At 44.3% G+C, this 60,948-nt stretch overlaps 2 protein-coding genes across 3 annotated transcripts; both read right to left on the bottom strand.

Annotated features, from left to right (window-relative positions):
* Nucleotides 1-15,522: 15,522 nt before the first annotated feature.
* LOC147341314 (zinc finger protein 75D-like) lies at nt 15,523-49,917 on the bottom strand. 2 transcript variants are annotated; one of them, XM_086389178.1, is made up of 7 exons: nt 49,340-49,917; nt 27,119-27,642; nt 25,754-25,943; nt 24,965-25,056; nt 24,509-24,635; nt 18,662-19,030; nt 15,523-15,710 (listed from the first exon to the last, which is right to left on the bottom strand). In XM_086389178.1, the coding sequence occupies exons 1-6, from the start codon at nt 49,359-49,361 to the stop codon at nt 18,804-18,806; spliced, it is 1,182 nt and encodes a 393-aa protein (XP_086245304.1). In that variant the 5' UTR covers nt 49,362-49,917; the 3' UTR covers nt 15,523-15,710; nt 18,662-18,803. The 2 variants fall into 2 exon arrangements, with proteins under 2 accessions (XP_086245304.1, XP_086245305.1); XM_086389179.1 differs by lacking the exon at nt 49,340-49,917 and adding an exon at nt 29,607-29,936.
* On the bottom strand, nt 49,680-49,916 carry LOC147341315 (small integral membrane protein 10-like protein 2A). The gene has a single exon (XM_086389181.1). The coding sequence runs from the start codon at nt 49,914-49,916 to the stop codon at nt 49,680-49,682; it is 237 nt and encodes a 78-aa protein (XP_086245307.1).
* Nucleotides 49,918-60,948: the final 11,031 nt, after the last annotated feature.

Genomic DNA, 60,948 nt, shown 5'->3' with positions numbered 1-60,948 from the left:
TATAAGTCAGACCAAGGAACTAGCCAAAAATGAACTGAACCCACAATACTCACAACAAAACCGGAGAAAGTCCTAGATATATTTTTACTATTTGTACGATCATTCTTTCTTTCTTTTTTTTTTTAATTTTTTTTAATTAAAAAAAAATTTAAGTCCTCTATTATTCCTTTAATTTCCACTTTTATAACCGATTACTTTGCAAAAAAAAAAGACCCTATTTTTTTAAAGCAAACTTCATATACATATATATATATATTTTATAATTTTTTGACCTTTTTTTTCCCTTCTTTTCTCTAACATTGTATTTTTGAAATTCCAAACTCTACTCTAGATTTTTAATTTTAGCTTTTTGGTATTTGTTATCAATTTTGTACCTATAGTTTTTTTTTTTTAAATAATTTCTGTGACCCTTTTTTATTTTTTATTTTTCTTTTTCTCTGTTTCTTTCTCTTCTTCTTTTAAATAACATTGTATATCTGAAATTCCAAACTCTACTCTAGATTTTTAATTTATGCTTTTTGGTATTTGTTATCAATTTTGTACCTGTATTTTTTTTTATAATTTATGCGACTTTGTTGGTTCTTGTTTGTTTTTTTTTTCCTCTCTCTTTTTCTTCTTCTTTTTTTAACATTGTATTTTTGAAATTCCAAACTCTACTCTAGATTTTTAACTTTTGCTTTTTGGTATTAGTTATCAATTTTGTACCTATATTTTCTTTATAATTTTCACGACCTTGTTTGTTTTTGTTTGTTCGTTTTTTCTCTCTTTCTTTTCCTTCTTCTTTTCTTTAACATCGTATTTTTAAAATTCCAAACTCTACTCTAGATTTTTAATTTTTGCTTTTATGTATTTGTTACCAATTTTGTACCTTTAAGAACCCAATCTTCAGTACCCATTTTTCACTAGGGAGCGAGATTACTGGCTTAACTGCTCTCTCTCCCTTTGGACTCTCCTTTTTCTCCACCAGGTCGCCTGTGTCTCCTCCCTAACCCCTCTCTACTCTACCCAACTCTGTGAATTTCTGTGTGTTCCAGACGGTAGAGAACACTTATGGAACTGATTACTGGCTGGATCTGTCTCCCTCCTTTTCATTCCCCCCATTTATCCTCCTGGCCACCTCTGCCACCTTCCTCCTTCTTCTCTTCTCTATATAACTCTGTGAACAACTCTGACCGGTCCAGTGGTGGAGTGCACATAAGGAAGAGATTACTGAACAGCCCACTCTCTCCTCTATTGATTCCACCTCATCTCATTCGGGTCACCTCTAACTCCCTCCTCACTCTTCTCTTCTCCATATAACGCTGTAAACCTCTCTGGGTGAAACAAGTTTCAGGGCAAGACATACCAAGCAAATTCTTCAGCAGCAAGGAACACAGCCCTGAGCTCCAAGATACAGGCAGCCCAAAGTCACCCCAAAACCATAGACATCCCATAACTCATTACTGGACATTTCATTGCACTCCAGAGAGAAGAAATACAGCTCCACCCACCAGAACACCGACACAAGCTTCCCTAACCAAGAAATCTTGACAAGCCACCTGTACAAACCCACACAGAGCGAGGAAACGCCACAATAAAGAGAACTCCACAAACTGCCAGAATACAGAAAGGACACCCCAAACTCAGCAATTTAAACAAGATGAAGAGACAGAGGAATACCCAGCAGATAAAGGAACAGGATAAATGCCCACCAAACCAAACAAAAGTGGAAGAGATAGGGAATCTACCTGATAAAGAATTCCGAATAATGACAGTGAAATTGATCCAAAATCTTGAAATCAAAATGGAATCACAGATAAATAGCTTGGAGACAAAGATTGAGAAGATGCAAGAAAGGTTTAACAAGGACCTAGAAGAAATAAAAAAGAGTCAATATATAATGAATAATGCAATAAATGAAATTAAAAACACTCTGGAGGCAACAAATAGTAGAATAACAGAGGCAGAAGATAGGATTAGTGAATTAGAAGATAGAATGGTAGAAATAAATGAATCAGAGAGGATAAAAGAAAATTGAATTAAAAGAAATGAGGACAATCTCAGAGACCTCCAGGACAATATTAAACGCTACAACATTCGAATCATAGGGGTCCCAGAAGAAGAAGACAAAAAGAAAGACCACAAGAAAATACTTGAAGAGATAATAGTTGAAAACTTCCCTAAAATGGGGAAGGAAATAATCACCCAAGTCCAAGAAACCCAGAGAGTCCCAAACAGGATAAACCCAAGGCGAAACACCCCAAGACACATATTAATCAAATTAACAAAGATCAAACACAAAGAACAAATAGTAAAAGCAGCAAGGGAAAAACAACAAATAACACACAAGGGGATTCCCATAAGGATGACAGCTGATCTTTCAATAGAAACTCTTCAAGCCAGGAGGGAATGGCAAGACATACTTAAAGTGATGAAAGAAAATAACCTACAGCCCAGATTATTGTACCCAGCAAGGATCTCATTCAAATATGAAGGAGAAATCAAAAGCTTCTCAGACAAGCAAAAGCTGAGAGAATTCAGCACCACCAAACCAGCTCTCCAACAAATACTAAAGGATATTCTCTAGACAGGAAACACAAAAACGGTGTATAAACTCGAACCCAAAACAATAAAGTAAATGGCAATGGGATCATACTTATCAGTAATTACCTTAAACGTAAATGGGTTGAATGCCCCAACCAAAAGACAAAGACTGGCTGAATGGATACAAAAACAAGACCCCTACATATGTTGTCTACAAGAGACCCACCTCAAAACAGGGGACACATACAGACTGAAAGTGAAGGGCTGGAAAAAGATTTTCCATGCAAATAGGGACCAAAAGAAAGCAGGAGTAGCAATACTTATATCAGATAAAATAGACTTTAAAACAAAGGCTGTGAAAAGAGAAAAAGATGGTCACTACATAATGATCAAAGGATCAATCCAAGAAGAAGATATAACAATTATAAATATATATGCGCCCAACACGGGAGCGCCGCAATATGTAAGACAAATGCTAACAAGTATGAAAGGAGAAACTAACAATAACACAATAATAGTGGGAGACTTTAATACCCCACTCACACCTATGGATAGATCAACTAAACAGAAAATTAACAAGGAAACACAAACGTTAAATGATACAATAGACCAGTTAGACCTAATTGATATCTATAGGACATTTCATCCCAAAACAATGAATTTCACCTTTTTCTCAAGCGCACATGGAACCTTCTCCAGGATAGATCACATCCTGGGCCATAAATCTAGCCTTGGTAAATTCAAAAAAATAGAAATCATTCCAAGCATCTTTTCTGACCACAATGCAGTAAGATTAGATCTCAATTACAGGAGAAAAACTATTAAAAATGCCAACATATGGAGGCTGAACAACATGCTGCTGAATAACCAACAAATCACAGAAGAAATCAAAAAAGAAATCAAAATTTGCATAGAAACGAATGAAAATGAAAACACAACAACTCAAAACCTGTGGGACACTTTAAAAGCAGTCTTAAGGGGAAAGTTCATAGCAATACAGGCATATCTCAAGAAACAAGAAAAAAGTCAAATAAATAACCTAACCCTACACCTAAAGCAACTAGAAAAGGAAGAAATGAAGAACCCCAGGGTTAGTAGAAGGAAAGAAATCTTAAAAATTAGAGCAGAAATAAATGCAAAAGAAACAAAAGAGACCATAGCAAAAATTAACAAAGCCAAAAGCTGGTTCTTTGAAAGGATAAATAAAATTGACAAACCATTAGCCAGACTCATCAAGAAACAAAGGGAGAAAAATCAAATAAATAAAATTAGAAATGAAAATGGAGAGATCACAACAGACAACACAGAAATACAAAGGATCATAAAGACTACTATCAATAATTATATGCCAATAAAATGGACAACGTGGAAGAAATGGACAAATTCTTAGAAAAGTACAACTTTCCAAAACTGGACCAGGAAGAAATAGAAAATCTTAACAGACCCATCACAAGCACGGAAATTGAAACTGTAATCAAAAATCTTCCAGCAAACAAAAGCCCAGGTCCAGATGGCTTCACAGCTGAATTCTACCAAAAATTTAGAGAAGAGCTAACACCTATCCTGCTCAAACTCTTCCAGAAAATTGCAGAGGAAGGTAAACTTCCAAACTCATTCTATGAGGCCACCATCACCCTAATACCAAAACCTGACAAAGATCCCACAAAAAAAGAAAACTACAGGCCAATATCACTGATGAACATAGATGCAAAAATCCTTAACAAAGTTCTAGCAATCAGAATCCAACAACACATTAAAAAGATCACACACCATGACCAAGTGGGCTTTATCCCAGGGATGCAAGGATTCTTCAATATCTGCAAATCAATCAATGTTATACACCACATTAACAAATTGAAAAATAAAAACCATATGATTATCTCAATAGATGCAGAGAAAGCCTTTGACAAAATTCAACATCCATTTATGATAAGAACTCTCCAGAAAGCAGGAATAGAGGGAACATATCTCAACATAATAAAAGCTATATATGACAAACCCACAGTAAACATTATCCTCAATAGTGAAAAATTGAAAGCATTTCCTCTAAAGTCAGGAACAAGACAAGGGTGCCCACTTTCACCATTACTATTCAACATAGTTTTGGAAGTTTTGGCCACAGCAATCAGAGCAGAAAAAGAAATAAAAGGAATCCAAATTGGAAAAGAAGAAGTAAAACTCTCACTATTTGCAGATGACATGATCCTCTATATAGAAAACCCTAAAGACTCCACCAGAAAATTACTATAAATAATCAATGATTATAGTAAAGTTGCAGGATATAAAATCAACGCACAGAAATCCCTTGCATTCCTATACATTAATAATGAGAAAACTGAAAGAGAAATTAAGGAAACAATTCCATTCACCATTGCAACGGAAAGAATAAAATACTTAGGAATATATCTACCTAAAGAAACTAAAGACCTATATATAGAAAACTATAAAACGCTGGTGAAAGAAATCAAAGAGGACACTAATAGATGGAGAAATATACCATGTTCATGGACTGGAAGAATCAATATAATGAAACTGAGTCAACTACCCAAAGCAATTTATAGATTCAATGCAATCCCTATCAAGCTACCAACGGTATTCTTCACAGAGCTAGAACAAATAATTTCACAATTTGTATGGAAATACAAAAAACCTCGAATAGCCAAAGCTATCTTGAGAAAGAAGTGTGGAACTGGAGGAATCAACCTACCTGACTTCAGGCTCTATTACAAAGCCACAGTTATCAAGACAGTATGGTACTGGCACAAAGACAGAAATATTGATCAATGGAACAAAATAGAAAGCCCAGAGATAAATCCACGCACATATGGGCACCTTATCTTTGACAAAAGAGGCAAGAATATACAATGGATTAAAGACAATCTCTTTAACAAGTGGTGCTGGGAAAACTGGTCAACCGCTTGTAAAAGAATGAAACTAGAACACTTTCTAACACCATACACAAAAATAAACTCAAAATGGATTAAAGATCTCAACGTAAGACCAGAAACTATAAAACTCCTAGAGGAGAACATAGGCAAAACACTCTCCGACATACATCACAGCAGGATCCTCTATGACCCACCTCCCAGAATATTGGAAATAAAAGCAAAAATAAATAAATGGGACCTAATTAAACTTAAAAGCTTCTGCGCAACAAAGAAAACTATTTTTTTTTCAAAGGAAACTATTAGCAAGGTGAAAAGGCAGCCTTCAGAATGGGAGAAAATAATAGCAAATGAAACAACTGACAAACAACTAATCTCAAAAATATACAAGCAACTCCTACAGCTCAACTCCAGAAAAATAAATGACCCAATCAAAAAATGGGCCAAAGAACTAAACAGACATTTCTCCAAAGAAGACATACAGATGGCTAACAAACACATGAAAAGATGCTCAACATCACTCATTATCAGAGAAATGCAAATCAAAACCACTATGAGGTACCATTTCACGTCAGTCAGAATGGCTGCGATCCATAAGTCTACAAGCAATAAATGCTGGAGAGGGTGTGGAGAAAAGGGAACTCTCTTACACTGTTGGTGGAAATGCAAACTAGTACAGCCACTATGGAGAACGGTGTGGAGATTCCTTAAAAAACTGGAAATAGAACTGCCTTATGATCCAGCAATCCCACTGCTGGGCATACACACTGAGGAAACAAGAAGGGAAAGAGGCATGTGTACCCCAATGTTCATCGCAGCACTGTTTATAATAGCCAGGACATGGAAGCAACCTAGATGTCCATCAGCAGATGAATGGATAAGAAAGCTGTGGTACATATACACAATGGAGTATTACTCAGCCATTAAAAAGAATACATTTGAATCAGTTCTAATGAGATGGATGAAACTGGAACCTCTTATACAGAGTAAAGTAAGCCAGAAAGAAAAACACCAATACAGTATACTAACGCATATATATGGAATTTAGAAAGATGGTAACAATAACCCTGTGTACGAGACAGCAAAAGAGACACTGATGTATAGATCAGTCTTATGGACTCTGTGGGAGAGGGAGAGGGAGAGGGTGGGGAGATTTGGGAGAATGGCATTGAAACATGTATAATATCATGTATGAAACGAGTCACCAGTCCAGGTTTGATGCACGGTACTGGATGCTTGGGGCTGGTGCACTGGGACGACCCAGAGGGAGGGTAGGGGAGGGAGGAGGGAGGTGGGTTCAGGATGGGGAACACATGTATACCTGTGGTGGATTCATTTCGATATTTGGCAAAACTAATACAATATTGTAAAGTTTAAAAATAAAATAAAATTAAAAAAAAAAAAAAAGAAGGATTGGTGTTAATTCTTCTTTAAATGTTTGGTACAGTTAAGCCCCATGAAGCCATATGAGCCTGGTTTATTCACTGTGGTAAATTATTTGAGTTATGAAATTCAATCTATTAACTTTTTAAAGTCCAGTTAGATTTCTTATTTCTTTTTGAATCAGTTTTGATATTTTGTGTCTTTCTAGGAATGTTTCCATCTCGGTTATCTAATTTGTTGGCATACAACAAGTTCCTAGTACTCCTTTAAAATTTTCTTTTTGACTGTCTGCATGCCATGTGAGATCTTAGTTCTCTGACCAGGGATCGAACCTAGGCCCCTGCATTGGGAGTGCAGAGTCTTAAGCACTGGACCACCAGGGAAGTCATCCACATTATTGTTGTTGCTGCTCAGTCACTAAATACCGTCTGATTCTTTGTGACATCATGGACTGTGGCACGCCAGGCTTCTCTGTCCTTCACCATCTCCCAGAGCTTGCTCAAACTCATGTCCATTGAGTCAGTGATGCCATCCAACCATCTCGTCCACTGTCATCCCCTTCTCCTCCTGCCTTCAGTCTTTCCCAGCATCAGGGTCTTTTCCAGTGAATAGGCTGTTCACATCAGGTGGCCAAAATATTGGAGCTTCAGCTTCAGCATCAGTCTTTTCAACAAATATTCAGGACTGATTTCCTTTAGGATTGACTTTTTTTAATATCCTTAAAGTGCAAGAGACTCTCGAGTCTTCTCCAACACCACAGATCAAAAGCATCAGTTCTTCAGCGCTCAGCCTTCTTTATGGTCTGCATCTGACACCCAACACGACTACTGGAGAAACCATAGTTTTGACTATACAGACCTTACTCGGCAAAGTAATGCCTCTGCTTTGTAATACACTGTCTAGGTTTGTCATAGCTTTTCTTCCAAGGAACAAGCATCTTTTAATTTCATGGCTGCAGTCACCATCTGCAGTGATTTTGGAGCCCAAGGAAATAAAATCTGCCACGGTTTCCACTTTTCCCCCTTCCATTTGCCATGAAGTGATGGGACTGGGTGCCATGATCTTTGTTTTTTTGAATGTTGAGTTTCAAGCCAGCTTTTTTGCTCTCCTCTTTCACTTTCATCAAGAGGCTCTTTAGCTCCTCTTCGCTTTCTGCCATAAGGCTGGTGTCATCTGCACATCTGAGGTGACTGATATTTCTCCCAGCAATCATGATTCCAGCTTGTGCTTTACCCAGCCTGGCGTTTCACATGATGTACTCTGCATATAAGTTAAATAAGCAGGGTGACAATACACAGCCTTGACGTACTCCTTTTCCTATTTGGAACCAGTCAGATAACCCCTTATTCTGGCTTGTATATCTGGCACATATATCTTATATATATTCTGGCTCATCTCTGGCTTGAGACCTTGTTTTCAAGGTCTATAGGTGCCTCTCAAGTGCAGTCTCAACATTAACTACAGGGTTTTAATCTGTTGCACCTGTCACTTCCAGAGTGGTTCCCCCTTCTTTGTTTATTTTGGCTTCCTCTGTTTGCAAGTCTCTTCCATGTCTAATTTCTGCCCTGATACAAGGGGGCGAAGGTGGCCACTTATTTAGGCTCACTTGTTTAGTTGTGTTGTGGGGAGGGAAGGGCACTGCAAACAAATACCACTGGCATGTGTGGGGAGTACTTGCAGTGGATGGACCACACTGGGTTTGCCACAGCCTAAGGCGGCGTGTCCTTCCTGGGTCCACCCTGCTCAGGCTCCAGGGTGCTCTGCAAGGGCATTGTCCCAAGTGGGCCCTGCATTTTGTGCACTTCCCGGGTCTAAGCCACTCAGGTTCTAGGGTGCTCTGCAGGGGCACAGACCCAGATGGGCTGTGGGTTTTGTGCCTTTCCCAGGTCTGAGCAACTCAGGTAACTGGGCGCTTGGTGAGTGCACTGTCCCAGGTGGGCCATGCATCTTGTGCATCGCACCGGTCCCGGCCACTTGGTTTCCTAGGTGCACTGTGACAGCCTCAGGTGTGCTACGTATCTCCTCTGGGGAGCTGATCTCAGGTTGTGACACTCCTGGCAGATGTGAACTGTCCAGTATCCCAGGAAGACATGATTAGCAAGTGGGAGCCTGCTCACAGTTTGATAGAAGATGCAGTCTCTGGGGCCAAGATTGCAGCAGCCCCTTGCCTTCTGGCTCTGGCTGTCACACAGCTGCCTCTCTGGCACTGGGGAGGGAGGGCCCTAAATGGCAGCTGGCTTGCTCTCATTTGGTATTCGCTCAATCCTTTGTTCTGTGAGCACACCAGGGGTCATCATGTGGCATTAGAGCCTTTCACAGGAAAGGTTTATTTCTTGTTTTTCATCTCTCTAGCAATCCCACGGTTTAGGTTGCTATCTCACATTGGCTTCCTCAGATTGTCCTCAGGGCATTCAGGCCTGGTCCTTACCGTAAGGATCAATGATGCAGCCTGTACCTCCCAGTCCAGCCCCCACCTGCTGCTGGTGGAAGAGAGTGTCTGTGCCGCTTCTCCATCTCTGCTTGTAGTTGTGGTGAGGCGCATATTCTGTAGGGTATCCCCCCCATCCTGTTATGTTGCCCGCTGAGATCCCAAAACTCCCCACAGACACACCTATGAAAGGGTTTTCTACAATGTGGAAACTTCTCCTTCACGACTCCCTTTCCAGGACGGGTCTCTGTCCCTAAATCTTTTGTCTGTTTTCATCTTTTATATTTTGTCCTACCTCCTTTTGAATAGATTGGGCTGCTTTTCTGGGTGCCTGGTGTCCTCTGCCAGTGTTCAGAAATTATTTTGTGGAAGTTGCTCAACATTCAAATGATCTTTTGATGGATTTGGGGGTGAGAAAGTGGTCTCCTTATCCTTTTCCTCCACCATCTTGGGACCACCCCCTTCTCTTTCTCATCTTGCCCATATCAAAACTGTCTGTGCTGGATGGCTGTTCCTGTACCTGAAGGTCATGGACACACAACACCCACAAGGCTTTGTGATGTCCTTCAAGAATTCCACATGCAGATGGCGCTGCCCCACTAAGTTTTCCAGTTATATAAGTATCTACAGTCTCACATTGAGATATACTCCCCCTACTTTCTTCCTGTACCCCAAGACCTCTCTTCTCTTTCTTACCTTGCTCTTCTGAAGACTGGGTGTGCAGGAGGCACTGTCCCTATGACTGAAGGCCTTGGCAACACAACACCCACAGGCTTTTCTGATTTAGTTCAACAAATCCACTAGCAGATGGTGCTGCTCCACTACATTTCCTGAATTCTACCTGGCTCTACAGCCTCACATTGACATTTACTCTCCCACTCCCTTCCTGTGCCCCGAGACCTGTCTTTTCTTTCTTCTCTTGCCCTTATCAAACGTGACTGTGCAGGAGTGACTCTCCCTGTCGCTGAAAGCCTTGTTGACACAACACCTCCATGGCTCTCAGATGTAGTTCAAGGAATACACCATCAGAGGGCACTGATTCACTAGCTCTTCGAGTTCTACTTGGCTCCACAGTCTCACAATGATATCTACTCCCACTCCCTTCCTGTGCCTCAAGACCTCTCTTCTCTTTCTTCTTTTGTCCATATCAGAATTGTGTTAGGGTGACTGTCTCTGTGTCTGAAGACCTTAGCAACACAATACTCCAAGGGACTTCTGATGTAATTCAAGGGATCCACCAGCAGATGGCTCTTCTCCACTAGCATAGAAATCGGAAGCACATAATCAGTTAACAGGTTCCTTTTTTTATTTATGTATTTATTTGACTGTGATGGGTCATCCTTGCTTCAGTGGGCTTTTATCTAGTTGCAGCGATCCAGGGCTTCTCTTGGTTCAATTTTATGAGCTTCTCATTGCTGTGACTTGTTTCCTAGCAGAGGCCCTAGTGATGGCTTCAATAGTTGTGGCGCCCTGGCTTAGTTCCCCCTTGGCATGTGGGGTCTTCCTGTACCAGAAATTGAACCTCTGTCCCCTGCACTGGCAGGTGGAATCTTAACCACTGGGACCCCAAGGGAAGACCTGGAAGGTGAAGTCTTAACTACTGGACCACTGTGGAAGTTCCCCCAGGTCATAGATTTAGATGCAGACATATGACGGGAGCTTGGTCCAAGAAACAAAGCATGAACAGGGTGCAACTGACCAAAATCGTGAAGAAGTGCCTGAGCTGAAAATCAAGCAATCTGGCTGCTAACCTTGAATCTCCCACCCCTAGTTCTGTGGCTTTTGTAGATCATTGTGAGTCTTTTTAAACTCACTTAAAATACAGTTCACTTATGTTAACCTCTCGGTCCTCAAGCTACCAGGGCGTAGTGCTTCTCAAACTTTAATGTGCATGGAATCACCAGGCATACTATGAAAGTGCAAGTCCTGGTTCAATAGGCCTGTGATGGAGGCCTCAGAGTCAGAAATTCCCAGGTGATGCTAATGCTGCTGGTCCCTAGACCACACTTTGAGTAGCAAGCAAGCATATACTACAGAAGTGGCTTAAGGGCTCTCACTGCTGGTGTGGATGGAAGGTCAGAGGCAGAACTTTAGTCACCATGCCCTTGCAAGCTTCAGCCAGTGCCTTGCCTTTTGAGGTCCTGAGACTGTGGAGCTCGTCTGATCAGCTCTGAATCAAGCTGATCAGTAACAAAGATTTATCCTGGAGGATAGACTGCTTCCACGTGGTCAATGTTCCCCTTGGTCAGTGTTCATTGATTGATGTAAAATGAGTGGCCAACACATCCCCAGGGCTTTCTGATGTAGTTCATGATATCTACCAGCAGATGGTAGGTTATTGAGTTACACTAGGCTCTACAGCCTCACATTGACATCCGCTCCTCCCACTCCTATGCTGTGCCCCAAGACCTCACTTCTCTTTCTCCTCTTGCCCTTATCAAAACTGGCTGTGCAGCAGTGACTGTGTCTGTGGTGAAGCCTTTGGCAACACAACACCCCAAGGGCTTTCTGATATAGTTCAAGGAATCAACCAGCAGATGGTGATGCTCCACTAACATGGATATCAGATCCACATAATCAGTACATAGGTTCTTTATAATTTTTTATTTATATATTTACTTTGGCTGTGCTGGGTCTTTGGAGAAGGCAATGGCACCCCACTCCAGTACTCTTGCCTGGAGAATCCCATGGATGGAGGAGCCTGGTGGGCTGCAGTCCATGGGGTCGCTAAGAGTCAGACATGACTGAGCGACTTCACTTTCACTTTTCACTTTCATGCATTGGAAAAGGAAATGGCAACCCACTCCAGTGTTCTTGCCTGGAGAATCCCAGGGACAGGGGAGCCTGGTGGGAGGCTGTCTATGGGGTCACACAGAGTCGGACACAACTGAAGCGACTTAGCAGCAGCAGCTGGGTCTTTGTTGCTGTGGTGGGCCTTTCTCTAGCTGCGGTGAGCCAGGAATACTCTTTTTTGCAGTGTTCAGACTTCTCATTGCCCTGACTTCTCGTTTCAGAGCACAGGACCTAGCGCACCAGGCTTCCACAGTTGTGGAGCCCAGCTTCGTTGCTCCGTGCAAAGTGGAATCTTCCCGGACCAGGGATCGAAGCCATGTGTCATGCACTGGCAGGCTGATTCTCAACCAGTGAACCACCTGGGGAGCCCCCGAGGCTGAAATCTTAACTACTGGACCTCCAGGGAAGTCCCGCAAGTCATGGATTTAGATGCAAGGACATGTGACAGGGGCTTTGTCCCAGAAACAAGGCATGAACTTGTCCTCTGGGATCAGAGGGAATCTGCCACAGGGTGCAACTGACCAGAATAGTGCAGAAAAGCCTAAGCCGAAAGTCAGGAAACCTGGCTGCTACCTTGGATCTCCCACCCACTAGTTGTGTAGCTTTGGGTGCATCATTATGAATCTTCCTTAGTTTGTTTGTACAACACAGTTCACTTACGTCAACCTCTTGGCCCTCAAGCTTCCAGGGAGTAGTGCTTCTCAGTACTGCAGTACTTTGCAGGTGGCATGTATTTTGGTGTTGTCTCATGATATCTAGTTAATTTTTGTATGTTATGTGAGTTTGTTTTTAAAGATGTGCTTTTCCAATGTTTTCAGTATTTTGCTGAAAATGTTATTTTTCTGTTGTACTGCATTTACATCTCAGTCAGAAGGCGTCTTTCTGAATTACTTCACTCTGTATAATAGTTCCATCCACCTCGTAATTAGCCTCCAATTAAAATAAATTAAAAAAAAAGGCAATTGTCCATATAGTTTTGAGTATATTGTGAACTCTGTTCTGATCCATTGATCTGTAAATCTATCTTTATACCAAGATCACACTGAATTATTGTTGATCTATATCAAGTTTTGAAATGTAGTATAAATCCTGCATCTTTGTTCTTTTTCAAAAATTTTGGCTCTCCTTAGCCTTTTGTATTTCTATGGAAAGGTGGAATCACTTTGTCAATTTATTTTCAAAGTCCGACTGTTGCTTCATTGGGAATGCATTGAATCTATAGGTCAGTTTTCTAGAGCTCCCATCCAGCAATATTGAGTGTTCAAATCTGTGAGCATGAGATATCAATTTATGTTTGTAGTATTTAATTCCTTCTGTAATTTTCAGTGTACAGGTCTTCCAGAAATTTTGTCAAATTTATCCCAAAGTACTAGTATTTCTGCAAAGAAAACATAAATGGCTACCAATCAAATGAACAGATGCTCCATATCATTGAAAGTTGAAAGTGTCAGCTGCTCAGTCATGTCCAACTCTTTTGCAATTCCAGGGACTGTAGCCCACCAGGCTCCTCTGTCCATGAAATTCTCCAGGCAAGAATACTGGAGTGGGTAACCATTACCTTCTCCAGGGGATCTTCCCAACCTAGGGATCAAACCCTGGTCTCCTGCACTGCAGGCAGATTCTTTACTGTCTGAGCCACCAGGAAGTCCAATTTCACATCATTAGCCTTAGGGAAATGCACATGAAAATTGCTTCACACATACTAGGATAACCGGAAATTAGAAAAGAAAAATAACAACTGTTGGAGAGTGTGGAATCATCATACATTACTAAGTGGGACTGTAAATGGTGCAGCCTCTATGTAAAACAGTTTGGTGAGTTTTTCCATTAGTTAAACACAGAATTAACATGTTATCCAGCAATTCTACTCCTAGTTGTGGACCCCCAAAATTGCAATCAGGTGTTCAAACAAAACCTGTACTTGAATGTCCATAGTAACCCTATTCACAATGGCAAAAAGGTAGAAACAACACAAATGTCCACAAACACATGACTGGATAAATAAAATGTCATATATCCATAAAATGGAATTTTATTCTCCCATTAAAAGAAACATACAATAATGTGAATGAACTACAGATAATGTGAATGAACTACAAAATATTACACTAAGAAGCCAGGTGTAAAAGGTTACATATCATATGATTCCATTTGTATGAAATACCCATAAAAAGTATATACATAGAGACAGAAAGCCTGTTTGTATTTGCCAAGGAGTAGGGTAGGGAGGTAATGAAGACTGACAATGCACATGGTGTTCTCATCTGTGGTGATGGAAATATTCTAGAATTAGATAATGGTGATGGTTACATATTGGGGATGTACTTCATGATACTGAATTTGATACTTTAAAATGGTTAAAATGGCGACATTTGTTGTGTATTTTGCCACAATAGAAGACCCATCTCATCATAAATTTAAGGATTTGTTCATACTTTCTCAATCTGTTCCACTGATCTACATGACTATCTTTGTACAAGATGCATACTGTTTTGATTGCTGTGGCTTTATGACTTCTGGAATAGGTATGATAAATCCTTCAACTGTTTTCCTTTTTCAAAATGTTTTGGCTATTTAAGGTGATATAAATGTATATTCCGCATACATTTTAAGATCAGCTTGTCAACTTCTACAGGAAATTCAGCTGAGATTTTGATAGATATTGGGCTCAATCTACAGATAAACTTGGGGAAAGTTGCCATATTGAGTCTCCCAATCCATGAACTATCTTTACTAAGTTTAAATTTTCTCAGCTATGTCTTATAATGTTTTAAGTAATTTTTAGTTTTCAGGTCTTTTTCATTTTTTATGGGATTTATCCCTAATGTTTTATTCTTTTGAAGGCTATTGTGTATCCAGTTGCTTTCTTAATTTCATTTTTGGAATTTTTGGTGCTAGTATGTACAAGTATAAGCGATATTTTGATGTTGATATTGTGTCCCGTTGGCCTTGCTACATTTGTTTATGGGTCTAGTGGCTTTTTTGTGTCTGTGCTTTACTTGTTATTTTCTCCATACAGGATGATCTGTGAATAAATAAAGCTTTATTTCTTCCTTTCCAATTCGGATGGATTTGTCAGGGTAGGGGGCTTATTCCATTTGCTCAAGCTTCCACTGCAATGATGAATAGAAATGGCAAGAGTAGACACCATGCATTGTTCCCAATATTAGGAACATTCTTTCACCATTAAATATTATGCGCACTGAGGTTTTTTATAGACTATTTGCCAGAAGAATGAGTTCCTAACAATTTCAATGTTCTTAAAAGTTTTTAAAATCATGAATGGGTACTGAATTTCACCAAATCCATTTTTTAAATCTTTTGGAATGATTATGTATTACCCCTTTGTTCTATTAATATGAAGTATAACATTCACTGGTTTCCTGCCATGACCCCACCCAATTATAGCCCTCAGGATGCTCCCCTCCCCCAGCTTCTGGCCACCAGAGTCGGGTGAGCTCACCAACAGACCCTCTCCTCCAAGGGGGCACCACACCAGAAACAAGAGGCCTCTGTTTTTTTTTTTTTATTGAACTAAAATAATTTTTTTTATTAACTTAGATAGACACAAGATTTGACAACACTGAAAACAAGAACATTTCTCTGACCAGACTGCGCTGACTGGTGGAGAGTTCATCACACACAGAAAAGGGAAAGCTGTCTTATTCAAGTCGGTGATGGCGTAGAACCTCCACTGCCTGAAAAAGAGATTGCAAATAAATAAAGTACACAGAGAGGAGAGCAGCAGAGGCCTAGTGAGGAGATGAGGAAAAGGTGGGAGAGCAGCAGCAGCAGCAAACTACTCAAGATCAAAATGGTAAGAAAAATAGTGGCAGGAGCACGTGCTGAGGACGTGTCCCCACCCCTTCCACAGCCAATACCTTTGGGGACACACAGCACCAGCCAGAGCCCCATGGGGAGGGGGGATTCTCTGCAGGTGATGATGGGTCTCTGAGCCCGGGGCCCCTGAATCTCCAACATACTTTCTCCACTTTAGGAAGCGGCCTCCCAGGACCCAGGCAGCTCCAAAAGAGCTGGGAGCCTGGGGAGGACAGGATGCCCGTCCCCCAGAGCACACCCACTAAACAGCTCAGCACCTTCTGCAACTCACAGCCACTCATGTGTGCATAAACACTCACACACACGCATTCACACATGCACACTGACATGTATATTCACACCCGCACACACTCTCACACCAGTACCTTCACACACACACACATCCGTGCACTCATACCCATACACTCATCCACACTCATAGACCCACACATCCCCATGCTCACACACTCAAGCCCTCATGCATGAACATGCAAATTCACACACACATCCCCACACTCACACATACACTCAACATGCGCACTCGCACACCCATTCACACACAGGCACGCACATATTAAGTAAAGACCCTCCCTAGTGCCCTCCCCAGGTCCTCTCAGGCTGGCCCAGGAAGGGGCTGCAGCTGGGCATCCAGTCACCCAGAGCGTGAGATCCAAACTTCAAAAGGACACATTTATGCATCAGCCCCATGGAGGCCCCTGGTCCTCCGCTCCTCTCCTCCCCTGCAGCCCATGTCACAGTCTCTCAGAACTCCAGGGATGCAGTCCAAAGGCTGGCAGTCTCCTGGAAGTGGTCCTGGAGGGACACAGTTGGGGTGGAGGAGGGGCCACCAGGACCAGGGGTTTCCAGGCAACTTGGCACAAGGGAGGAAGCCATCAGCGCCCTTCCATCTGTGGGAATCTGCGGGGCGCATGTGGTAGCCCAGGTGCAGCCTCAGGCCTCGGGGTGAGGCAGGCAGAGCTCTTCAGCCGGGACCTGGGTGGCTGAGAAGGGCACATGGTGTGAGGCTCAGCCCCTCTGTCCCAGGGGCAACCAGGCTGCTGTGGTTCTTAGTCCCAGCAACTGAGGACCAGGACCGCAAGCAATCAGTGAGGGGGCAGATGTGGATGTGGGATGGGGGTGAGGGCCAGGGCCTCTCCCGGCTCCCCTCAGTGCCGCTCCTGGTGCACCAGTCAGCAGCACAGCCAGGACCGCTGCAGGCCCATCCAGAGCAGATGCTCCTGTGTGATCCTAGCAGGAGGGGCAGCCTGGAGACAGAGACATGGGGTCATGCGTGGGTCTCAGCTCCACCCCACCCACTTGTATCCCTTCCCTCCTGTAACACTCGGCCCCAGGAGCCAGCCAACACCCCACCCAAACTGAGAGGCCTGTGGCACTCAACACCAAGGAACCCCTGGTTAAGCCTTGGATGGGGCTTGGGTTGGGGTGGGGAGGTTTGTGTGTAAGGACCTTGCTCCCCAAGGGGGTTCTGGGATTCATCTCTCCTGTGACCGTATCAGCTCAGACTGTCCCCCAGTTCTTGCCTGTGACTTGCTCTCACCTTCCCTGCCACGGGCCTCTCTCTCTCTCTCTAGATCTCTTGGGAGTCTGTGCTCCCCTCCCCCATCCCACTGTGCCAGGTCTCCCAGAGACTGGGGGGCAGGTAGGCAGTGCAGACCCAGAGGCAGGTTCAGCTCCCCCACTTCTGATCTATGTGACAAGGGCAAATATCTCCCTTCCCAGAGCCCAGCAGGTGGGGAGAACCTGCTCCACCAGAGTGTCTCTAGCTCCATCCTTCCTTCCCCATGCCAGTACTGGATCACCAGGCCACCCCTCCCCTCGGGCTCTCCACCTGGAAGGCCCTGCCTCTCCTCGAGGGGTCAGGCTCTTCTCTCGGGTGCTCCCCAGGCAACTCTAGGGTCAGGGATGCCCCAGACAGGGATTTGACTCTCTGTACAAGACCACAGAAGGGGCGGTTCACCTTCTATAACACCAGTTCCTGCAAGAAAAACATGGGGACTTGAGAGCTGCCTCTTCACCCAGATATGTCCCCGTCTCCCCAGTTGTTGCCTACCCTACAAGCCTCTTCTCCATCTGCTCTCCCACCCTGGCCTGACAGCTGCCCGCCACTCAAGGAGACCCCCACTTTCCCAAATCCTTTGGGACACAGGGGCTGCTTGAGGCTGTCCAGGACTGGAGCAGCACATTCTGTGGCACCAGGAGGGCACTGGTAGGAGGTGGAGGGAGCGTGGCTAAGATGGGGCAGGGCTGGGAGGAACACGTCTTTCCCACTCTTCCCTGTCCCCTGATGCAAAGCTTTGGAGGGTGGAGAGGAGCAAGAGAGACAGCAGGAGCAGGCAGAGAGCAGTCCCAGAGACCCGCCAGGAGGAAGTCTTGTGAAGGGCTGAGAAAGAGACAGACCTGGGCTTGGGCCAAGAACACAACCATCCGTCCAGGCTGCCTCTCGAGGGGTGGAGGAAAAGGGGGCCGCTCTATTATAGAGCATCCGCTCTATTATAGGGCTTTCTCAGGGCCTCTCCAGGGTCATTTCCCTCCATTCCCCCGTGTTCAGGTGACACTACTGGGGCCGTGGGCCGAGGTGATGGGCTGACCCTCGGAGATGCCCAGAAGTCGCCTCTCATCCCCAAGTTGTAAATATGACAAGGTTGTCCAGAGGGCCTGCATGCACCCTGCCTTGCCTGCTCTCGGCTCGGCAGCTTTCCAGGCTGGCTTCCACGGGTCCCTTCCTCCCACAAGCCACCCAGGGCTGGATATGTAGATGCCATGGCAACAGCCTCCCTCCAGCCTGCAAGTCCAACCTCTGGCCTCCTACCTTTTCGGTCAGGGTCAATCATTCATGTTTCTAATGAAGAATTTCTTCCTTCTGCTCCCTCCTTCGGCTAAAGTGAAACAACAGGTTGGCTGCACTCAGATAATTTCCTCGAGTTTCATGGAAACGGCCCGTTTTGAGAGTTTCAGTGCAGTTCGTCACCAGGCACGAAGTGGCTGGCGAGAGCTGTGGCTTCGGGACTGTGAGGTCGTTTCCGTACCCTGCATGTATCACCGTGATTTTCATTGCCCACTGTTGTCTCAGCATCTTTCCTTGTGGCCTTTCCTAATACTTTGCATCCTGATGGTTGTATCTCTAATGTAGGAAGAGATACAGGTGGGTCATTTCCAGTGTCATTTGTGAGCTTTAACCCTGTTGGAATAAACAGAAGAATCAGCCATCTGTTTCCCAGAACAAGAAAACTGTAGGCATGGAAGAAAAATCAATGCTGACAGCTTTTTAAAAATACAGGAACGAGGGATTTTTGGTCCAATCTGGACAAAATGGCACAGACCCATTTTTCCCTGGTCTTCCTTTCTGGGCACAACTACATATCCATTTAAGAATGCAAGATACAATGAACAGAGAATTCTATAAAGTGGTAAGAGGAAGGCAAAATGGTTTGGGACTCCAGGACTAGAAGAGTAACACAGTAGGTATCTTACATCCCCACATCCCAAAATGTAGGCAGCCCAGATCTCGTGTTTTCCAAATCTCACCTGAGCAACAGAAGGCTACCTGAATAGGCTCAGTCGATCCGCAATCAGAAACGGGAAACCGTCTGACAACATCAGAACTCCAATCGGAGACATCAGATTTGTCATGCAGAACTAGCAAGATGGACCTAGCTAACCAGCCACTAGCAGCCGGCCCCAGGAAGCCTCTTCATCCCTACGGGTCAGAGATTCCCACTGAGAGACACTCTAGCCTAAGTAAAGATCTTCCTCATTCCTCACTCTCTGGCAGCATGAGCAGGAGCACATGGGAATCCCAGCAGTACCACATAAATCGAGGAGACCAAAATAATACCATAAAGGCTCTGAAAATTAAGCTGTCACTAGACACATATTCCACAAAGTAGAAAAGAACTTACATGCTAAACTAAAACAGAGTGACTGCCCATTAAAATATTTAAATAGGACTCAGACTCTCCTAACATAATAGACAAAATGATCAGGATACAAAAAAACAAATCACACAGCACACCTAGAACCAAAAAAAAAAAACCCCACAACTAGAGTGAGAAAAAGCAATCTGACGAAAATGGAATCAGATTGGTAATCAAAACCAGAAAGGCAACAGAAAAATTTTAAATATATGGGAACAAATGGAAATATACTTCTTAATAATCCATGATTCAAAGAGAAAGTCTCAAGGGAAATTTAAAAATACATACTTAAATGAAAATGAAATTACGTAATATAATCAAAATATGTGGAATGCAGCTATAGGAATGCTCAGAGGAAAATGTATAGCCCTAAAGACACAACAGCAAAGAGGAAAGCTCTCAAATAAATAATCTATGTTTCTACCTCAAGAAACTAGAAAAAAAGGAAAATAAAAATTGAAGGAATAATAAAGATCACAGCAGAAACTAAACAAAAAACTTGCTCCTCAAAAATTAATAGAACTGATAAACCTGTATTAACTTAGGCAAAAATGAAAGAAGATGCAAACCATCCATATCAGGAAGGAACTGGGTCTATCACTACACGTTCTGCAGCAATTAAAGAGATAATAAGGGAATACTATCAGCAACTTATGTTCACAAATGTTAAAAGTTAGGGGAAAATGGGTAAATTTCTCAAAATCTACAAACTACCAGAATTCAACCAGTGTGAAATAGATAATCTGAACAGCACTCTGAAAATTAAAACTTGAATTCATAATTAAAAAGCTGCCAAAACAGACATCTCCAGATTCATATAGTGTTACTGGAGCATTCTACAAAGTATCTATACAATTAACACCACTTTTATATCATCTCTTCCAGAAAAGAAGAACTATTACCCAAATCATTTCATAAGGCCAGTAATTACTCTGCTAACAAAATCACACAAAGACAGTACTCAGAAGGAAAACTACAGACTAACATCTCCCATGAACTTCAACACGAAAATCCTCAAAATATTGGCAAGCTGAATGTAACAGTATGTAAGCATTATATACTGTGATAAAGTAGGATTTCCATATTTGAAATCAACCAACATAACCCACCATATATCAACGAGCTTTGAAAGATCATAATCCCATTGACTGACACAGAAAAGTATTTGACAAACCCTACATCCATTAACGATAAAAAAAACTCAAGAGGGACTTCCCTGGTGGACCAGTGGCTAAGACTCCACATTCCCAATACAAGCGGCCCAGGTTCAATTCCTGGTCAGGGAACTAGATACCGAAAGGACGCAACGAAGAATTTGTATGCCACAACTAAGAGTTCACACACTTCAACTGAAAAGATCCCGAGTGCTGCAATGAAGACCCAGCACAGCCAAAAATAAATAAATAAAACCCTAGGAAAGTTAGGAATTATTATCAACCTGATAAAGTATCAATAAAAACCCTGCACGAACATCACATGTAAAAGTGAAAGACATAACGTTTCCATGATAAAATTGAGAAGAAGGCAAGGATGTTTGCTCTCACCATTCGTATTCAACATTGTACCAGAAGTTGGACCTACTGCAACAAGGCAACAAATAAATAAAGAAATAAAAAGCACTGTAGATCATGTGACTATGTATAAAAACCCCAAGAAATTTACCAAAAAACGCCTTCCTAGAACTCATAAGCAAGTTCAGTAGGGTCACAGGATAAAAGAAGAAAACATAAAATTAGAGGCAGACCTATATAAAAACACTGAACATTTATTTTAACAAAAATTTAAAATAATACCATTTACAGTTGTGCCAATGAAAATTAAATGCTCCTGCATATCCCTGGGAAACATGTGGAGGATCTGCACACTGAAAATTATAAAAAGTAGATGAACAACTATACTCCAACAAAAACATAGATAAAATAAATTTTTTTCTCTATCAAAAAGTTGGTGATGGGACTTCCCTGGTGGTCCAGTGGTTTAGAATCCACCTTCCAATGCAGGGGACTCAGGTCTGATCCCTGGTTGGGGAACTAAAATCCCACATGCCCCAGGGCAATGAAGCTAGCACCCTGCAACTAGAGAGAGCCCTCGAGCTCTAACTAGGGAAGCCTGCACACCACAGTAAAGACCCAGTGTAGCCAAAATAGATAAGTAGATAACATTTTTTAAATGATGAAAGAAATCAAAGAAAACCTGAAAAACATACTGTGTTCATTCTTTGGAAAAATCAACAGAGTAAAGAGATCATTCCTCCTCAAATTCCCATATAGTTTAATGTTATTTCTAGCAAAATTCCAAAAAAGTTTCTTATAGATAAGCGTATTCTAAACTTTACATGGAAAGGGACAGGCCCTAGCATAGCTTAAAATAAAATTGATCCTGACAAAAGAATAAAGTGGGAAGAAAGACTCACACATAACTCGATGGGACAAAACAGATACACAAGTATGCCCAACTGATTTTGACCAAAGTGGAAAAGCAATTCAATGGAGGAAGGCCAGCCTTTTCAATAAACAAGGCTGAAGCAACTGGACCTACACAGGCAAAAAAACAAATGAGCTTCAATCTAAATTTCGAATCTTATATAGAATCTACTCAATATGAATCACAGACTTAAATGCAAACTTAAAAAACTTTTAGGAAAAACACAGAAAATTTTAGGGATCTATGGCTAGCCCTGATAGCAAAGATACAACAGGTAAAAAGAAAAGTGAAAAATTGGGCATCAAAATAAAAAACTTACTCTGTGGAAACCCATGGGAAGAGGATAAAAAGAAAAATATACAGACTTGGGGAAACTACTTGCAAACCATATACGATAGAAAGCACTACAATCTATACAGGAACTCTCAAAATTCAACAGTTAAAAAACAACCAAATGAAAACCATGGCAAAGGCCATTTCACTGAAGATAATATAAAGATGGCAAATAAGCACATGAAAAACTACATCATCATCAGCTATTAGCGAAATGCAAGTCCAAGCCACAATGAGATAACATTACATACTTAACAGAAAGCCAAAAAAAATTTTAAGTGGTAATACTATTAAACAATGGCAAGAATGTGGACAAACGATCACATCCATTGCTGGCTAGGAAGGTCAAATGATGCAGCCACTCTGAAAACCAGTTTAGCATTCACCATCTAATTACCATATGAAACGGCAATTTCACTCTTTCACTCTCTATCCCAGAGAAATGCAAACTTACCATCTCTACACAAAATTCTGTACAGGAATGTTCATGGCAGCTTTATTCACAATAGCCCCAGACTGAAGACAGCAAAAATATCTTTCAATGGTTTATCAATATTACAGAACACTTCTCAGCAGTAAAAATGAATGAACTACTGATACACACAATAACTTAGATGAATTTCCAGGGAATTATTGTGAAGGAGAAAAGTTAATCTCCCAAAGCTGTACTTTTGAAATGACAAAATTTTTAAAAACTGTAAGCAGATCAGTGGTTGGCACAGGTTGGTGACGAGGTAGGGTGTGGGAGGGAAGGGTGTGTTGTTGTATTGATAAAAGGGCAACAGGAAGGATCCTTGTGGTAATGGATCTGCATTGGGGTGGTGAATATACAAACCTCCACGTGATCAAATCTTATATAACTAAATACATACACACCCACCAATGAATACAAGGAAAATGAAAGTATGAATATGGTCAGTGGACTGTACCCACTTTATTATCCTGGTTGTGACGTCATGTACGTTTGCAAAAGTTATCACTGAGGGAAAATGGGTAAAGCGTATATGGGTTCTTTGTGTTACATTTTAAATATGCATGTGAATCTACAAGTCAGTCAATAAAGAGGTTAATTTTTAAAAATATAGAGGAACAAAATTTTAAAATTGTTAAGCCTTTATAAAGGCTCCTATTAAGGAATTTTCTCCTCTTCCTATATGTACGTTTACCTCAAAGAGACTCACCAAGACTGTCCTCGAACTCTTAGGGACGTTGGGTCTGCGGTTCTTGCCCTTGTGCTAAACAGATCACTTTAAGTTTAGGGTGCAATGATAACGCTCTGAGAATAAAACTTGGAGGTCATGGACTGCCATCTAAATTCCAGGCTGTTTTCAGAAAAAGTGAATAACTCTCTATACTTTTATTTACTCCAAACATTTAAATGGGCAGAATCTTAAACTCAGTATCTTCTTTATATTCTACCGTGGCTGTGGCTGGAGGTGCAATGAGGAAGCTAGGAACTAACCCTAAGGACACATGGAAACGTCGTGGGACAGGAGTCCTGTGGTATTCCAGCAGACCTGGTTAGAGATGAGGCGGCGGAGACCAGGATGGTAAGAGCAGAAGAGGTTGAGACATGGTTGTATTCAGGACCTATTTTGAAGACAGAGTTAAGAGTACTTGCTCCCTGATTGGCTGGGGGGTAGGGGATAACAAAAGGACTGGAAAAAAGGATAACTGAGAGTTTTGGGGCCTGAACAACTGGGTAAACTGTGCTTTCTATGGACATGGAAAAGATCTGGCAAGAGTGGGCTTGCAGGGTAGGGCAAGAGTATGATAGATCAAGCAGTCTACTTAGGAGAAAGAGGTGTATTTGTAAAAAGCTCTCCAGGTGATCTGGATCTGCCTTCCCTCTCCCCTCACACCATCAAGCTGAGAACCAACCCACTGCTGGGACACTGGGACACTCTCACAGGTGTGCATTTTCCATGAACTGAGGATGTAACAGATTGCTCAATTGCTGTACAAAGGAAAGGAAGACTCTTTACCTACAGAGGCGACATCCTCATAGAGTTCCTGCATTACATCAAGGTAGAGGGTCTTCTCATCAGGGGTCATTATTTTCCATTCTTCCTCGGAAAAATACAAGGCCACATCTTCAAATGTCAATGGACTCTAGAGAAGAGAGTAAGTTGTAGTTCAGTACTCGCTACAACAGAAGCCGTCCTATCACTCATTTCTGAATTACATGGGAGGCCAGTTACCAAAAAAGTTAAGAGAAGATTCAAGGGAAAAGGAGTGAGATGACAGGAAAGGTGCCCAAGAGATCAGTACACGGCTTGGGAGGTGCCCAATCCCACAGCGCCAATCCTAGTTGCCTAGGGAACACCCGGGGCTAATGTGCCTCAGAGCATCTGCTGTGTAAGGCAGGATCATGGGCAGCAGAGAAAAGCAGACAAGGCCACATTCAGGCTGCCTGAAAATGCTTCTAAAGTACAGCTCACCTGGGACTTAGGCAAGGTGAGCTTAGATGCCAACTTCCAGCTTGGGGTGCTTTTCTCCTCAGAAAAGGTTGGACTCTCTTCAGCAGGCACAGCTGTGGGGAAGGAGCCAGAAAAAAGAATATATTTTCTGTTTATGAATACCCCAAACCAACTTCTACAGTTTAGGACTCCTTCAGTAAAGACAGCTCACCTTCACGTGTGTGTGTGCACACGCAAGCTCACACATGTGCACCAGAAGTGGCCTTCTCATAAATTAGAACCAAAAAGCCACCACTCCATAGAACTGGTTCCCAGTTTTCATTAAATGAAAGGAAATCCACTGCTTTTCCTCTCATTAAAGAAAATGTTCACTGAGCTAGGCAAGCATTAGAGGTGTTTGAAAATTAAAACCTTGGTGGGAAACATGGGAGATTTCTTTTATCACTTTTTTCCTGGTGTACAATTCTCTTCCCATTCTGCCACTGACAGCCCATTTCTGATCCCAATTTCTCCTCTAACTTCTAATGGTGAGACGACCCCCCCCGCCTTGTCCCTGCTCTACCTTCTTCTCCCCTCTCAAATTTCTATAGAGAAAGGTCCACATTGTGAATACCAGGGTTCTGTGGTTTGGATGCTTCTGTACCCCAGAATGGCCTTCACCTTCACCCACCACGGACCTACTGTACTCCCACTAGACAGTCATCCTAACTGAAAGCATGACTGGGCACCTGGAAAATTCCCACGGAATGCTCCCTGAACCAATTACTATCACAGCTCCCAGGAGAAGATAATGATGATGAAACTCCTCACCTCCTTTATCCACAGGCTGGCTTTCTTTGTGAGTATTCCAGCCCGGCTCCTGCAGTACCTGGTATATATTCGAACATTCTTCCTGGAACACACCCATTGGTTGGGGCTCTGCTGGCTTCCACTTAAAGCCTGGGGCCACTGCTGTTCCTCCCAAGAGCGCTGTGTCATTTCCCAGTTGATGGGTTGTGACCTAAAAATAACCCCCATCCTCATTAGAAAAGAGCTTTTGGTTTTGGGGTGGTGATGGAAGAACAAACAAGAGTAGAGTCCAGGTTTGGGGAGTGTGTAAGGAAATTTTTAAAAATGAAGAGATATTGCGCCATGATTTTCTCACAAGGAACTGTACACATGATCTGGGAAAATCAGATTAAAATGAGAGAAGCTATGACTTGCTTGCCTCCACACCTCCTTGGACAGCCACAGCTCAGGCCAAGAGCAGCGTAGGGGTAGGCTGCCTGTTCTCTCACTGCCTCCAATCTCTTGCTTTCTAGACTTGGATCCTTGCTTTAGTGGACTTTTATTTTCTAGTTTCCTCTAAAGAATAAGAAAATGAATAAAAGAGAGTTTTCTGTCAGTTGGATTCTCCAATCCTCCCACGTCCAGGGAACAATTTCATGGAGAAAGGGGATGCAGCGGAGGAAAAAATGGGGGAAGAGCTGGATTCAACTTTCCGCCATACACTTCAGGTGTATAAGACACTTGTGCTCCTCAAGGCGGGGCTCTCAAGGAGAAGTATGCTGCCATCTCCCCAGGGCAGACCTGGTTACCCACTCACCAGCAAGGCCAAGGCAAAGCATGAAGGCAGGCCACGGAGACGCTTTTCTCCTGGCCCTGAGATGTGTGTTCCCAGCCCAGAGACACCACGCCTCAGCATTCAGATTTTCTCCATTTTACTGTTAGCTTTTTTCTTCTTTCTGATCCTTGTTCCCCTTTTCTCTTTCCATTTCTTCTCTTTCTTTGCAGTCTCCCCAGAAAGGTTTGATTTATACTTTGGCTGCTACCCTCTCCTGCCTTTGACCTTTAAAACCCTGCATTTGGAGGGTTTTTTCTCCCTTCCTAGCATTTTCTTGCCTTTTATTTCTTGGCTGCTAGGTCCTATCTCCTTGGCCATGCTAGGCCAGGCCCACCACCTTCAATTCACCCTGGCCCTAAAGAGGGCAAAATGCATTTCTTTTTCTAAGGCCAGGAAAAGACTCTCAGGAACTCCCCAACCTGGAAGCTGTCACTGCAAGCCTGTGATTTCAGATTGCACTTAGTTATTCTAAAGGAACAACAGAAGAGTGACTTAATCCATCTCATTCTCCAATTATTGACCCCACTTTCACCCTCTTTCACAGTGTACATGTAAGGAATCTTTCTGCTCACCTCATTGCTTATTCCACCAGATTCTCTCTGAAAGCGGTCAACCAGGGCCACAGCCTCTTTGACGTTCTGTAGATGATACTTCTGCACCCAGTTCTGGATATGACTGGGCAGAACGTCCAGGAACTGCTCCAGCACCAGCAATTCCAAGATTTGCTCTTTTGAGTGGATCTCTGGCCTCAGCCACTGAGAGCATAATTCCTGCAGTTGGCTGACAGCCTCATACGGTCCAGGTGTGTCATGGTAACAGAAGCTCCGGAAGTGCTGGCGAGCACTCTCAGGATGAAGACTGCCCATCTGTGGGCTGGATTTCTTACTCTTATTGGAACTCTCTTTCACAGACCTCTTAGTCCCCTGTAAAACCTCCACATGTGGGTACAAGCATGCAGGCGCCTTCACAGGGCTCATCATTATTTGCTCTGGGAACAGCTTTTCTTCTATTTGTGACATCCTCCTGGGCCACCTGATAACTGAGGCCTTGTCAGCTTTGGTACAAAACCAATGAGTGGATCTTCTCCCCAAGGGCACTGAGAGAGGGGAGGAAAAAAAAAGTACACATCAAGAAGAAAGCCACATGACGCACATTTACTTACTTATCAGAGAAGAAGAACAGAAAGTTATCAGAAAAGGAGGAACAGAAAGTAACCGTTCTGCCTCCTCTTTAAAATTAACTGCCACTCCTGAAGGCTCAAGACTCAGGACATGTTTTCAACCTTTCCTCTGTTACCCAACTTTGAAACAAATATACAACTCTGGAAAGACAAATGTTAGTTCATCACTTTAAGGTTGAGGGATGAAAAAACTTACATGCATTTGCTAAAAGGAGCTTTGATGTTATCCAATACTTAATCTGTGCACTTCCTGCCCCACCTTTAAAAACGGGGGTATTTGACTTTCTCTACATTTTAAGAGATCATTCCAGTTTCTTATCCTCAGTGAGATGAGGGACAACTGCTCTGTCCCTTCACCTTCTTATGCAGAATGATTCCTTTGCTTCATAGAACATCTAGATTCTTTTTTCCATCATATTAATACTTGAAGTGAAACTGAGACACCCAGATCAGAAAAAAATAGAGAAAAAGTAACCTTATTCCTTTCAGCAAGTTTCCCCCTCTAAGCTATTAGATGGCATTAACACTGCTTCTTTGGCACCTCCTGGGAACACATATGAATGTCACTGTGCCCCTTGTTCAGAGAATGCAATGGCATCCCACTCCAGTACTCTTGCCTGGAGAATCCCAGGGAGGGGGGAACCTGGTGGGCTGCCGTCCATGGGGTCCCACAGAGTCGGACACGATTGAAGCGACTTAGCAGCAGCAGCAGCAGCAGCAGCAGCAGCCCCTTTCTACCTGTGTATGAAAATTTCTGCTCACTTTACTAGAAAAACTGACAGCTGGCTTTGTTTCCAAGATATCCAAACGTCACACTCTTAAACACACACACACACACACACACACAAACAAACGGAGAAACAGGGACGATTAAGGTTCTTCGGAAACAAGAAAGGTCCTAGAAAAGGTAACCCTTGTCTTTACTTGACATTTCCTCAGGGTCATAGAGATTTTTAAGCAAGGCTGACAATGGCCTTGAGAGTCTGATTTTCTCGGGGGTGACCCAAGAGAAACAGCAACAAAGCTCTTTCAAGGAAGCCACAGGTGTTCAAAGAAATGGCTCGAGAGGTACAGGGACACTTCCTGCATTTCTCTGTCAGCAGAAACTAATGTCTTGGAGGCTGAAATGTCCTCTTTCTCGGAGCTTCCCTGCTAGCTCAGTTCCACCTGCAACGCAGGAGACCCCTGTTCGATTCCTAGGCCGGGAAGATCTGCTGGAGAAGGGATAGGCTACCCACTCCAGTATTCTTGGGACTTCCCCCTTGTGGCTCAGGTGGTAAAGAACCCGCCCACAATGTGGGAGACCTAGGTTCGACCCCTGGGTTGGGAAGATCCCCTGGAGATGGGAAACGCTACCCACTCCAGTGTTCTGGCCTGGAGAATTCCATGGACTGTATGCGCAAAAGAGTTGGACACAACTGCGCGACTTTCAAATTCACCAGTAATATGCGCATAAGCCAGCAGAAACGGGCAAGTTTCGCTGGGTGCACTGGTAGGCCTTTCCGCCCTATGGCCCACCTACACCTTCTGGGTCCAAAGTACCAAAAACTCTCAACACACCAGCAGCCTCCGAGTCTACTTCAGCAGCAACCCTGGGTTTTGTTTCCACACGGTGTACAGAAGTTTGCTTCCGGAGGTTAGATATGACTGTAGGTGCCTGCCTGAGTACCGGCCTCCTCGAGAACAGGTATCGCCGGGTCTCAGACCCGCCCGCCGCCCGGCAAAGAAGCCACAGCGACATCGAGAAGGCCGCCCGCCCCGGCTAACTTCCGCCCTTCCCCCCACCCCCGCTGGCTCGTGAGGTATCTCTAAGGGTATGGCTCGGGATTTCTCGAGGCTCTCCTGACCAAACCCCCAAGAAAAATCAGCTTCTCGATTACCTCCACCCAGCTCTGGCTTCCGTGGACGCCAATTCCCTCTTCCTGGGCTCGGCTATCAAGTCAGCACACCTCACGCCGTCGCGGGGAGGCAGGCAGGTCCGGGTTCCCGCGCCCCCGGGGGCGGTGCCGGGAAGGCGCGAGGCCCCGGGCGCGCGCGGACCTTGCGAGTTCAGTCCCCGGCGTGACCCCTCTAGCGCCTCGAGACCGTACCCCGGCTCGCCATTCTGGGGTCTCGTGCTGTGGGCCGGGCGCCCACCGGAAAAGAAAGGACGGCTTCCGGTGGCTGCGTGATAGCCATGCCCATCACCCCCCCAACCCCTCAACCCCTCCCTCCCCTCCCCCCCCAAACCTGCGTAGGCGCTCACATGAGTGTCAGGAAGCGTCCCGCAGGTCCGGCCCATCCTGGGGTCAGCCCCGGATGCAGAAAAAAAGGACAGTTCAGGTCACCGAGTCTCGGGCTCAGGGGAGTCTTAGTGGCGCCACGAAGGAGGTTGTCTCCTGCGAGCGTCCGCGATCTCGGACCCCCTGACTCGCCGCGTGTCTTGCGTCCAGATTACTGCCGAATCGCGTTCCAACAGCCGGTGGCCTTTTCTACTGGGAAGTTCGCCTGGCTAGGACCCGTATCTCTGAAAGTCATCACTAGGATTGTCCCGGGGACTCGAGTTAAGAGGCTTTTGGTCCTCCTGGCCAGACCCCTCGCTGGATCAGGAGCAGCAGTCTCTGATATTTTTAAAATCCTTCTCTGGTTTGCAGGCACGTGCTTCCCAACTATTATTGTTTATTCTTGCTGCTGCTGCTGCTGCTGCTGCTGCTGCCGCCAAGTCACTTGAGTCGTGTCCGACTCTGTGCGACCCCATGGACGGCAGCCCACCAGGCTCCCCGGGTCCCTGGGAGTCTTCAGGCAAGAACACTGGAGTGGGTTGCCATTTTCTTGTCCAGTGCATGCAAGTGAAAAGTGAAAGTGAAGTCGCTCAGTCGTGTCCGACCCTCAGCGACCCCACGGACTGCAGCCTTCCAGGCTCCTCCGTCCACGGGATTTTCCAGGCAAGAGTACTCGAGTGGGGTGCCACGGCCTTCTCCGTTATTCTTGTTAGGTAGGTTTGAACCTCGTGGTGTCCCTTCCGTTTACATCTCTCTTTGACGTATAAAGAAATTCAGATACAGGACGCGGCGTCCGCAGAGTCACGTTGGATTACAGGCGGCAGATTTTAGACCAATTGTAGGTCTCCTGTTGCCATACCCCATGGTTTTGCTACTGTATTATGCGTCCCTGAAGGACAGGAATCTTGTTTCATCTTACATGTCCTGTAGTGCTTAGCATAGTTCTTTGGAGAAGACATCTTTCTAAGAACCCGGGTATCTCAGGTTGTCAGTGTCTCCAAATTTTCATTGTTTACCTAGTATTGAGCCATTTGGCGGAGAAGGCAATGGCACCCCACTCCAGTACTCTTTCCTGGACAATCCCGTGGATGGAGGAGCCTGGTAGCCTGCAGTCCATGGGGTTGCTAAGAGTCGGAGAAGACTGAGCGACTTCACTTTCACTTTTCACTTTCATGTATTGGAGAAGGAATTGGCAACCCACTCCAGTATTCTTGCCTGGAGAATCCCAGGGACGGGGGAACCTGTTGGGCTGCCGTCTATGGGGTCACACAGAGTCGGACACGACTCAAGCGACTTATCAGCAGGAGAGCCATTTGGACAAAAGTTATCTATAAGAATCGAGAAGGAGAAAGTATGTGTAGCTCAGTTGTACAGTGGAGATGAAACTGACGTCAGTGTGAAAAATCAGTGTGAGAAACTCCTGTGGCAAGGATACCAGAGATCTACATGCCAAGGAGGAAAATAAACAAGGAGTGCCTGTCCGCCTTTTCACATGCAAACTAAGATTACACTCAGAAGATAAGGTTAATCCTTATTTGCAGAGCAAAGCTGCCCTAAAGTGTGAGAGGACACCGTGCATTATCTGTGATTGTAAAACTAGTAAACATGTTTGCTTCACCAAGGAGTCGTTTTCAGAATGATTCTTTCAAATCTGTGTTCCTGAGGTCAGGCATTTTCAACCTAATGTTTTATGACAATGGAAGAAAAGTCAGAGCATTGTTGCTTCTGGATAATTCCAGGCTTACCTTTCAGCTGGGTCACTCACCAGTGAGGATGGTCAGATAAAGGCATTTTCTTTTTCCTCTTTTTTAAATAGTGAGATTTGTAAACCATGTGAAATTTAATATTAATCTGCTCGAAGTTATTCCTTATAATTGTCTTCAATAGAAATTAGATTATACAGTTAGCCATTTAGAATGAATATGGAAATAAGGATAATGATCTCTTCAGTTCTCCTTATAACCTACTACGGCTTATATGCTTCAAAGAAAAGAAAAAAAAAAGTTTAAATGACTAGAGACTCCAGGAAGACAGGTTGTAATTCACTTAAATTTCATTACATATTATTAATATGATCAGTGGTTTAAGCATACATTGATCCGTTTTAAAACGTTTTTCCGTTATAAAACTCTGCATAATTTAAACCCATTTAAAACGGTTTTCCGTTATAAACCTCTGCATAATTAAAGTTTATAGTTTACTTATAATTTAAATCCATAATGCCCAGATCCCTTTCATACTTATGTTTTGGCTAATATGTTTGAAACACTAAGTGAAAAAGAGAAACTTTGTAAAATCTGTGTAAAAAGGATTTTATTTCCTCTAAACACTTCAACTTTGAGTCACCCAAGGAATCAGGAATCAAGATGCGATCCTGAGCAGCAAACAACTTTATAGGTGGATGGAAGAATACTGGAGTGGGTTACCATGTCCTCTTCCAGGGGATCTTCTTGACCCAGGGATGGAACCCATGTCTCTTACATCTCCTGCATTGGCAGACGGGTTCTTTACCACTAGTGAAAGCTTACCAGAAGGGGGGCTCAATTGGGAACTAGGTGAAGACCCCTGTTGGAATGCCTTTTTAGTGCCTAAGAGCAAGTATATGGGCCTCCTCTTTGCTCCGGCGTCAAGGGAAACATTCCAAGTAGGAGCAACATCAGTTTGGTGACATCATAAGATCTGTATGGGGGCTATTACAGTGGCTGCAGTGGGGAGAGGGTACATCCTTATGAGACTTACCATTCACATCAATTACCATCTTACCCAGACAGAACTGAATGCTCACTGGTTCCAGTTTTGTTCCCTGTGACTTCTGCACTGATGTTCTGCAGAACCGTGCTGGTCACCCTAACTTTGCCTCACTCTACCAGGAACTGCCCAACACCCCCACAATATCTGAACATGTATTGTGGCTCTCATGTGGTAGGCAAAAGGATCACTTCACATAGGAAGGTGTCAGATTACCTACCACCTTTCTTACCTTAACCAGGGGAGAACTTCACTTCCGGCCTGGAGACCCCTCCCCCTGCCACCCACCACCTCTCATCAATGCCCAGATTACGGAGCCCAGAGTCCCACTCGGTACCTGGTGTGATGCACACCCAGAGCCATATCTTCATCAATCATGCTTGTAGTCATCACAAATAATAACATCTACAAGTGGGAGCTTTTTCAACATACATATCTTACTGAAAAACATAAGCATTTTACAAATGCTTCTGCCAGCTGGGTTTGTCTCCTCCAAAACACTTGGGAAAGGGCTTGCATGTATCTTTTCAAGCTAGCATTTTTCTTTTCCTTTTGTGATACGTACCCAGGAGTGGAATTGCTGGATCATATGGTAGCTCTATTTTTTTGTTTGTTTGTTTCTGAGGAACATCCATATTGTTTTCCATAGTGGCGGAATTACATTTCCGCCAGTGGTGTAGGAAGATTCATATTTCTTCACATTTTTGTCAATACTTGTTATAGCTCATCTTTTTCATAATGGCCATTCTAACAAGTGTGACGTGATATCACATTATCATTTTGATTTGCATTTCCCTGATGGTTAAGAGCATAGTGCATCTTTTTTTTTCTATTTATTTTTTAATTAAAAGATAATTGCTTTCCAGAATTTTGTTGTTTTCTGTCAAACCTCAAAATGAATCAGCCATAGGTATATATATGTCCCCTACTTCTTGAACCTCCCTCCTATCTCCCTCCCCATCCCATCCCTGTACTCTAGGTTGTGGGTCTCAAACAGAGACCCTGTTTGATTTCCCTGAAACATACAGCAAATTCCCATTGCCTATCTATTTTACATATGGTAATTTAAGTTTCCATGTTACTCTCTCCATACATTTCACCCTCTTCTCCCCTCTCCCTGTGTCCATTAGTCTGTTCTCTATGTCTGTTTCTCCACTGCTGTCCTGCAAATAAATTCTTTGTTACCATCATTCTAGATTTCAGGTATATGCATTCAGTTCAATCACTCAGTCGTGTCCGACTGTTTCCCATCCCATAGACTGCAGCATGCCAGGCTTCCCTGTCCATCACCAACTCCCGGAGTTTACTCAAATTCATGTCCATTGAGTTGGTGATGCCATCCAACCATCTCATCCTCTGTCATCCCCTTCTTCTCCTGCCTTCAATCTTTCCCAGCATCAGGGTATTTTCCAATGAGTCAGTTCTTTGCATTGGGTGGCCAAAGTATTGGAGTTTCAGCATCAGCATCAGTCAGTGAATATTCATGACTGACTTCCTTTAGGATTAACTGGTTAGAACTCCTTCCAGTCCAAGAGACTCTGAAGAGTCTCCTCCAACACCACAGTTCAAAAGCATCAATTCTTCAGCACTCAGCTTTCTTTATAGTCCTACTCTCACATCCATACATGACTACTGGAAAAACCATAGCTTTGACTAGATGGACCTTTGTTGGGAAAGTAATGTCTCTGATTTTTAACATGCTGTCTAGGTTGGTCATAGCTTTTCTTCCATGGAGCAAGCGTCTTTTAACTTCATGGCTGCAATCACCATCTGCAGTGATTTTGGAGCCCAAGAAAATAAATACTGTCACTGTGTCCATTGTTTCCCCATCTATTTGCCACGAAGTGATGGGACCAGATGCCATGAGCTTAGTTTCCTGAATGTTGAGTTTTAAGCCAGCTTTTTCTTTCTCCTCTTTCACTTTTACCAAGAGGCTCTTTAGTTCTTCCTCGCTCTCCGCCATAAAGGTGGTGTCATCTGCATATCTGAGGTTATTGAGATTTCTCCCGGCAATCTTGACTCCAGCTTGTGCTTCATCCAGCCTGGCATTTCTCATGATGTGCTCTGCATAGAAGTTAAATAAGCAGGGTGACAATATACAGCCTTGACATGCTCCTTTCCTGCTTTGGATCCAGTCTATTGTTCCATGTACAGTTCTAACTGTTGCTTCTTGACCTTGACCTTCTTGATATATGCATTAGTGTACGACATTTATTTTTCTCTTTCTACTTACTTCACTCTGATAGGCTCTAGTTTCATCCACCTCATTAGAAGGGACTCAAATGCATTCCTTTTATGGCTGAATAATATTCCATTGTGTATATGTACCACAACTTCTTTATCCATTCATCTGACAATGGACATCTAGGTTGCTTCCATGTTCTAGCTATTGTAAATAGTGCTGCAATGAACAGTGGAGTACATGTGTCTTTTTCAATTTTGGTTTCCTCAGGGTATATGCCTCTGAGTGGGATTGCTTGGTCATACGGTGGTTTTATTCCTGGTTTTTAAAGTAATCTCCATACCATCTTCCATAGTGGCTGTATCAATTTACATTCCCACCAACAGCACAGGAGCGTTCCTTTTTCTCCACATTTATTGTTTGTAGACTTTTTGATGAGGGCCATTCTGACTGGTGTGAGGTGATATCTCATTGTAGTTTTGACTTGCATTTCTCTAATACTAAGGGATGTTGAGCATCTTCTCATGTACTTGTTAGCCATCTGTATGTCTTTGGAGAAATGTCTGTTTAGGTCTTCTCCCCACTTTTTGATTGGGTTGTTTGTTTTTCTGGTATTGAGTTGTATGAGCTGCTTATATATTTTGCAAATTAATCCTCTGTCAGTTGTTTCATTTGCTATTATTTTCTCCCATTCTGAGGGTGTCTTTTCACCTTGTTTATAGTTTCCTTTGCTGTGCAAATGCTTTTAAGTTTAATTAGGTCCCACTTGTTTACTCTTGTTTTTCTATTACTCTAGGAGGTGGATCATAGAGGATCTTGCTTTGATTTATGTCATCAAGTGTTCTGCCTGTGTTTTCCTCTAAGAGTTTTATAGTTTCTGGTCTTACATGTATGTCTTTAATCCTTTTTGAGTTTATCTTTGTGTGTGGTGTTAGGAAGTGTTCTAATTTCATTCTGTACATGTAGCTGTCCAGTTTTCCCAGCACCACTTATTGAAGAGGCTATCTTTGCCCCATTGTATATTCTTACCTGCTTTGTCAAAAATAAGGTATGGATAGATGCATAAATTTATTTCTGGATCTTTTTCCATTGGTCTATATTTCTGTTTTTGTGCCAGTACCATGCTGTCTTGATGACTGTAGCTTTGTAGTATTATCTGAAGTCAGGAAGGGTGATTCCTCCAGCTCCATTCTTCTTTCTCAAGACTGCTTTGGCTACTCGGGGTCTTTTGTGTTTCCAAATGAATTGTGAAATTTTTGTTCTAGTTCTGTGAAAAATGCCATTGGTAATTCGATAGGGATCACATTGAATCTGTATATTGCATCTGGTAGTATAGTCATTTTCACAATATTGATTCTTTCTACCCAGGAACATGGAATATCTCTCTACCTGTTTTTTTAATCTTTCATCAGTGTCTTGTAATTTTCTGTATACAGGATACAGTTCTTTTGTCTCCTTGGGTAGGTTTATTCCTATATATTTTATTCTTTTTGTTGCAATGGTCAATAGGATTGATTCCTTAATTTCTTTTCCTGCTTTTTCATTGTTAGTGTATAGGGATGCAAGTGATTTCTGTGTATTGATTTTGTATCCTGCAACATTGCTAAGTTCACGGATTATCTCTAGTAATTTTCTGATAGTATCTTTAGGGTTTTCTATGTATAGTATTATGTCATCTGCACACAGTGAGAGCTTTACTTCTTTTCCAGTCTGGATTCCTTTTATTTCTTTTTCTTCTCTGATTGCTGTAGCTAGGACTTCCAAAACTATGTTGAATAATAGTGGTGAGAGCATCTTTTAATGTACCTGTTGGCCATCTGGGCTTCCCTGGTGGCTCAGAAGTAAAGAATCTGCTTGCGATGTGAGAGACCTGGGTTTGATCCTTAGGATGGGAAGATCCGCTGGAGAAGGGAATAGCAACCCACTCCAGTATGCTTGCCTGGAGAAGTCCGTGGACAGAGAAGCCTGGCCAGCTACAGTCCATGGAGTCTGCAAAGAGTCAGACACAAGTGAGTGAGTAACACTGGTCATCTGTATGTCTTTGGGAAAATTTCTATTCGGATCCTCCGCCCAGTTTTAATGGCACTATTCACTTTTCTGCTCTTGAGTTGTATGAGGTTTTTACATATTCTATTTCTTCCTTCAGGTGATCTTCCCTACCCAGGGGTCAAATCTGGGTCTCCTGAGTTGCAGGCAGATTCTTTACCATCTGAGCCACCAGGGAAGTTCCCATATATATATTTTTTTAATATTAGCCCCTTATCAGATATATGACATGCAAGTATTTTGACCCATTTAATAGTTGCCTTTTCATTTCATTGATGGTTTCCTTTGCTGGGCAGAGGTCTTTCAGTTTAATATAGCCCTGCTTGCTTATGTTTTGCTTTTGTTCCTTTGATTTTGGTGTCAGAACCTCCCGACTTCTTCTGTGACCATGCATAGGAGCATACCAATCACTCTAATCCTGCCTTACCTTAGCAGGGTCAGGAGATTTCCTTAAACATTCTTATAGTCCTCAAATATGTATGTGTGGCCTTTGTGTTGTGGCCCAAAGGATAATTTCTCATAGGGATCTATTTATTCACCTACTCTCTTTCTTTCCTTAATGAATTGTTAAGCCTCAGAAATCACCAGTTATGCAGGACAGCTTGAGAGACTTGGTATCTCACAGTGGGGCATTTAGTCATCTAGTATCAGGGAGGCAATGAAAAGATGAAGAGAGCATGCAGTTCCTCTAGTATGTGCCAGGAAGACTCTCATCTATTGGCTTGACATAGGCTTCTTACAGCCACCTGATATGCCCTACAGCACCATCACGCACCACACCACATGGCCTAGTACACTCACTTGCATCGGCTGGAGTCACCTGCAAAAGTTTCTTTTCCTATAAGGCTGTGTATTGTTCATGGACCTAGAAACTGAAAACATTATTCCTGCATCGGGGATGTCTGAATTATCTCACAAGCCAATAAAATGGAGGAATACAACAGATCCAAAAATTGCTTATTTAGTGTTATTCATAAGGCCTTCCAGTTCACCTTTGAAAGCAATTTCCTGTACGTACTCATATAGGGTTGATTTTGAATTAATTGCATGGTGGTAGGAAAGAGACGGAGAAGGCAAACGCACCCCGCTCCGGTGTTCTTGCCTGGAAAATCCCATGGGCGCAGGAGCCTGGTAGGCTGCAGTCCATGGGGTCGCTGAGGGTCAGGCACAACTGAGCGACTTCACTTTCACTTTTCACTTTCCTGCATTGGAGAAGGAAATGGCAACCCACTCCAGTGTTCTTGCCTGGAGAATCCCAGGGACGGGGGAGCCTGGTGGGCTGCTGTCTGTGGGGTCACACAGAGTCGGACAGGACTGAAGTGACTTAGCAGCAGCAGCAGGAAAGAGAATGGGGCAGAGATCGATTCTGATTGCGTATGGGTTGATACTTATTGCTCATAGATGATGAGAACATGCAGTATCTCTGTATTATTTTTCAACTTCCATGTGTTTTGATCATTGTCATGAAGTTTGTGAAATGCAATCTGTTTGGCGAGAAGCTACAAGTGCAGGCCCTGGTGCACATGAAGTGCTCTTTTAGCTCATTAGTCTCTGGAGAGCAAGAAAACAAACCTCACAGTGCACAATGTGCCTCAGTGAGACGGGGTCAGAGGTACTCTGGAGATGTAGTTTCATCCTAAACTTTGGGATTTGTTGAAAGATATTGAGAGAAGAATGGAAGGGCTATATTTATGAACCACATTATCTAGGAGAAGGAGGGTGAACTTGGCATTGGTTGGGGTGGGGCTGAAAACCTGGGAATGGGTAGACAGTGACAGGAAACTTGTAGAGAGTCAACAGCAACATAAGTTGTATCTAAACCAAAGCAAGGCTGATGGGGGATGGATTCAAGAAACAACAGGAAGTGGAGTCTTACTAACTGGATGCATGAGGGAGAAGGACACAGCCAGTAAAGAGACGACTCCTGATTTTGGAGTGGATGGTGGTGACACCACACAAGATAGGGAACTGAAAAAGAAAAGAAGGGTATTTTGGGTTTTTAGAAAAGACAAATTCAACTTGGAACAGTTTGACTATGAACAGTTGTGTGTGCCAAAAGCAGCTAGATCTCTGATGAGAATCTACTTGGTTACCACTAAGGGTTGGTTCTTGATATTGCAGGGTAATGAACTCATTTTTGCAAGAGTCAAAAATTAAGATATACTCACCAGAGACTGATCTACAAGCTAGAATGCCAATCAGAACTACAGTGGGAACTATAATGGTCAGGGTAAAATACCAACACGAATTAGAAAGCAGAAAGTATTCTTGAGGGAAAGTGATACCAGAACAGATGTATTTTAACTGGGGACCTCAGAAGCCACAGGTGAAAAATAATTGTCTACAGTTCCATAAATCTTCCAGAGGAAAACAATGTGGCTGACTTTGCAGGTTTAAGTCCTCTGTGGCATAAAAGGCTGAGCAAATCCGTATGCTGCATGGAGCACACAGGTGATGGAAAAGCATAGATAGGGATTGGTGGAGGCAGAGGGCAGAACCGAGGGAGGGCAGGAATCTAGTGGAGCTCTCAGCCTTCAGCTGCCCTCCCAGCGGCCCCACTCCCTGAAGCCAGGAGGAGAGGCAGTAGTACCAACTGGCTTGCTCCTGTGGCTGCGGGAGACCAAAGGTTCAGGTAGACCAAAGAGACAGCAGGGGGAGGCTGTGAGGGGGTTTCAGCTGTAGTACACCCTGAAAGTCGCAGGGTGGCTTTGTCTTTCCCAAATCCAGGGAAGGTTGATGAATAGAATCCCTTCCATTTCCTGTGTTCTTTTTTCTTCCTTTGGATCTCGGCTACCCACTCTGTGCAGCTGAGGGCAAGCAGATGAGACCTGGGTGAAGGAGCTACAGATGAGGCGGAAGGAGTGAGTTGTTTCCGGATGGTGTGCAGTGGAGGCGCCCCCGCAGCCGGGTTCACACAGAAGTTGCCGCCCACCGAACCCGTCCCAGGACGAGCCAGGCCCTTACCCATGCTCGCGGCCGCACTGGACCCACGACTGTCGCCAGGTGGGTGCTACCCACACCAATTTGACCAGTCACGAAGCTGCGGCTCAGAAAGGCCGAGTGGCCTGCCCTGGTTAAGTGGTAGAGCTGCTGTGTCTAAATAGAGTTTATGCCCTTGACCCTGACGTGGTGCTGCGTTTTGACGTCCTGAGACTAAGCAGCTCTTCTGACCAGCTCAGAATCAAGCTGATCACTAACGAAGATGGGTGGGTGCTCATGGATAGACCACTTCTGCGTGTCACCCACTGTGCTCAGTGTCCACTGATTGATGTGATGTGAATTGCCAACACAACACCCCCTGGTTTTCTGATATAATTCAAAGAATCCACCAGTAGATGGCGCAACTCCACTGGGTTTTCGAGTTATAGGAGGCTCTGCACACTCACGTTGACATATATTCCTCCCACTCCCTTCGTGTGTCCCAAGGCCTCTCTTCTCTTTCTTATCTTGCCCTTATCAAAACTGGCTGTGCACGGATGACTGTCCCTGTCGCTGAAGGCCTTGGCAACACAACACCTTTAGGGCTTTCTGATGTAGTTCAAGGGATCAACCAGCAGGTGGCGATGCTCCATTCAGAAATCGGAAGAATGTAATCGGTTCCTGCTGCTGCTGCTGCTGCTGCTGTTGCTGCTAAGTCGCTTCAGTCGTGTCCGACTCTGTGCGACCCCATAGATGGCAGCCCACCAGGCCCCGCCGTCCCTGGGATTCTCTAGGCAAGAACACTGGAGTGGGTTGCCATTTCCTCCTCCAATGCATGACAGTGAAAAGTGAAAGTGAAGTCGCTCAGTCGTGTCCGACTCTTAGCGACCCCATGGACTGCAGCCTACCAGGCTCCTCCGTCCATGGGATTTTCCAGGCAAGAGTACTGGTGTGGGGTGCCATTGCGGTTCCTAAGTTATTTATTTTGGCTGTGCTGGGTCTTTTCTCTGGCTACAGCGAGCCAGGGCTACTCTTGGTTTCAGTACGTGGGCTTTTCATTGCCGTGGCTTCTCTTGTTTCGAAGCACAGGCTCTAGGGCCAGAAGGCTTCCACGGTTGTGGCTACCTGGCTTCGTTGCTCTGTGGCAAGTGGGATCTTCCTGGACCAGAGATGGAAGCCTTGTGCAGTGAACTGGCAGGATAATTCTCAACCACTGAACCATCAAGGGAGCACTGGAAGGTGAAATCTTAACTGCTGGATAACCAAGGAAGTCTCACAAGTCATGGATTTAGATGCAAGGACATATGACAGGGGCTTGGTTGCAGAAACAAGACATGAACTTGTCCCCTGGGACCAGAGGGGAATCTGCCACAGGGTGCAACTGATCAGAATCGTGCAGAAAAGCCTGAGCTGAAAGTCAGGAGACCTGGATGCTAATCTTGGCTCTGCCACCCATTAGTTTTGTGGTTTTGGGTACATCACTGTAAGTCCTTTTTCAGTTCATTTAAACTACAGTTTACTTATGTCAACCTCTCGACTCTCAAGATATCAGGGAGTAGTGATTTTCAAACTCTAATGTGCACTGGAATCACCAGTTATTATGAAAGTGTAAGTCCTAATTCAATAGGCCTGTGGTGGAGGCCTCAGAGTGACAAGTTCCCAGGTGATACTGATGCTGCTGGTCCCTGGACCACACTTTGCCTAGCAGGCAAGCGTCCACTACAGAAGTGGCTCAAGGGCTCTCACTGCTGGTGTGGAGGCCAGAGGCAGGACTCTAGTCACCAGCCCCTCCCCAGCTTCAGCAAGAGCAGCTTGTCTTTTGATGTCCTGAGACTGAGCAGCTCTTCTCACCAGCTGTGAATCGAGCTGATCATAACAAAGATGGGGTCTTGTGTACAGACCACTTCCATGAGTCAGTCACCGTGCTCAGTGTTCAGTGATTGATGTGTACTGGTTCACATGTTCCTCAGAGAACCATGGAATTATCACCATCTCGCAGATGAAGTGAACGACAGAGAATCTGAATGTGCTCAGTCGCTCAGTCCTGTCTTACCCTTTATGACCCCCATGGACCATAGCCTGCCAGGCTCCTCTGTCCTTGAAATTCTCCAGGCAAGAATGCTGGAGTGGGTTGCCATTCCCTTCTCCAGGGGATTTTCCTGACCCAGGGATCGAACCCACCTCTCAAGCGGGTTTCAAGCAGATTCTTTACCACTCAGCCAACCAGGGAAGCCCAGAGAGTCTGAAGGACCTGGCCAAAGTGACTCCAGTCAAGAGTCTGGGTTCGAACCCAGCTAGTTTCCCCTCCCAAGTCTGCTCCAAGCACCACGTGCCTGGTGTATAAGAGGTAATGACAATTTCCAGTACTGCTGGTGTTCTGAAAAGTCCCTGGTGACTTAAGGCGGTACCCTGCATCCCAGATGTATTTGCAAATCTTGTGGTGTGCATAGAAATCTGAAGCACATAGTCAGTTCATAGATTCTTATTTGCTCAAGATCTTGCACCTCCTATAACTTGAAAACCTGTATATCTCGTCCTCACGGTTTGTTCATTACAGAAAGCAAATTCTGCCAAAACTTGGTGAAGGCTCCATGCTCCAGTCCAAGGCTGGCCAGAGCTGGTGGATACCTTGAACTATATCGGAAAACCCTGTGGGTATTGTGTGACCAAGAACTTCATTGACAGAAGCAGTCATGCATATGCAGTCAGCTGTGTTTTTTAAATTGAAGTACAGCTGATATACAATATTGTGTTAGTTTTAGGAGCTCAGCAAAGTGATTCGGTTTTATATATGTATATTCTTTTTAAAATTTTTCTGAGTTATTAGAAAATAGTGAATATCGTTCCCTATGCTTTACAGTAAGTCCTTGTTTATTTTATATATAGTAGTGTGTATGCGGGAGAAGGCGATGGCACCCCACTCCAGTACTCTTGCCTGGAAAATCCCATGGACGGAGGAGCCTAGTACGGTGCAGTCCATGGGGTCAGAAAGAGTCGGACACGACTGAGCGACTTCACTTTCACTTTTCACTGTCATGCATTGGAGAAGGAAATGGCAACCCACTCCAGTGTTCTTGCCTAGAGAATCCCAGGGACGGCGGGGCCTGGTGGGCTGCCATCTATGGGGTCGCACAGAGTCGGACACGACTGAAGCGACTTAGCAGCAGCAGCAGTGTGTATACGTTAATACCATACTCCTAATTTATCAAGGGTTTAATTTCCAAAATATACAAACAAATCAGGAAACTCAATATAAGAAAATGAAAAAAATGGGCAGAAAAGCTGAACAGACATTTCTAAAAAAAAGACATAGATGCTAAGTGGATGAGAAGAGAGGTCTTGGGGCACAGAAAGGGAGTGGGAGGAATGGGTGTCAAGATGAGGTTGTAGAGCCTCTGCTTTAGCCATATGACTGGGATTCCCAGGGAGACAGAGACTGGCTTTCTGTTAAATTTGACCTTGCAGAAAGGGCGCCCGGCAAGGCAAAGTCAAACTGCAGTATTTCGCAGGTGGCATGTACATGGAGAGTTGCCATCATCATGAAGTCATAGAAAATGAGAAAACAGAAACATAGAGAAAATAGTCTACTGGTCTCAAAACATCAAAGAGAACTGAGAAGTTGCTTCCCTGGGGCCTGCACTACTGTGCGTGTAGGCCAGGAAACGGGTGCAGCGAGGCACGGTGCCATGCCCACATGCCCAGAGCTGGTGATCTGTGGAGCTGGAACCCACTGGCCTTTCATTCCTGGGCTGGGGCTTTGCCCTCTGTACTCCTGGGTGCAAAACCCTGTTGTAGAGAGAGGTAGGAAAAGCAGGATGGAGAACACTCCACAGGGTCTGGGTTAAGGATGTGCACAACATCTGAATAAAAAATGCTTTAAAAAGTGCTCCGATCTGCCGTGGTATTCACCTGGAAACAACTTTCGATAAGACTTTCCAGAACAATTGCCTCGAGAACATCGATGGAATTACCTTCCAGTTGTGTCTGGGGCATTCATTGGAATTCCTGCCACATGTGTCCTGACATTTCTTTTTAATCTACACCATGTAAAAATGCAATCTTTGGCTGCCAGTCTCTGGGAACTGGGAAAGTCACCTATGGCTCTGCTGGTCTGGGTGGCCAGGCTGCTCTGAGTTAACCTTGGACCTGGAGCTGGCCATAGCAACGACACCCCAGATTACTTCCTGGGTACACGAGGGGTCGCATTCCTCCTGACTGAACCCTCCCATGAGCCCTGCACCTATTATGCTCTCACATGGTCTGTGTGGGCTCCTCTGTCTGGTCCATGGGTTCAGTGCTCAGGGCCTACTTTGGGGTCGGGCATGGAGAGGAGCCCAGGAAATATGTCTTGCCAAATGAGCGGCTGAGGGTCTCTGAAGAATCGCCTTCCCTGAGGCCCTCTGGGTGCCACTGTGACCCCATTATCAGGGTGAATGTTAATGAGCTACAGGGGATGTGTGGCATAAATTGGGGTGTGGGAGGCAGGGGAAGGAGGGATTCCTGAGGAGACCTCGGATTTCTGGGTAAGGGGTGTTGTGGGTGGATGAGCAGTGGCGGTTGCTGCAGATGGACACTGTGGTGGCCACAGAGAGGGAGGGCTGTCATGGCAGCCACTGAGGGAAGCCTCGAGAAGGGCTTGGTGACCAGGCAAGGGAGAAGCTGGCCTGAGGTAGCCTTGGGGACTGCTCTGCAGAAGAGGCAGAGGCTCCCAGGTTCAGCCTGGTTCCCAGTGCTGAGGCGGAACACAGCCTCAAGATAATCAGGAGCTTCTGCCACTGTCAGCGGGGCAGTGGGGAGTGAGATTGTCTCTGAGTGCACAGGGTTGGGGGGGATACCCAGTGCCTTGGTGGGGAGCTGTGGCCCATGGAGGCCTACTGTTTGTGGAGGTTGGGAAAGTCCGTCATAGGCCCCAGGAGGTGCTCTGGCCAGAGGGGAAGCCCCACCGTGCTGGCTTTCATGGGTAGGCACTGTCTGGGCATCTTCCTCCTGCCTGATTGGGTGTGGGGGGCAGCAGAAGGGCTGGAATGGGCCTCCCTGGAGGGGCTGGGCAAGTGGGTGCAGGGAGCTGAGAGCTGGACGGGGTGCAGGGTGCAGGCTCAGAAGCAGCCTCAGGCCCAGGACAATCATGGGTGCCAAGAAGGAGACCCAGAGGCAGCGAGAACACTGGACCAGAAGCCACAGGCTGTGCCTGGGCCCAGATGCTGAGTCAGCCCTTAGCTCAGGGTGGTGGAAGTGAAGGAGCAGAGCAGGAGGTGGCAGGAAAGACACAGCAGGAGAGGTCTGGCTGAGACCAGAGGCTGAAGCTAAGGAGGGAGAGCAGACAATCATCTCTTGGGGGCGCCGAGGGTGCCCAGATAAGGGCTGGGGAGGCTGTGTGCTCTTCCTCCCTGCCTGGGTAGGTGAATGCAGGCGTGGAGGTGGGGTCTGAGCTGGATCCTGGTCTAAGGGTGGGCAGAGTCAGGAGACAGACAGGGTGGATGTGGAGCAGAGAATGAGTCCCTCCAGTGGGGTGACAGGACCCTCGGGGAATGTCAGGGCCAGGCCTTAAGATCTGCCAGTAGCTCAGAGCCTTGGTCCTGTCGTGGGACTCTGCTTAAGCACAGGTCTCAGCCACCCCACGACCTGACGTTTCTGTTTCTGTGGGCAGAAGAGGGCCCTACCTTCCTTCCTCTGAGGGGGGTGCTGTGCTTCTCTGCAGGCCTCCCTCCCCCAGCCTCTGACCACCACCCCGGCTCCCTCTGCAGCAGTCTCGGAGTCCCCACCCCAGGCCCTGTGATGGGACAGCTTGAGTCTAAGGTGGAGGGAAGGGAAGCTGGTCTCTGGTCCCCAACGTTGATCTTCTTCAAAACGAGCACCAACCTGGCTGCCAGGTAAGCGATGGGTCCCTGCCACCTGCTGCTGCAGAGGGGCCTCCGGGTGACACAAAGTGATCTGCAGACGGTCCATTTCACCTCATCTACCCCAGCCCATCCTTGGGGTTCAACTGAAATAAGTGCTTTCTAACACCAGGCTTTAAAATAAAGAAAACGCTTAGCTGTCTGGTTATTCAAATAGTTTGTGAATGGGACAAACTGGGACAGTCGCTTCATCTTAGGCCAGGCCTGTGCTGCTGACTTCTCATCATGGGAGCAGCGCTCCAAGTCAAGTCCTGTCTCAGAGCATCTTCTGAACAGGCCACCATCCCTGCCATGACCCCACCCACTTATAGCCCTCAGGATGCTCCCCTGCTCCAGCTTCTGGCCACCAGAGTAGGGTGAGCTCACCCCTAGCCCCTCTCCTCCAAGGGGGCACCACACCAGAAACAAGAGGCCTCCAGTTTTTATTTTATTCAATTCAAAGAATATTTTTTATTAACTTAGACAGACACAAGATTTGACAACACTGGAAACAAGAACATTTCTCTGACCAGACTGCGCTGACTGGTGCAGAGTTCATCACACACAGAAAAGGAGCAGTGGTCTTATTCAAGTCAGTGATTGTGTGTAAGCTCCACTGCCTGAAAAACAGACTGCAAATAAAGTGCAAAGAGAGCAGCAGGGGCCCAGTCGGGAGATGAGGAAGAGGCGGGACAGCAGAAGCAGCAAAGGACTCAAGATCAAAACGGTAAGAAGAGCAGTGGCAGGAGCACGTGCTGAGGACGTGTCCCCGCCCCTCCCACGGCCAACATCTTTGGGGGCGGACAGCCCCAGCCAGAGCCCCACAAGAAGCGGGGATTCTCTGCAGGTGACGAGGGGTCTCTGATCCCGGGGCCCCTGAATCTCCAACATACTTTCTCCACTTTGGGAAGCAGCCTCCCAGGGCCCAGGCAGCTCCAACAGAGCCACGAGCCTGGGAAGGACAGGGAGCCTGTCCTGCACTGCACACCAGCTAAACAGCTCTGCACCCTCTGCAGCACATAGTCACTTGTGTGTGCACAAGCAATCACACACTTGTGCACAGACACACACCCATTCACAAATGCACACTGACACGTGTATTCACACACATACACACTCACATCCGCACATTCACACACAAACATCTGTGCATTCATGCATCTGTACTCATACCCACACACTCATCCACACACCCCCCTCACACACTCACACACTGAAGCCCTCATGCATGTGCATACATACTCGCACATACATGCCCACACACATCCCACACTCACACATGCACTCAACATGCACACTCACACACACATTCACACACAGGCACGCACATATTAAGTAAAGACCCTCCCTAGTGCCCTCCTCAGGTCCTCTCAGGCTGGCCCAGGAAGAAGCTGCGGCTGGGGATCCAGTCACCCAGAGCGTGAGATCCAAACTTGAAAAGGGCACATTTACGCATCAGCCCCAAGGAGGCCCCTGGTCCTCCGCTCCTCTCCTCCCCTGCAGCCCATGTCACAGTCTCTCAGAACTCCAGGGATGCAGTCCAAAGGCTGGCAGTCTCCCGGAAGTGGTCCTGGAGGGACACAGTTGGGGTGGAGGAGGGGCCACCAGGACCAGGGGTTTCCAGGCGACTTGGCACAAGGGAGGAAGCCATCAGCGCCCTTCCATCTGTGGGAATCTGCGGGGGGCACGTGGTAGCCCGGGTGCAGCCTCAGGCCTCGGGGTGAGGCAGGCAGAGCTCCTCAGCTGGGCCCTGGGTGGCTGAGAAGGGCACATGGTGTGAGGCTCAGCCCCTCTGTCCCAGGGGCAACCAGGCTGCTGTGGTTCTTAGTCCCAGGAACTGAGGACCAGGACCGCAAGCAATCAGTGAGGGGGCAGATGTGGATGTGGGATGGGGGTGAGGGCCAGGGCCTCTCCCGGCTCCCCTCAGTGCCGCTCCTGGTGCACCAGTCAGCAGCACAGCCAGGACCGCTGCAGGCCCATCCAGAGCAGATGCTCCTGTGTGATCCTAGCAGGAGGGGCAGCCTGGAGACAGAGACATGGGGTCATGTGTGGGTCTCAGCTCCACCCCACCCACTTGTATCCCTTCCCTCCTGTAACACTCGGCCCCAGGAGCCAGCCAACACCCCCACCCAAACTGAGAGGCCTGTGCCACTCAACACCAAGGAACCCCTGGTTAAGCCTTGGGTGGGGCTTGGGTTGGGGTGGGGAGGCCTGACTGTGTGTGAGGACCTTGCTCCCCAGGGGGTTCTGGGACTCATCTCTCCTGTGACCATCTCAGCTTAGACTGTCCCCTGGTTCTTCCCTGTGACTTGCCACACACCCCACCTTCCCTGCCACGGGCCTTTCTCTCTAGGTCCCTTGGGAGCCTGTGCTCCCTTCCCCCATCCCACTGTGCCAGGTCTCCCAGAGACTGGGGGGCACGTGGGGAATTCAGGCCCAGAGGCAGGTTCAGCTCCCCACTTCTGATCTATGTGACAAGGGCAAATGTCTCCCTTCCCAGAGCTCAGCAGGTGGGGAGAACAGAGCTCCGCCAGAGTGTCTCTAGCTCCATCCTTCCTCCCTCATGCCAGTACTGGATCACCAGGCCACCCCTCCCCGTGGGCTCTCCACCTGGAAGGCCCTGCCTCTCCTCGAGGGGTCAGGCCCTTCTCTCGGGCGCTCCCCAGGCAACTCTAGGGTCAGGGGTGCCCCAGGCAGGGATTTGATTCTCTTGACCACAAAAGGGGCAGTTCACCTTCTATAACACCAGTTCTTGCAAGAAAAACATGGGGACTTGAGAGTTGCCTCCTCACCCAAAGACGTCCCTGTCTCCCCAACTGTCACCTACCCTACAAGCCTCTTCTCCATCTGCTCTCCCATCCCAGCCTGATAGCTGCCCTCCACTCAAGGAGACCCCCACTTTCCCAAATCCTTTGGGACACAGGGGCTGCTTGAGGCTGTCCAGGACTGGAGCAGTGCATTCTGTGGCACCAGGAGGGCACTGATAGGAGGTGGAGGGAGCGTGGCTGAGATGGGGCAGGGCTGGGAGGAACACGTCTTTCCCACTCTTCCCTGTCCCCTGATGCAAAGCTTTGGAGGGTGGAGAGGAGCAAGAGAGACAGCAGGAGCAGGCAGAGAGCAGTCCCAGAGACCCGCCAGGAGGAAGTCTTGTGAAGGGCTGAGAAAGAGACAGACCTGGGCTTGGGCCAAGAACACAACCATCCATCCAGGCTGCCTCTCGAGGGGTGGAGGACAAGGGGGCCAGCATCTGCTCTCTTCCAGGGCTTTCTCAGGGCCTCTCCAGGGCCATTTCCCTCTATTCCCCTGTGTTCAGGTGACACTACCGGGGCCGTGGGCCGAGGTGATGGGCTGACCCTCGGAGATGCCCAGGCAGCTGCCCCTCATCCCCATCTTGGATATATGACAAGGGAGTCCAGAGGGCCTGCATGCACCCTGCCTTGCCTGCTCTCGGCCAGGCAGCTTTCCAGGCTGGTTTCCTCAGGTCCCTTCCTCATCTCCCCAAGCCACCCGGCAGCCTGGACATCTAGATGTCATGGCCACCACCTCCCTCCAGCCCGCAAGGCCAACCTCTGGCCTCCTACCTTTTCGGTCGGGGTCAGTCATTCATGTTCCTACTGAAGAATTTCTTCCTTCTGCTCCCCCCTTAGGCCAAAGTGAGGCAACAGGTCGGCTGCACTCAGATAATTTTCTCGAGTTCGATTCAAAGCGCCCGTTTTGAGAGTTTCAGTGCAGTTCGTCACCGGCCGCGAAGTGGCTGGCCAGAGCCGGGGCTCGGTGGCTGCGTCCTCGGCGGAGGTCTAGGGCCCCGAGGCCTGATCCGCCCCTTCCTCGTTCCCCGGAGCGTCCCGGCGGCCCCCGGCCCAGTGATCCTTCATGCTGATGCCCCTGCCGTCGCGGCCGGGCGGAGGTGGTAGCGGGCGTTCACTCGATCCTCACCTGCAGGCGCACGTTGAGCATCACCGAGGCCACGATGTAGAAATAGGGGAAGTTCATGCGCAGACGCCAGGCCAGGTCGAAGAAGGTGATCAACGTGCGCGTGAGCCCCTTGCAGAAGGCACCGTACGAGCTGCGGATCGCGGCTGAGCGCGCCAGCCGCACTGCCACGCCCGACAGGGCCGCTGCTGCCGCCGCCGCAGACAGAGCCCCCGACGCCGCCATGGACCCGGGCCGGCGCGGGCCCCGCGGACCGACCGCAGCACGAGCTGGCGGACAGGTGGACGCGAGGCCTGGAGCCGCTGGCCAACAGCAGTCGCGTCCCACTCCGCCCTGTTCCGCCGCGCCCCGCCTTCAGTCTCCCCTCAGGGGCTGGGCTCCCGATGACTCCTCCGCCACAGCCAAGGCCCCACCTGAGCTGCCTAGGGACAGCTCCGCCCCCTCGCCTGCACGCACATTGGCGACCGCCTGCGCAGCTCCGCCCCTAGCATGGCCCTGCCCCTTGTCGGGTACCACAGAGCTGCGGCCAACGACTCAGCCCCACCCCCGGTACCTGCCCCTCCGAGAAGCCCCGCTTCCTCCCGGACTCCCAAGAGAGCCGGAGGGCCTGAAAGCTTTTTTTGTCAAGTGCTGCGCTCCTGGGATCCTTTTGCAGAATGTGCTATTCTGCAAGGAAGGCCCACCCGGAGCTCTTTATCCGTTTACACCATCCCCTTTCCCTCACTGTCTCCGCAGAAAATCTGGCCAGCTAGCCACTGCACTTTTAATTCATGTTTTTTCTGGTAACTCTGCACTGTGGAATTTCACCAAACCTACATGCTCATTTTCCCCCCCGTTCATGTGTATTTCGTGAATGCTCCTTTACCCCCATTGTCCTTACCTTTCATCCCATGGTGATTTCTATGCACTCCTCTTCTGTCTTTGCCCTGGATGCTGCGCAAGGTCTTCTCAGCTATACATTTGCCCTCATTCATTGCTGTTTATCTACTCTTGGGTTTTAAAGCCCTTTTGTGGTTTCATCTAATCTTTTTCCAAACCAAATCCAATTCAAACTCCATGACATTTTCAGAATTATTGAAATGTGCTTGCTTCACTGTAGTCAGGACTTTTAAAAAGCCGTCTGCAAAACTTGATTCATGAAGATTTCATCCCAGTTTTCACAAGAAGGGCTGGCCTAAGTTAATACCTTACTAATTCCTCTCAGAATGCCTGTTCAGTCATACTGAATATCTCTGTGACATCTGTAGAAATGTTTAAGAAACCCAGCAGATTCATATACGCTGATTGAGCAGTTGTCCTGGAGAAGAGAGAGTTTAAGAGGCACTAGGTCATTGGATCACAACAATATAACCATGCATGAATACGAATGCATAAAAAACATCAGGGTAGATAAATGTCACATTATTGAGCATCATTTACTCTGGTTAAGGAAGTAGGAAGAAAGATATACCTTTTGTTTTTCGTGTATATGTATGTATATCCATTTGTGTATCTGTAACTATTACTTGTATAATACAACAAAAATATTTGAAAAAGAGGGGGCCATATGAATATAGACTTAAGCTATATAGAAACCTTTTTTTTTTTTTCCCTAGACTGGATCCTGCCTCATTCATGTGCAGCCCGTTCCCTCCAATCATTTCTGAAACCTCTTCTTGGCCACATCTCATTTATCTTTAGCATTTTATTTTGAAATATTTATAGACTCAGAGAAGTTGCACAAATAGCACAAAAAAGACCTTGTGCCTTTTACCCACGTTCCCCAATGACATTTTCTATAGATGCAGTATAATATTAAAACTAGGAAACTGACACTGGTATATTACTCTTGACTAGACTACAGACCCAATTCGGGTTTCTCCATTTTTCTAACCTGCATTAATTTGTGTGTATGTGTGCCTGTATCGCTCTAGCAATTTTATCCCATGTCAGGATTCATGCAACCACCACTATGATCAAGATACAAAAATATTCCAACACCACAAAAGAACTGATTTGAGCCACCTCTTTGTACTTACTCAGCAACCCTATACATATTTTGTTAGAGTTTCATCTATTTCATTTCCTTTAGAATGGCTGTAAATGGTACTGTGTGCTTAATTTTGGTTTCCACATGTTCACTTTTCATATACAGAATGCAATTATTTATTTTTATCTTTTTTTACATGCTTCATGATCAACAATTACTTTCTGGGAAATTTTTTTTTTTTTTTACTTTTTTAATTTTTTTTTCTAATTTTATTTTATTTTTAAACTTTACATAATTGTATTAGTTTTGCCAAATATCAAAATGAATCCGCCACAGGTATACATGTGTTCCCCATCCCGAACCCTCCTCCCTCCTCCTTCCCCATACCATCCCTCTGGGCGGTCCCAGTGCACCAGCCCCAAGCATTCAGCATCGTGCATCGAACCTGGACTGGCAACTCATTTCCTACATGATATTTTACATGTTTCATTGCCATTCTCCCAAATCTTCCCACCCTCTCCCTCTCCCACAGAGTCCATAAGACTGTTCTATACATCAGTGTCTCTTTTGCTGTCTCATACACCGGGTTATTGTTACCATCTTTCTAAATTCCATATATATGCATTAGTATACTGTATTTATGTTTTTCCTTCTGGCTTACTTCACTCTGTATAATAGGCTCCAGTTTCATCCACCTCATTAGAACTGATTCAAATGTATTCTTTTTAATGGCTGAGTAATACTCCATTGTGTATATGTACCACAGCTTTCTTATCCATTCATCTGCTGATGGACATCTAGGTTGCTTCCATGTCTTGGCTATTATAAACAGTGCTGCGATGAACATTGGGGTACACGTGTCTCTTTCCCTTCTGGTTTCCTCAGTGTGTATGCCCAGCAGTGGGGTTGCTGGATCATAAGGCAGTTCTATTTCCAGTTTTTTAAGGAATCTCCACACTGTTCTCCATAGTGGCTGTACTAGTTTGCATTCCCACCAACAGTGTAAGAGGGTTCCCTTTTCTCCACACCCTCTCCAGCATTTATTATTTGTAGACTTTTGGATCACAGCCATTCTGACTGGTGTGAAATGGTACCTCATAGTGGTTTTGATTTGCATTTCTCTGATAATGAGTGATGTTGAGCATCTTTTCATGTGTTTGTTAGACATCTGTATGTCTTTTTTGGAGAAATGTCTGTTTAGTTCTTTGGCCCATTTTTTGATTGGGTCGTTTATTTTTCTGGAGTTGAGCTGTAGGAGTTGCTTGTATATTTTTGAGATTAGTTGTTTGTCAGTTGCTTCATTTGCTATTATTTTCTCCCATTCTGAAGGCTGTCTTTTCACCTTGCTAATAGTTTCCTTTGATGTGCAGAAGCTTTTAAGGTTAATTAAGTCCCATTTGTTTATTTTTGCTTTTATTTCCAATATTCTGGGAGGTGGGTCATAGAGAATCCCGCTGTGATGTATGTCGGAGAGTGTTTTGCCTATGTTCTCCTCTAGGAGTTTTATAGTTTCTGGTCTTACGTTTAGATCTTTAATCCATTTTGAGTTTATTTTTGTGTATGGTGTTAGAAAGTGGTCCAGTTTCATTCTTTTACAAGTGGTTGACCAGATTTCCCAGCACCACTTGTTAAAGAGATTGTCTTTAATCCATTGTATATTCTTGCCTCCTTTGTCAAAGATAAGGTGTCCATATGTGCGTGGATTTATCTCTGGGCTTTCTATTTTATTCCATTGATCAATATTTCTGTCTTTGTGCCAGTACCATACTGTCTTGATAACTGTGGCTTTGTAGTAGAGCCTGAAGTCAGGTAGGTTGATTCCTCCAGTTCCATTCTTCTTTCTCAAGATCGCTTTGGCTATTCGAGGTTTTTTGTATTTCCATACAAATTGTGAAATTATTTGTTCTAGCTCTGTGAAGAATACTGTTGGTAGCTTGATAGGGATTGTGTTGAATCTATAAATTGCTTTGGGTAGTATACTCATTTTCACTATATTGATTCTTCCAATCCATGAACATGGTATATTTCTCCATCTGTTAGTGTCCTCTTTGATTTCTTTCACCAGTGTTTTATAGTTTTCTATATATAGGTCTTTAGTTTCTTTAGGTAGATATATTCCTAAGTATTTTATTCTTTCCGTTGCAATGGTGAATGGAATTGTTTCCTTAATTTCTCTTTCTATTTTCTCATTATTAGTGTATAGGTATGCAAGGGATTTCTGTGTGTTGATTTTATATCCTGCAACCTAATACCAAAACCTGACAAAGATGCCACAAAAAAAGAAAACTACAGGCCAATATCACTGATGAACATAGATGCAAAAATCCTTAACAAAATTCTAGCAATCAGAATTCAACAACACATTAAAAAGATCATACACCATGATCAAGTGGGCTTTATCCCAGGGATGCAAGGATTCTTCAATATCCGCAAATCAATCAATGTAATACACCACATTAACAAATTGAAAAATAAAAACCATATGATTATCTCAATAGATGCAGAGAAAGCCTTTGACAAAATTCAACATCCATTTATGATAAAAACTCTCCAGAAAGCAGGAATAGAAGGAACATACCTCAATATAATAAAAGCTATATATGACAAATCCACTGCAAACATTATCCTCAATGGTGAAAAATTGAAATCATTTCCTCTAAAGTCAGGAACAAGACAAGGGTGCCCACTTTCACCATTACTATTCAACATAGTTTTGGAAGTTTTGGCCACAGCAATCAGAGCAGAAAAAGAAATAAAAGGAATCCAAATTGGAAAAGAAGAAGTAAAACTCTCACTATTTGCAGATGACATGATCCTCTACATAGAAAACCCTAAAGATTCCACCAGAAAATTACTAGAAATAATCAATGACTATAGAATGCAATTATATTTAAAATTTAATTACTTGGCTGCACCAAGGTCTTAGTTGTGGCACACAGGATCTTCCGTCTTCGTTGTGGCATGTGGGATCTAATTCCCTACCCAGGGATAGAACCTGAGTCCCCCTGCGCTGGGAGATCAGGGTCTTAGCTACTGAACCACCAGGGAAGTCCCTGCAATTGAATTTTTAATGAAACTTTTTATTTAGAGAAAACTGTAGATTTACATACAGTTGCAAGAAAAAAATAGATCCCGCGTACATTTTACCCAATTTTCCACAGTTTTCCACATCTTTCAAAACTGCAGTATGGTGCAATATCAAAATCAGGACATTGACACAATCTACCGATCTTGTTCAGATTTCCCCAATTTACTTTTTCGTTTGTGTGTGTGTGTTTGTGAATTGTTCTATGCAGTTTTATCACATATGTGCGTTCATGCATCCACCATCACAGTCAAGATACAGAACAGTTTCATAACTATAAGGATCCCTCATGTTGCCCTTTTTTTTGACCACACCCACTTCTCTCCTGTTCACCTTCCTTAATGCTTCACAACCACTAATCTGCTGTCTATTTCTATAATTTAGTCTTTTTGAGAATGTTGTAAAAATGGAATCTTATAGGATGTAACTTTTTGGGATTGGGTTTTTTTTTTTCCTTTCTTTTACTTTGGAGATTGGCTTTTTCACTCAGTCTGGGATTTTTTTTCTCATTCTTCTTTGGAGAGTCATCCAAGTTGCTGGAAATGTCAAGTGTCAATAGTTCACTGCTTTTATTGCTAAGTTAGTATTCCTTCGCATGGTTGCACCAGAATTTGTATCCCTCCTACCCAAGAAGGACACCAGGGCTTCCAGTTTGGAACTATTAGGGATAAAGCTGCTGTGAATATTTGTTCACTGATTATTGTGTGAACAAAATTTTCTCTTTATCTGGGATAAATGCCCAAGAGTACAATTTCTAAGCTGTATGGTAAGTGCCTGTTTAGTTTCATAAGACTCGGTTAAAATTTCCAATGTGGCTGTAACATTTTACACTCTGGGTCAGCAATTTCTGAATATATTGTTTCTCTACATCCTTGTCAGCCTTTGATGTTATCACTATTTTTAAAATTTTTAGCCATTATGATAGGTGTATTGTGATATCTTATTGTGGTTTTAATTTATATTGGGGTTAGCCTAAAAGTTAATTGAAACTTTTTGGCTAACCCAATATTTCCCTTATGGCTAATAATGGCGAAAATCTTTTTATGTGCTTATTTTCTATCTGTATATTGTCTGTGCATGCACGCTAAGTCGCTTCAGTTGTGTCTGACTCTTCATGACCCTATGGACTGTAGCCTGCCAGGCTCCTCTGTCCATGGGATTCTCCTGGCAAGAATACTGGAGTGGGTTGCCATGCCCTCCTCCAGGGAATCTTCCCTACTCATGGATCAAACCCACATCTCTTATGTCTCCTGCATTGGCAAGTGGGTTCTTTAAAACTAGCGCCACCTGGGAAACCCCATATATCCTCCTTAGCTAAATGCCTTGTCATGTTCTAATTGAACTGCTTGTTTTTATTATTAAGTTTTGTGAGTTCTATATAATATATTCTAGATATGACTCTTTTGTTGGATAGATGGTTTGCAAATATTTTTCCACCCAATCTGTAGCTTGTATTTTCATTCTGTTAACAAGGGCTTTCTCACAGCAAAATTTTTAATTTGATGAGGTCCAATTTATTTATGGATCATGGCTCTGGTATTATATGTCAGAACTTTTTACCATGCCTTAGGCCTCAAAGATATTCTCCTATGTTTTCTTTTAAATTTTTTAAAGTTTTATTTCACATTTAAGTCTGTAGTCCATTTTGAGTTAATATTTATGTAGGGTTTGGAGGTTTAAATCCAGGTTCAATTTTTGACTAAAAATGCCCAATTGCTAGAGCACAGTTTGTTTAAAAAAGCTATCCTTCCTCCCTTCAATTTTTTTTCTTTCATCTTTGTCAAAAACCAGTGGAGCATATTTCTGTGGGTCTATTTTGATGTTCTCTCTTCTGTTGCTTTGGTCTATGTGTCTATCCATCCTCTCTCCAATATCACACTATTTTGATTACTGTAGCTATAGAGTATATGTTACTATTGGTTAGAGTGATTCCTCACACTTTACTTTTCTTCTTCAACATTTATTTAGCTATTCTAGGGCTGGTGCTCATCTGTACAAATTTTAGGATAAACTTGTCTATGGGTACAAAACGCTTGCCAGAAAGTGTTAAACTTACAGATCAGTTTGGGTGAGAATGGTCATCATTTATATGTTTAATATTTCAGTCCATGAACACAGTTGTTATTGTTGCTGTTCAGTCGCTAAGTCATGTCCAGCTCTTTGCAACTCCATGAACTGCAGCAGGCCAGGTTGCCTGTCCTTCACCATCTCCCAGAGTTTTCTCAAACTCAAGTCCATTGCATCGGTGATGCCATCCAACCATCTCATCCTCTGTCATCCCCTTCTCCTCCTGCCTTAAATCTTTTCAAGTATCAGAGTCTTTTCCAAATAAGTCAGCTCTTTGCATCAGGTAGCCAAAGTATTGGAGCTTCAGCTTCAGCATCAGTCCTTCCAATGAGTATTCAGGATTGATTTCCTTTAGGATTGACTTGTTTGATATCCTTGCAGTCCAAGGGACTTTCAAGAGTGTTCTCCAGAATCATAGTTCGAAAGCATCAGTTCTTTGGCTCTCAGCCTTTTTTATGGTCCGACTCTCACATCTATACATGACTACTGAAAAAACACAGCATTGACTATATGGACCTCTGTTGGCAAAGCAATGTCTCTGCGTTTTAGTATGTTGTTTAGGTTTGTCAATAGCTTTTCTTCCAAGGAGCAAGCATCTTTTAATTTTGTGTCTGCAGTCACTGTTTGCAGTGATTTTGGAACCCAAGAAAATAAAATCTGTCACTGTCGCAATTTTTTCCCCATCTATTTGCCATGAAGTGATGGGACCAGATGCCATGATCTTGGTTTTTTGAATGTTGAGTTTTAAGCCAGCTTTTTCACTCTCCCCTTTGACCTTCACCAAGAGGCTCTTTAGTTCCTCATTGCTTTCTGCCATTAGGGTGGTGTCATCTGCATATCTGAGGTTGTCAATATTTCTTCTGGCAATCTTGATTCCAGCTTATGACTCATTTGGCATTTCCCATGAGTATATCTCTTTATTTATTTATTTAGATCCTTGATTTCTTTCACCAAAATTTGTATAATTTTCTGCATTCAGATCCTGTACATGTTTAATAAATGTTCTTAGGTATTCATTTTCTTTGAAGCAATTATAAATTATATATATATATATATATAAGTTTACATTTTTACATGCTCATTGTTACCATATAGAAATTATGGAGAATTAATTAGAAGTGTGGTTTTTTTCAACACATTTGGAGACTTTCTTGCTATCCTTCTGTTATTAATTTCTAGTTTGATCCCATTGTGGTCAGAAATTAAACTCTGTATACTTTCAATGCTTTTAAATACTTAAAGATTTGTTTTAAGACTTTAAGAATAGCATTCTTCTGGAGTGTTTCCAGAGGAAGGCAATGTGGGTGATAAAAGAGCTGGATCCATGTCTTGTGATGAATGGATGAAAGAAACATTTGTGGTTTAGAGCAGCAGAGAATTGGTTGCCAACAGACCTTTTTGGCACCAAGGACTGATTCTGTGGAAGACAATGTTTCCATGGAACAGTGTTGGGGGGTGGTTTCAGGATGATTCAAATGCATTGCATTTATTGTGCACTTTATTCCTATTATTATCACATCAGCTCCACCTCAGATCATTAAGCATTAGATCCCGGAGGTGGGGGACACCTGGTTTAGAGAACAAAGACTTGGAAAGGACATATGACAGCATGTTCAAATACTTGAAAGTTTACCAGGCCCAAGAGAAATGAAATTACCACTGTACTATTGCATGGTTTGGAATTAAGACCGGAGGGCTGCAACCGTCCTTGGTCAACCTAGGGAATGGATAGACTTGAGGAGTAGTGAGACGACTGCCATCTTAAGCATACTAGCATCACCTAGAAATTAATTGTTGGTCTAGGATATTGTTAAACTAAGTTTTCCATGATGAGGCCATTAAACTAGATGGCACAAAAGATCCTTCACAGTTCCAGGCTTGGTTGCTTTAAGTTCACTATTGTTTATGTTATAAAATAAAGTAATTTTACTTTGTTGTGTGTAAGAAGCATAAAACTATGCTTAGAATGAATAAATCTTTAAAACACCATGAAAATTTGAAGTGAGGTTCTTGTGTATAGCATAGAATTTGGTGGTGTTTTTAAAAAATCTACTCTGCTAATTTCTTTTAATTGTTATTCCTACACCATTTACATTTAAAGTAATTATGTCATATTTAAGCTTAAGTTTTCTGCTTTATTATTTGTTTTCTGTTTCTCATTTCTCTGTTTTCCTTTTCTTGCTTTCTTGTAGGACACCTAAGCATTTTTTGGAAATTCCATTTTTATTTATTTATAGTGCTTTTGAATATAGCTCTTCATATAGTTTATTTTATTGTTTTATTTTATAGTTTTCAATGCAATATACATGTGTACATATCCCAGTTTACTGGTATCATCATTTCAATCACTTCATCAAGTAGAAAAATCTTGCTTCCATTTTGGTTCCTCTATCCTCCCACATTTAAATAGAAATAGCTTAAGTATTTCCTCTGTGCACATTGAACTCACATCACATGATGGTACAGTTTTTGCTTTAACGATGAAACATGATCTTAAAAAATTCATGAGGAGTATTCTATTTGCCTTAACTTTTACTCACTTTATCGCTCTTCTTTCCTAAAGACCCATCCTTGTTGTGTTATAATTTCCTTTCTGGTTAATGAATTTCCTTTAGCCATTCTTTAAAGGTAGGTCTGTTGGCAACCAACTCTCTTAGATTTCCTTCATCTGAGAATATATTTATTTCACTTTCATTCCTGAAGGTTGTATTTGCTAGATACAGAATTGGCTGTTGACATAAAAAGGAACGAAATGTGCTATTTGAAGAAACATGGATGGATCTAGACACTGTCATACAGAGTGAAGCAAGTCAGAACGAGAAAAACAAATACTGTATATCACTTATATGTGGAATCTAGAAAACTGATGCAGATGAACTTATTTGCAAAGCAGAAATAGAGACACAGATATAGAGAACAAACATATGGATACAAAGAGGGGAAGGGGGTGGGATGAATTGGGAGATTGAGATGGACATATATACTCTACTATGTATAAAATAGATAACTAATGAGAACCTACTTGTATAGCACAGGGAACTCTACTCAATGCTCTGTGGTAACCTAAATGGGAAGGAAACCCAAATCCACAAAAGTTATATGTATATGTATTGGAGATGGAAATGGCAACCAACTTCAGTATTCTTGCCTGGGAAATCCCATGGACAGAGGAGCTAGGCAGGCTACAGTCCATGGGGTTGCAAAAGAGTTGGACATGAATTAGGGACTAAACAACAGCAACATTTATATGTACAGCTGATTCATTTTGCTGCACAGTGAGAAACTAACAAAACATTGTAAAGCAACCATACTCCAATAAAAATTAATTTGAAAATAAAAGCTAAAAACTAATAATAATTGGCTACTGACAGTGGATAGAAAAGCAAAGGATTGATTAGTCCTGCCCTCTTATTTTCATGAGGAGGTTGAAGCGGGTATAGAAGACTAGCTCCCCACCCAGCCCTGCTGAAACTGCAGAAAAGAGACTTGGAGGAAGGTGACTATTGGCAAAAAGGTGCCCTGCTCTGTTAGGCCACCTTTTCCCAGTCCCTTGGTTATGGGGAACAGCTTTTCTTGGAGCTTTTCTTTGTTGATGGTTCTGGATTGCAGGCTCCTCCGATGCCTTTTTGGGGATATGTGAGAGGCAAAATAATACCCAGGGAGTTCACTGCCAGGCCTTTCCTTAAGCCCCAGGGTCCTGATGGAGTCCCTACTTCCACCTTTTCCTGTGTTTGAGGCACAATTAACATACAATGCAATGCAATGCTAATAAGAACACATTTTGATGAGTTCTGTTAAAAGTATTCATTCCCCTGTGTAGCTATTGCCACAATCAAGATACCGAATATTTCCATCACAGCAGAAAGTTCCTTTCTACAGACAACGCCTTCTCTTCATGCCCAGTCCACCCTTGATCTGTTTTCTGTCATTCTACATTTGTTTTTGCTATTATAGATTTGTTATTCTGTTTCACATAAAAGGAATTATACACTATGAAATCTAGCCTCCTGTGCTAAGCATATTATTTTTTGTTGTTTTGTTTTTTAATCTTTTTAAATTTGAACTAAAAAGCCTCTTGATGACAGTGAAAGAGGAGAGTGAAAAAGTTGGCTTAAAGCTCAACATTCAGAAAACTA

This window comes from Bos grunniens, chromosome X (genome assembly GCF_055505025.1).
Source record: "Bos grunniens cultivar Pamir isolate PY7600 chromosome X, Bosgru_T2T1.0, whole genome shotgun sequence".
NCBI lineage: Eukaryota > Metazoa > Chordata > Mammalia > Artiodactyla > Bovidae > Bos > Bos grunniens.
The sequence above is the reverse complement of the archived record's forward strand: the minus strand, read 5'-3'. Positions and strand labels throughout refer to the sequence as shown.

Coding starts and splice junctions, on each gene's coding strand:
- LOC147341314 (XM_086389178.1), bottom strand. CDS start 49,361: ATGACTGACCCCGACCGAAAAG. Junction 25,944..27,118: donor CTGGTGGAATAAGCAATGAG/GTGAGCAGAAAG, acceptor GGTTATTTTTAG/GTCACAACCCATCAACTGGG. Junction 19,031..24,508: donor TGAGGATGTCGCCTCTGTAG/GTAAAGAGTCTT, acceptor TTATTCCAACAG/GGTTAAAGCTCACAAATGAC.
- LOC147341315 (XM_086389181.1), bottom strand. CDS start 49,916: ATGGCGGCGTCGGGGGCTCTGTCTGCGGCGGCGGCAGCAGCGGCCCTG.